Source organism: Pteropus alecto, unplaced genomic scaffold (assembly GCF_000325575.1).
Source record: "Pteropus alecto unplaced genomic scaffold, ASM32557v1 scaffold251, whole genome shotgun sequence".
Taxonomy (NCBI): Eukaryota; Metazoa; Chordata; class Mammalia; order Chiroptera; family Pteropodidae; genus Pteropus; species Pteropus alecto.
The window spans coordinates 4,377,101-4,449,189 of record NW_006431048.1 but is presented as its reverse complement, the minus strand read 5'-3'; the positions used below and the strand labels follow the sequence as shown (position 1 = coordinate 4,449,189).

Below are 72,089 nucleotides of genomic sequence, written 5' to 3'. Positions count from 1 at the left end.
GTGAGCTACAGGGCATTGTTCTAAGTGGCAGTTAGTGAGTTGTTTTTTTTTTTTTTTTTAGAGCTCATTAAATACTGTATATATCTAGAAATGATATATCCTTACATCCATTGACTATTCTGTAAGTTCTTGTGTCTCCCCATTATGTGTGGGGGGGGGGTCTGGTAAGTAGCCAGGATTTCTCTCTGATCCTGAGACTTCTTTTTCCTCCCTTTTTATCCAAGTCATCATTGTTATGTCCAGCAGAGGGCACATTTCCGGCTCGCTCCTGGCCATCTTTTGTTGGTGACTTTTGTTAACTCTGTGATCATGTGTGAATATTACTTTATGATTTTGATATCTATATTAGTTTTAGTGTTGCCAAGCAATTAATAGTGACTGATAACAAATCATACCTGCCACCTGCCCCTTTCCCTGAAGTTCTGACCAGCCCTGGGTGTTGGTTAAGGAATCAGGAACACCTGAACTTCATCTCCGTCTGTGGCAATGACATCTGTGGCTTGTCGCTCAATATTTTGTGCCAAATAACAGGGTTCCGATCACTCACCACTGTCACCACCAAAGACGGTGAGTGCCTTCGTGGGACTGTAGCTTAGGCTGGTTTGTTGTTGTTGTTGTTGTTGTTGTTGTTGTTGTTGTTGTTAGACGGCAAATGTTTCTTCTCTCTGCAGACTTCTTACAGCACACACTCTACCCAAGGTCAATGAGATGGGAGCCCAGCTTTGTCCAGCTAAGCCATATCTTGAGATTCCCTCACTCATGCATTCCTGGGAATCATTCAACTCCACTATAGTCTGGGTTAGGCATCAACTACGACCCGTCTTTCTAAAAGCCTCTGTTCGCTTTCTACTTGTGTCCAGGTTGCACTCCTTATTCCTCGCAGAGAATACCCTTCAAACTGGAGGGAGCAGGACAAGCCATTCTTTCATGTCCTTTAGTCCCTGAGGTAGTATGAGCCCAGCTGGACTCAAGTGTCCACCTGGCAGGGCCACCTACACCTGGGCAGCTCAGGTTGCACCTGTTTTATCACTGCTCTTCTTTTAATTTTCTATGTAAAAAAAAAAAAAAAGTCTCTGTTTATACCCCAGATTTCAACAATTCTGTCTTATACCACTTGTCCAGTGGCCCCAGAATTCTCCTGCAAGCTTATCAGAAATGTCCCTCTCTTCCCCTTGGCCGCCCCCTCCCTTTTCTTAGGTGTGTATATTCCCTTCTTTGCCCAAATTTTAGATTGGCTTCTCCTCACAGTGTTGTTATATCTCCCATGACATCTTGATTTGCTTCACCTTTTTTCTCTTTGTAAAATAAATTTTGGGTTGTTTTTTTTTTTATAACATAACACATGCCCATTGATTTTTATTTTTTAATCCAAGTTAATTAGAAAATAAATATAAATTAAGGGAACAAGAAAACTAAAACAAGCAGTTTCCTCGTCCATTAAACATCACTGTTAATATTCTGGTCTATATCCTTGCTACTGAGTGTGGTCTACAGCAGCGGTCCCCAACCATTTTGGTGCCAGGGACCAATGCTCCTATGAGAATCTAATGCCTCATGATCTGAGGTGGAGCTGAGGTGGTGATGCTAGCGCTGGGGAGCGGCTGCAAAAACAGATTAAGCTTTGCTTGTGGCCCACTGCTCACCTCCTGCTGTGCGGCCTGGTTCCTAACAGGGCACAGACTGGTACTGGTCCATGGCCCCGGGAGTTGGGGACCCTTGATCTATAGGACCAGCAGTATCAGCAGCCCCTAGGAGCTTGTTGAAAATGCTTAATTTCAGGCCTTTCCATTCCAAACCTACTGACTCAGATTCTAAATTTTAACAAGACCCCTAGATTGGTTAATATGTAGATTTGTATGCATTTTCAAATTTGAGAAGCTCTGGTATTATATTTCTATCCAATGGTGTATATATATATGTATATCTTTCTAATAGAAATTGGATCTCACAGAATATACTGTTTTGTAACCTGCTTTTAACCTAGTAAACTATACAGTATTTTCATTTATATGAATTATAATGTCACTTTTTATACTCTGGAATTCTGCTCTGCGGATTACCATAATTTACTTAACCATTCTCCTCTTATTACTCTTTTAAAGTCTTTTTTTATATTCCCATCCTGTAAACCACTTTTTTATTTTACGTGTTATTGTCATTTTGTGATTATAGAACTCGCATAATTTTCCTAGATTACCTTTGTCTGGCCACAGATATTTTCATCCATCTCTGTTTCATATTCACAACCCTTTTGTAGCTCATCCTTTCCATGCACAGTTTCTGCATCTCTTCAGTGGAGAATCCTTCCCCAACAGCCTCCCAGCATGGCCAGTGAGGAGTTAGAGCCTGTTTTCCCCCACGTATGCTCTTCTTCTAGTGAAGCCAGAACCTTTAACTTAAAGGTCTTCCTGCATTTTCTTCCTACCCCAGCCCACAGTTCAGTGGCAAGTGTATAAAGTATCTTTTAACTGTGTTCACCCTATTGTTACATTGGGCTTAAAGAGATTTACACCAGCGGAAACACTGTGTGTTGGTAGGAGTCACCCATAGCAAACATCCAGGAAGACAGCACTAAGCTGCTGAGGAGGAAAAAGAAATAATTAATTATCCAGAAGTTAACAGGGAAGTCTCATTCAGCTAAATGCAAGCACCTCACTCAGTCTTGACTGTCCTCACTTCAGGTCAGAATGAGGAGGAAGTGGGGCTTGGGGAGAGAGAAATGCCGCTTCGTTTCCTGCTCTTGGGCATGGTCGCATACAGCCTGTACATGTGAGAAAGGCACCTTTTAAGAGGTACAGAGGGAAAAAAATTGCTGTAAACAGAGATTCTAAAGGAAAGATGATTCAAGAGGAATGGAAAGATTTAAAAGGCAAAATTGTAACCATACATCAGTAATGAATGAGCTCAGTGAAGGGAAAAATGGGAGAAGTGAATACATTCTAAAGTAAAACTAATATGGCCTCCTGGAAAGGTCTGTAATGAGTTTGAGTTTTAAAGGAAGACAAATCGATTGGTACAATTCTGACACCAATTTTGAAGAGTGTGTTCTTTCCACACTGCCAAGCAGTTAACTCAATTCTGAACCTATCTACCTGGAGATAGGGTTAGATCTCACAGGTTAAGGGCTCAGTACACAAGACTGAAGCCCTGCCCACCCCCACCCCCCCAACACACACACACACACACACACACACACTTCATTTGCCAATTGCAAGTCCAAGTTGTCACCTGAGCTTCTGACCAAATGACTATAGATTAGAGGTTCCCAGAAACTCTTCCTTGGATTCAATTAAGTTGCTAGATTAGCTCACAGATCTCAGAGAAACATTTTATTTACTAGATTACCAGTTTATTATAAAAGGATATAACTCAGGAACAGCCATGTGGAAGAGATGCACAGGGCGTGGTGTGTGGGAAGGAACACAGAACTTAAACTCCCCCTGCATCTCCATGTGTCAACCAACCTGGAAGCTCTCCGAACCCTGCCCTTTTGGGTTTTTATGGAGGCTTCATTACACAGGCACAGTTGATTAAATCATTGGTCATTGGCAGTTGATTTAACCTTCAGCCCCTCTTCCACCCCAGAGGTCAGGATGTGGGACTGAAAGTTCCAATCCTCTAATCACAAGGTTAGTTCCCTTGGCAACCAGCCCCCTCCCGTAGGTGCTTTCCAAAAGTCACCTCATTAATGTGACAAAAGACCTTTATCACTCTCATCACTTCAGGAAATTCTAAGGGTTTTAAGAGCTCTGGCCTTGGAATTGGGACAAAGACCAAATATATATTTCTTATTATAAATTGCAGTATCACCGTTGGCTAAGGTTCTTCTTGAGTAAATAAGCCTAGCTAGGTAAGCAACAAAGACAGTTTATTGGAAGTATCTTGGGATATGTCATGGAATTCCAGCCTCAGGAGTGGCAACAATCGGGGTTGTAGGGAACCGCAGCAGCTGGAGGTTGAGGGCCTTCTTCTCAGAGTACATGTTCCCACAACTCCGTCTTCATCTCTCATCTCTGCTCTTTGCTGTGTGTGTCTGTGCGTAGGCCTTCTCTCCTCCCAGACAACATGATGGGCGTAGGCTTGCCAAACAGCTTTGAGTGCATATTACTGGTTCAGCCATTTTTAAAGAGAAGGTTCTAGTGCTCTTTCCCAAATTAAATTTCCTGGGAAGGTACTAGTTGATCCAGTTTGGATCCTCTGTTTGCTCCCAGAACAATCTGCTGTGGCCAGGGGATGACGTTCCGTGTATAAACACGACTGCCCCCACTGTCGCCTGCGCCGGGGAGTAAACAGGTCCCCAAAGAGTGTTGTCTAAGCAGACAATCTGGTAGATTCTATCCAAGTAAGCATATAAGCAAGGACAAAATAGTTCATAGGAAAAGCTAAAGCCCAAAATGAGTTGGCTTATTGAAAAATGCCAACAGTGATGACAGCAATATCAACATATGATCAAACCACAAGAATAAAGGAAAGATGGGGCATTGCTGAGGAAAACTGTGAAATGTCAACAAATGTCAAAGAGCAAGTAAGACTAAGATTTCCGAGTTTGTCATTCTAGAGAGTCTCCTCAAAGTGGAAAAGATAAGACAGACAAACGTAAGACGACCCTCATGGCCTTCTCTCTCACTTTAATAAATAAACTTTCAGAGCACCTGCGGAATGGATAAACATTGCAGCTGGTGTTGAATTGAATCCCACGCACGTCTCCATCATGATGTGGCCTCATAATAAATCTAAAGTCAGTTCGTAACTTCCAAACATCATTTGTAGTTCATGAACTGACTTGACAGCAGGTATGAGAAAAAAAGATCTGTGGATTATATTGTCCATAAGCTTATTATAAATTTCCAGCGATGTGGCTGCTAAAGAATATTAAACGTACTCTTTAAAAAATTATGTATTTGTATAAAATATACATATATATGTCTATACCCACAATTTTTAGATTTCGAGGAGGTTGTGTGCCTTTGTGTGTGTGCGCGCGCGCGCATTTGAATAAAATTTGAGAAATACTGGAAAGCACAAAGAAGAAAGTTAAAAAGGTAGCCATAATTACCGGAGGCAGCACTGACTTCTGTTAGCGTTTCGGTGAATTCTCTTCCAGGCTCTTTTTCAGTGCTGATGTGTACGGAGGTCTCCTGGCTTTCAGTCCAGTGTCTTGCCTCTTCTGCGTAATCTAAGCCAGTGTTACCCAAAGTCCATTCTGCTGGCTGACAGCATCACGATCCCCTCGAAGCTTGCTAGAGATATAATTTTTCTTTTCGGCCCTAGCCCAGACCTACTGAATCAAATCTCTTGGGATGTGGCCAGTTATCTGTTTATATAAGCCCTCTGGGTGATTCAGATGCACAGGAAAGTTTGAGAAGCACTAGGCTATACCAGTGCTTCTCCAAGTGTGGTCTATGAACTGTTAATGGATGTGACAAAATAATGCAAAAATTGGAAGTAAACACTTCGAAACATTTGTATTAATCTGACATGATGGCTATGACATCCAGGTATAGGATCTTTAAAAAAAATAATTTTATGATATTTTTCAAAATCAGTTCATAGTTGACTCCTTAAAAAAAGGAGAAAAAGAAACTCATGATACTTGGTGCCTGTGGGGAAAGATGAGAGGAGCAAATGAGACTTTATTTTCTTTGTTTAAAAAGAATAGCCACAAGCAAAGAAAAGCAGGTCCTTGACCACAGATGGTTTGAGAAGCACTGGTCTATGCTATCTGTGTCTCTTTTGAGACAAAACTGCTTGTTTTCAACAGGAACCTGCCACAACTGCGACCACTTGCAAGGGTCACTTCTAAAACAAGTGCTTGCTTGTTTTGCTGGCAGTGAGATAACTTGAACGTGGTGTGGAAGGATAATCAGGAGCTAGACTTTGGTGTTTAAGAACAAAGGAGGCCACCGTAGGTCCATTGGTTGGTTTGTTGGTTGGTTGGTTGGTTGGTTTAAAGCAAGGAAATGGCATGAACAGATCTGGTTTTTGAGATGTGCGAACAAGACTGGGTGCAGGAAGATGAGTCGGGAGAACTGCAGTTGTCTGGTCAAGAATTGACAGGGTGGTGTTGATGGAGATGAGAAAAGTTGACAAATTCAAGATTTGTCTTTTGTCCTCACTTTTGTTAAAAGTTAAGCTTGAATACATTATCAGGATGTGAGAAAGAAAATTACCTTATTCTATGGTTTGGCTTTGTTTCCTATGTATCTTAATACTCATGGTTTTCAAGATAATCAGATTTCTGTGCTGTTTATTCAAATAAAGGATAGGTGAATGGTTGCATAGCGTGTGTTTGCTTTTATCTCATAGTCTGCTCACTGCCAGCTCCGTGCATTATCCTTTGACTTTACCTGAATACCACGGTTCCATCTTAATTTATTATAAAAAATCCTGGACCTTATAACCTGAGAAGACAATTTTATTTTATTTCCATAACTTAAAAAAAAATCAATTTTAATATTTAATAGACTTTATTGAAAATGATTTTTCCTGGAATACACAGGCATAAAACTAATCAATTAAAATTTTAATATTGTTTATTTTATGTGATATGCACCTGCTTATATGACTGCTAATTTTTGGTAATTAAATTCAGTTTGTATGTATTTAGGAGACTACTCAGTGCCTAGCATGGTTTATGCAGTGATTCCCAGACTCTGGTCTTAACTGACCAGTAATATTTTTTATAAAACTGGGGAGTCTAACCTAGACTCACCTTTTTATTTTATCAAGTAAGAACCAAAAACCAAATCAAGAATTTTTATATTTACTATCATCATCAATTCAAAAATCTAACAAAACCAAAGGGTGGGAAGTAGCCAATAAAAAATTCTGTTTTCTCCATTAGTTTTTTTAAAACCAACTTTACCGGAGGCATAATTTACATAATAAAATGCACATATTAAGTTAGGAAAAAGTAGGAAAGACAGAGTCTTAGAAGATAGGACAGTGATTAGAACCTAACAGATTTCATTTTTGAAAAATTCACACATCTCCTTTATTTTTCTCTTTTTGTGGTGGATTGGTGAAAATGTCATCAGGGCTGGTCTGCAAGCATAATTGGGAGCCTCCATTCTAGGAGTGGCTGAGAAAGAGGAAACAGTATTGGGGAGGAAAAATAATTTTCTCTCTACCTTTCTACATTCTTGGCTGAGCCCTCCACACTCCCCCCCGCCACACACACACACACCACTGTACTAAGATATATTAACAGGAGAAAAAAAATTACATATGTGTACACATGGGAATCCCACAAAATGAGATTCGAAAGGCAGCCATATGATTGAGGCTAATACCCTCCCAAGCTAGAGGTCTGGGGCTTCGGAGTGGGGAAGATAATTCATGGGAGAGTGACAAGAGGAAGTGTTTGGTAAACAGTGGCTCCCCTTCCATGTAGTAGGTTAGTCTCTCAGGTGAAAACGTTATCTCCGATATCTCCGGTAATACCTCCATTCCTAGTACAGGTGCAGGCTGCCTTTCTAATGTAAATCTTCCTTACAAAAGAGTAACTAATACTCAGTTTTCAGAGCATCTTTTGTATCTGCAGCTTCTCAAAAATGATAAATATGCCTAAGAAGCATATTTTGGGATGGCAAATTCTGCTACCCTCCGACAGAGAAAATGTAGAGCTAATCCTGAGAAGCTCTCACTGGGGGCCCAGGGAGTGAAAGGTGAGGTCACCAGCTGAGGCTCACTGGTAGCTGTAAGGTGGGAAGGAGAATCATTCTTTTGTATTCATTTATTCATTCATTACCTCTTACCAAATCTCTCTCTCTCTCTCTTTTTTTTTAAAATATGTTTAGCCTATCAGCTGATCACTGTGGTGATTGCAGCAGCAGGAGGTGGGCTTCTGCTTATACTAGGCACAGCGCTGATTGTTACCTGTTGCCGGTGAGTGATGGAGTTCACAGTCTAATTCTGTTTCTTTGCCTGTGCTATGCGAGGGCCAATTCTTACTCTTAAAGAATGTGTGGGGGTGGTTTACAGTAGTAAATCATAATGTATGACTGAACCATTAAAAAGGGGGAAAGGAAAATTCATGATAGGTAGTACCATGAGAGGCAAGACAAAGTTAGCAAATGGGACAATTTTCTTTACTAAAAAGGAATGTCTAAAAGCAACAAAAAAGAGATTGGACTGCATCAGAATTAAACACTTCTTTGCTATGTAGGGAAGGAATTTTTTTTTCTCTACCCATCTAGGTTCTTTGGTGGTTTAATAATCAAATTAACAGACAGATTAATGGGAGAGAAACAAATTTTAATTACATACATATGGGGATGGGACATAAAAATATGAGAACCACAGGCAGTCAGGCAATTGAGGCTTATGTGCCATCTTGAGCTAAGGAGAAGTGGGTAGGGGTCTAGGAATTCAAAGGGGAAGAAGACAATTCACAGGAAGATGGGAAGAGCAAATATTTTGGCAAACAAATGTTTGCCATGCCATGCAATAACAATGGGACACGGAGAGGAATTTGATCTTCAGGCCAAGCTGAGCTCCCCCACAGCTTACCAGACCTAGTTACACTCTTTGTAGTTATCTCTGGTAATAACTCTCTTCCTGGACCAAGCCCTGAATCTAAATTCTTTGAGGCTGTTAAGGGGGAGGTGAAAAAGCTTTTCCTGAGTCTTTTGGGCCTTATTGTTTTCAGCTCAAAATACTCCCCATGCCAAAGTGGCACATTCTGGGGAAATTTGTTCTGAACCCCTTCAGCTTCAAAGATCACTATCAAGAAAGTGAAACTATAACCCACAGAATGGGGGAAAGTAATTGCAAATCATATGTCTAATAAGGGACTGGCATCTAGAACATGTAAAGAATTCTTACGACTCAATAATAAAAAGGCAACCCGATTTGAAAATGGGCAAAGAACTTGAATAGACAGTTCTCCAAAGAAGATATACAGATGGCCAGTAGGCACGTGGAAGGATGTTCAACATCATTAGCCATTAGGGAAATGCAATCAAAACCATCATGAGATACCATTTGACACTCACTAGGATGGCTATTGAGAAAAAAAACACAGGAAATTACAAGTGTTGGTATGAGGATGTGGGAAAATTAGAACGCTAACACACTGCTGTGGAAATGTAAAATGATACAGCCACTTTGAAAATATCTGGCAGTTCCTCAGAGAGTTAAACACAGTTTCATTTTGACCTAGCACTTCCACTCTTAGGTATATACCAAGAGAAATGGAAACTTATGTCCACACAGAAACGTGTACATGAATGTTCGTAATAGCCAAGAGATGAAAATATCCCCAATACCCATCAACTGATGAATCGATAAACAAAATGTTATATATATATCCACACAATGGAATATTATTGATACATGCTATAATGTGCATGAACCTTGAAAATATTGTACTAAGTGTAATAAGCCAGTCACAAAGACCACCTATTATATGATTCTATTTATATGAAATGTCCCAAATAGGCAAATTTAATAGAGACAGAAAGTAGATGAGTGGTTGCCTAGGACTGGATGAGCAGTGGGGAGAATTGGAAAGTAATGGCTAAGGAGTATGGGATTTCTTTTGAGAGTGATGAAACTTTTCTACGATTTATTGCGATGAAGGTTACATAACACTGAATATACTAAAAGCCACTGAGTGTACACTTTAAATGGGCAAATTAAGAAACAAACAAAGATGAAAGGGGTTACCTGAGATATCTAAGCAGCAGAGAAGTTGTAGCAGGCACGTGGAATGGGCAGATACTTGGCAGTATGCCTGGCCCTGAGTTTCCTGGAAGCCAGTGAGATTGGATTTCTACTGGAAAAGGAAGGGAGAGGATGGAGCTGGTCCTCCTTCTCTGTGATGATCTATTCAGATAAGGGAATATTATGACCTTTGATTTAGATGAAAATAAATGGCAGGAATTATTCTGACATAACAGATGGAGGAAACCTACCAAAATAGCAGGTTATCTGTTTTGATTGACATGAAAGACATTTTAAGATATTCTCTAATCTCCGGGAAGGCTGCATAGAACAAGTTGTCCTAACTGCCCATGCAGGCCTCATGGTACAGCCTTTGCCTGTCATTTACAAAGTTGCTAATAAATGATCAAAGATAAAGTACGTGAGTGGAAATAAAATTCTGAGTATGAGACTAGGAGCTGGAGAGATAAAACCGGAGTGCTCAAGGGGACAGAAGCCTCATTTTTGTTAAGTGTCCTGTACCAGGTAGTGTAGCCATTCAGTGAAAAAGCCTGTGAGTATTGGTCACTGGGAAGGGAAGGTAGTTGTGAACGAGTAAGTCATTGTTTGAGACTGGATGCCTCACCCTCAAGGGGCAACGCAGTGGCACGCCTGTTCTGAACTTGGTAGAAGGGATAATGCCTAAGTCACATGGTTTTATGACCCTGAGTTAGTCATTTTATGCTGTCCCTAGAATGTTTACTTATAGGAAAATTAGGTAGACGGAAGAAACTTAAGATTATCTTACCTAGTTAGGGCAAATATAACTTCAAGTACCTGATACTAGGCCCACTAAATGGGTGCATAACACGTATGCCAACTTCCAGTCAGCGAACTCTCACAAGTAGGGAACTTGTCCCAGGGTTTCCCTGACCCACATAAATGAGAATATATATAGGTTATAAGCAGGTAGGCTTTTTTTTTTTGCAAACAAAATATCCTGTTTGTATGGTTTGTGAAGTAGCTTCATGTGGTAAAAGAGCACTAGTCAGGGAGTTGGGAGGCGTGACTTCTAGTCCCAGCTTTTGTAGTAGCAAAATGTGGCCTAGGAAAAAAATCGCATCTCTTCTCAAAGCCAGAGTCGCCCTATCCTCAAAGCTCCTGTTTTAGTAAATCTAGGGTCTACTTTAAATGGGCAAATTAAGAAACAAACAAAGAGATCTAGGATGCCCATGTAAATTATGATGCTCAGGCTGATTTGGAACCCCTGGACTAAAGGCCTGAAGGCCTTTCATTTATGACTCTGAGTTCCATGGCTGCTCCTAAGATGCAGTGATCTCTGTGCCCCAGAAGAGTCTAAGTCAGCTCCACTGCAGCTGTCTTTGAGAAGTCTGCCCCTGGGATCCTGGACCTCTTGGCTTGGGAGATTTTTTTCATCTTTTCTTGCATCTAATTACATTTTTACTTGTTTGGGGCAAATGCTAAGAACAACAATGATATTCCCCAGTGGGCAGTTACAAAGAAACATACTGGTAGCTTTAGGTCTAATTCTCCTTGTAAAAGACTAAATGGTGCTTTTGCAGATATCATTTCTTTATAGAACTTATTCATTTATCATTTATTTATTTATTTATTTGTTTCCTTTTGTTTATTTACTTATTTTTTTAGGCAAGGCAACCCTTGGTTGACCTCACAGATTGCAAGGACCTTGTCAGTTTCTCTTATTTATTTTTATTTTTTTATTTTTTTACACCTACAGCACCTTGTCTTCCTAGGTGGTCTCCCATCCAAGTACTAACCAGGCCCGACCCTGCTTAGCTTCTGAGATCACACGGGATCAGGCTTGTTCAGGGTGGCATGGCTGTAGACTAGAACTTACTCATTTAAATTTTCAAATAATTTTTACTCCACAGGAAGAATAAAAATGACATAAGCAAACTCATCTTCAAAAGTGGAGATTTCCAAATGTCCCCATACGCCGAATACCCCAAGAACCCTCGCTCACAAGAATGGGGCCGAGAAGCTATTGAAATGCACGAGAACGGAAGTACCAAAAACCTCCTCCAGATGACGGATGTGTATTACTCGGTGTGTAGTCCTATGTCCAAGATGACTTCAGGCTCCAGTTTCCTCTGAGAATTAAAGAGATTCTGTTTTATGGTAGTAAAAGTACTATAGCTAGTTAAGGGTTAAAGAGAATGATGGCCTAAACTTCTTATTCACATAGTTTAATATTCAATTCACTTATGACCTATGTTCATGGTGTTTATTCATTTTGACACATATAGAGGCTATTTCCACAGAGCACATTACTTTCATGGGGTTGAAGCAATAACCCTCTTGTTACTGAATTTGCTTTTAAGTTAGAGGATGGGAAACTGAAAGCCAGAGAAAGAATTTAGTAATACTTAGCCTTTGGCCCTTTCATTTTTGTCTCGTTTGCCATGCTTTACCTCATGTGATTGCATAGCTGAGGCTGAGGGATTGGAGAAAGGTATAAAGAGAATAATAATTCAATGTCATCCTCGACCAGCCCTCCTCAGAGGCTTAGAAGCTTATCTACTCAGTAGGTCTTTAATAATTTGCTATGTCTGGCCCTGGACTGTGTCACTGGGAAAGATGGAAGCCTCCCTTGAACCCTTGCTTCTTCTGCCCCACATTGAATAATCCTTATCATACTCCTGCCCACTGCTCAGTTCATTTCACATTATACTATGTCAGCCATAAAGCAAACACATATGGGATATCCGAGAGGAAAAATAAATAGATGTCAGGTGTCTTCTCATGCCATGTGGGGCTGTTTGAACTATAGCAATAAACATGAAACCTTGCCCCTTATGGACTTAATAGTGCTAGGCAATCATGTGACAGAAGCCACAAGCACTCTGGTTGCTATGGGGATTAACCACGAGGGTTCAGACTTTGGATAGGAGGGGCGAGTTTGTTCATGCTAAGAATGCTCTTGTTTTTATGAACTCTGAAAAATTTGAACCTAAAGAACAAGAAGATGTAGAGAACACAACTTAGCTCTAGTTTAAATGTTTCCATTGATATTTTTGCATAAGGGATTTGTTTTGTTCTCTGTCAGGAAAGCCCTTTTACTCTAATAACTGAAGCTATAACTCAGCAGGTATCTTACCCAGGAGTGACTGCGCACTCACACCCTTTGCTAGGATCTCCTCAACCCCAGCATGGCATGACAGCATAGCAACAAGACAGGCCTGTAGAAACACTGTGTGTTTCCATGGCATTAGCTAAAGAGTTGCCTTAAATAGATATAGTCAAGAACTTAAATGAACCCCATCTTCATTTCAAAAATAGGCTGAGTGTTCTGTAGAAGCAGAGCCTAAGCTCATGGCATGAAGCTGTCAACTGAGTGAGGGCACTGACCCTCACACAGTGGTCTCGGTATACATAGGGCTTTTCTAGGATTCGCATTTATTCAATGCAGTGTCTAGTGTTTTATTTCCATCAAGCAAGTATTTTCCCTTGGCGGTCCTGGATGAGGGCCTCCTCAAAGCAGCCATGTCATTCCTGGGGGGCTTCTTCTGCATATCAGTTAGATAGTAACAACCCAGTAGTCAGGGACCGAGGCAGAGACACCTGAGAGTTGCTGCTGGCCTCTTGCTTTGTGGTGCTAACTGCACCTCCAACAGGGGATTGATTGTATGCCCTTTCGAAGGTTGGTCCCCCATTCATGGCTGGGGCAGTCGAGTTCAGCTAAATGCCAAAGAGGATTTAAAGCTGTTGTGTTCTACACAGAAAGATACTTTTTTAAAAGATCAAACTAATAATCGGATAATAATTAAATTTGATTATAAGCAAGATAATAATTAACTGAGTCTTTTCTTATGTTGGTCTAAAATCACTGGGTTGCCCTTGACTGATGTTTTTTTTTAAATCCTCTTTTACAATATGGACACGGGTATCCCAGGTTCCATAAAGAGACAACTTAGAGGTCCTGACTTCTCGCTCAGATCTCATTCTTCTGTGTATGGCTGCTTCCATCTTAGATTTATTAAAATGTAGCATTCTTTTTCTAAAAAGAACTGTTACATTTAAGCACATGAATAATAAGCTGACTTTTTTACTCTTCTCTCTGGCCACCAGCCCACAAGTGTAAGGAATCCTGAACTTGAACGAAATGGACTCTACCCGGCCTACACTGGATTGCCGGGATCACGGCATTCTTGCATTTTCCCAGGACAGTATAACCCATCTTTCATCAGTGATGAGAGCAGGAGAAGAGACTACTTTTAAGTGAGAAGAGAGAAGGGCCCATTGCTCCAAGCTGGGTGGCCCCCGGGACGTCTGTTGCTCAGAGGACTGCACCAGGGGAGCACCGTGCAGGACTTTTGGAGCCACACTGGTGTGGCAGGCAGAAAGTGGGACAGGCGAGAGGGGCGTGACCACAGTGGAAGGGGACAGATGGCACCTGTGGACGTGGCACTGCAGGCTGCTCGTTTGTTACTGTGAACGTGATCATGGGCCAGTACCAGGAGCATCTCTCTGAGTGACTGCAACTTGGCTGCTGGCTCCAGGGATGATGTCATCGAGGGCAGATCATTAGGCACCATCGCAAGGACCCAGTTTTTCCTTAGTTTGCACTTTAGTAAGTTGGATCAGGAGGTCTGCTTTTGAATTTTTTTCAAGACTATTCCAGAAAGGCCTCTTTTCCTCAGACACGTCTACAGGCCTCCATTTGGTTATTATTTACAGCCAAACACTGGCTTTTTAGTTGTTTTCCTGCCCGGTATCCATGTGTTAAACAATAGATGATGGTGATGAACTTACCACTAAGGTTTGGAGATGCTGTAGATTAATGTACAATATTTAATGTTTCTAGGTCTTCTTGTGCTTCGGTTTCCAAGCCAACCCCCCAAAACGAGGAATTGAAATTTGTGAAGCACAGTGCACAACTCCAGTTTGTTTTCTCAGTCAAGGTGACACGTTGATTTAAGGTTTTTTCCCTTTGCAGTTAAATCTCACTTTTTAAAATATGTCTGGGCAAAACAACCTCCATTTGGTTTTAGTTTAAGTATCCAGTTGCCCCGTAGTGATGTCCAGCAAGCAGCAACGGGCACTTGTGCCTGGCGAAGGCCCCTGGAGCTAGAGTTACAGAGCTGCAAGCAGCAGGGCATAGCATGGTGCCAGGGACGCTGACCTTCATCTTTGAGGCCAGCCGTGCTACATATAGAATAGAAATGGAAAGATAAATGCAGATTGGGTCCAAGCTGGTATTTCACCACTAAAAGAAGAGCAGCTGACGTAGTCCCTACAGCTGAATGTGGTTGGAGGAATGGGCTGAATCACAGGCAAGTTCCGTTTCCTGAAACACCAGTTCTTTGGGACGCTGTGTGGATTCCTGTGGAAGAGTAAGGAGCTGGGATGGAGCCACATGTAAGTCTACTTACCTTCTAACGCTGCATCTTTGCTCGAATCTCTGATCTCATCCACGAACTCGGTGTCAACTTTCAACCAACTGCTCAAGCTATTTATTCACTGAAGAAGTAACTTATTTTCCCTGTTCCAGTAATTTGTACCTATTTATACCACTACATAGTTCCCTCTAGAAACGCGGTTCTAATTCAAGTCAGCATCGGAGAACTTCTGGCCAGGTAGGGAGTTGAAAGTTTGCCTTTGGGAGGAAAATTCCATATGTCTTATTTATTATGGCTATGACATGGGTCCTGCAAAGGGGCACATCCAGTACTCAGTGTCTTTCACTGCTCCTTGTGGAACTATGATTATCCTCATCACCTGCTTTTGAAACATCCTAGTTTTGGATGAAGTGAAGAGACCACAGAGGTCAAAGAATTGTTCCCACCCTGAAGCTTAGAGCTCGATGGCACCCACATTTTTGAAAATGGGGTAACGTTTGGGGACAATTCTGTCCTGGGCATGGTTGTTTCTTCAGAGTTCTCTACTCTCTTCAGAATGTATCTAATCCTTATTCTTCTGTACTCCTTGTCTCAACAGTTTTAAGTGCAGACTCCTGTGTCCCGTGGTCTCCACAGGTCATCAGCACCCTGCTGCAGCAGGAACACTAGTCAAGTGTGAGGCCTCTTAGAGTTAAGTTGCACTCATCTCATGACGTAGATTTTAAAAGAATTCTGTTTTTGTCAATGGATGCCCATTTAAAATTTCAGAGTGTCACCTTTTTGAAATCTCGGGTCTTGCATCTCTCTGTTGAACCCAACAGCCCTTTTTGCCTCGTGGCCTCACATCTAACTGGAGAGTTCTGAGCTCCTGCACTCAGCTCACCTGAGCCATCAGACTTGATCCCTCCTGAGGTAGCCTAGCTTCCCGGCTCTCCATCGGATTTTTGCCCATCCCCAGAACCCAGAGCCATGGTGGGGGGTTTACTCCTAGGTATACACATCGGCCACCTTCAGCTGACATCACAGTTGGCAAATCATCTCCTATATCTGGGCCAGAAGCTCTAAGCTCCACAAAATGAAGTGTTCTCTCTCAAAAGCATTCTTGAGAAGAATCCCAAAGTCCAGGAAGGAATGTCCTGTGAGTTCCAAGAATGCTTTCCTGTGAATGGGTTTTGTGCATATGAAGTGGATTAAGAATATTGTTTTTCTTTACTGTGAAAAAAGCAAGCACTCTGCAATTTCTAGGAGGCATGTGGAGGTGGGGAAAGTGCATCTCAAGAGCATGAAAGTCTTAAGAAGGCATGAAAACAGTGTGACTTTTAGCCAGCACCATCTGCCCACCCTGGGTGAGGAAGGGAGAGGCTGGCTTCCCTCCTTCTTGGGGATGGGACCTCCAGAGGGAACACCTGATAGGGCAGCGGCAGCCTCTGGTCTGAAAGGGCCGACTGGATGCACCCCTGGTAGCAGAAGCTCTTAGCTCTGGGGCAGGTGCTCACTGTCAACCCCCACACCTGGAGTGTGTAATTCATGCACACAGAAATGCTGTGGTCCTGTGTCGGGCTCCACAGCTGCGGGGAGGTGGGAGGAAGGGAAATGTGACACTTAACTGCCCATGAGATGCTTAAACTTCTGTAGGGAACAGTGGGGCCGAAGGAAACTACCTGTCCCACAGCAAGGTGATTCTCAGAGTGGGGCGCTGCTTGCCTGCTGGCCCCCCAGCATCTGTGGGTTTTGTTTAAGCTCTTATAAGGTCTTATTTCTCCTGTCTTTTCCTCTTTGCCCCGTGAGCCAGCCCAGGGTGTTAGAGATGAAATGGAAGCCTGAATAGTTAAAACTAGCATCCCTGGTGTTCCCACCATGGCCAGGCTCTGAGCAAGGTACTTGGCCTCACCACACCCTTATGAGGTGGGCATGAGAATGCCCATTTTTTGCATAGATCTAGGAACCTTCAAAGAAGAGAAATATGTTGCCTCGGAGAGCGTGGATTCAAACTCTTCTGCTAGGCTTAATCTCCCCACTGTACCTCCCTGCCTCACCTTCCTGGCAATACTTCATCATCCAGTGCACTTTACATGTCAAAGAGAACATGAGAATGAGCTTAAAGTTTTAAGATTAAAAAAAAAAAAAAACCCTTAATATGATTAAGCAGTAACTAAAGTACAAAAAACGTTGAATCCCCTTTTAAAAAAAGTCTTTTTGGGTTTGTCGTTACATATATTTCTTGGGCACTTGTGGTCACCATTAAGAAAATAGTGTCTGGCTCGTGCTTAGCAAGAAGCATATTGGTACGTGACTTAGGATGTAGGAAGTGTAAGGTGATGACCTGGGGTTTTGACAAACACAACTATTTGAGGGCCACTTCGCTTTTTTCCTCATAATATATAATAAGGCCATGGCTCCCACATATTGGAAGCATATTTTTGTGAGTGTTCTCAAAGATGGAAACATTTTCAGTTGAATGTCTTAAATGCTGACAAATCTTCCTCCTTTGACAAAAGTTTATTTTCAGAAGCAGCTAAGTCATTTAGAGCCAAAATTGCTGAGTGGATAGAGTAATCAAGCTGACGGATAGCATTTGAAGTCAAAACCTAAGATGTGATTATTAAGTTCTTGAAGAGATAACTGTTAAAGTAGGCCTAAAAGGGAGGGCAGCATCTTTGCAAGACAAGACTGGATAGCTGCCCAAGAAAACGTCTTTGAAGGATGATATTTATTCAGATGTTAAAGTTCCAGAGAAGACACAGCAGGGCCATCCCTAGCATATGGCCTTTGGGGGCCTCTATTAAGCCATATTGCCCACTGGTGAAGTGCCTGGGTACCCTGTAGCCCTTGAACTTTGCCCAGAGAAGCTAGAATTGTATATAGTCCAGTTGCTCCTGGCTTCCTTTAACCTAACACACCCAGAACTTGGGTTTGACCCAGAGTTCTAAAATCCTTACACTGATTTCAAAAGTAGAGCACTTCTTTGGAGAGAGGGAGAATTTCAGCATTTCACATCTTATTTTAAACTACCCTTAATACCAGAGATATTTTTTCTATATGAAAACTTTTGTGGGATTAGAAAGGGATATTCTATTTCCTTCTTTTTGACAGAGCATCATTTTGGGGTTCTTATATGCATTTTGGGAAACATGGTTTTGTAGATTTGGTGTTTGAGTACAGTATGTGTTCTTTTTTCTTTCCCTTTTCATGAATCCCCATAAAAGGAAACTGGTTAAAATACTAGGAACATGAAAGAATTAAATTTCAGTTAATTTGTTGTGCGAAAGTATCTTTTCAGTAGTGTTATAATCCATCTTATTTAATGTAAACTGCTCACAGGAAAACCTGTGAAATCAGAGGGGACAATGTAGGTCTGAAAAGAGGCAGCTCTTAGCTGGCTCTGTCCCCTTGCCATTTTTAAAGAGGACATATTAGATTCTGGTTTTATCATTGTTTTTTGAACACACCTAATGCACTTCAGGTGCAGAGTCATTGAATAGGAAGGTTGGGACCACCCAGGGATGGGATGGGATCGGTCTACCTGGGAAACTAACCCAACTCACTTATCGTTATGTATTACTTTGGCCTGTTTCTTTTTTTAAAAAAAAAGATCTTTCATCATAGGTTGCTGTGAGTTTTCTTAATGTTTATGTTGCTGGATTTATGGTTAAATGGAGCATGTAGCTGGAATATGGACTTTTTGAGTTTTCATGTCCTGGATTTCTCTTTGCAAACCTTTAAACCTTAGCCCCTGATTGATTGTGTTAAACCCATTATGAGAATGTTATTTAAAGTTGTATTATAATTGCAATCTACACTAATTATTCAGTACTGTAGCAGCAAAGTATTATTTGTAAGAATTTGGTTATTTTTATACTTATATCCACTATAAGTCTGGCGTTCTAGTCAGTAAAATGATGCAATAAAATAAATATCATTTTCATTGTGTGTTTTTCTCATTAAAAAACATGCAAACCAGAGCACAGCAAGTTGTTTTTCATGAGAGCATCACTTAAACCATGGCACTCTTTGCAAAAAATCTTGTACAGTGAACTCTTACATGGCAAATGAAGGGACTGAGTCATTTCTGTATCCTCAGTGCCCAGGAAATATACTTTTGATGATGGATGGATGGACAGACAGATCAACCTAAATGATAAAAAGCCTGATTTAGGTATAAAGCCTGCCTTTGTTTACTTTTCTTTATGTGGTTTGAGAGTGTAAGTAACTCATTCAGACTGAAAATTTTGTCCTGAATGCCTACCACTCCATGCCAACTCTTTACGTCTTGGAGGAGAAGGGAAAGTAAGCACATCTGTGCTCTGTGGTGGAGAGAACTGGCAGGATTTGAAGACGGTGGGCCATGGGGCCTCACACTTACAGTGGCCAATGAATGTGGCTGTCTGACTAGAGATATATTAATCAGTCTTTCGTGGCAAGGGTGGATGAGCCTCTCAGATTCTGCCAGCTTTATGGCAGAAACGTTGGCATTGGAGAGGCCAACAGTGGCTGCGTGGAGCATAAAAGTGACTTTTTGGCAGATTAGATCAGAATTGTAGCCCATCAAACATCTCTTTGTGGAGATGCCCAGCAGCACTCCCCTCTCCTGACCCAGCCCTTCCCACTGAGCCTGCCCAGCCCACCAGTTAGCCCCTCACTGAGATCTTAACAGAAACCTGACACCTTTATTTTTCTGCCCAGCTCAGCCAGACATTATAAACGTCACAAAGAGATGCCAGAAATAAAGATATTTGTGTTGATTTTTATTGACCTCATAAAAACTTACAGCGCTATCTGAAGGCCTAGGGTCTGATAGCTGGTACAAGACACTTTCTAACAATTTCATGGCTGTTTTTCCCAGATTGCAATGTCAGGCCTCAGAGTGCGCTCAGCTCTCTGAGCCTCAGTGTTCTGATGGGTGAAGTGGGGATGGTTATTGCCTCCCGGAGTTGTTGTGAGGGTTAAAGGGGAGAATTCGTATGAAAATATACTATAAACTACAAAGAAACAACACACATTGGTTCTCTTCAATAGGGCCCTCCTGGCACCAAAAGCAAAACAATTGCAGGATTAATATGTCATTGAAGTGCTGATTCACTAGTAACTGGCCCTGAATACCTTGGACTTGATTCAACTTCTTGGAAATTGATGGCATGTGGTGATGGAAGGCAGAATTATCAGCAGTAGGTATTCTGGACACAATAGGGAAAATAATATGTCAAAAATGACCTTTAGCCTAAGAGGAGGTATATTCAAGATGTTTGAAGAGGGTGGCTGTAGAAGAAATATATAAGGAAACCTCTGCAAATGAAGTGGATGTGCTCCAGCACCACCCTTCCTTGTGCTCAGCTTCCGTACTGAAGGTAGAACTAACACAGATGGAGAAGAGACATGTTTCAGGACATTACAGAGGAGGCCTTTTGTTTTAAAAATGGTAAATACAAATTAAAACAACACTAGAGTATATAAAATATAGAATCCCAGAATCTCAGGTGTGGAAGAGCTCTTAGTCATCGTTTATCCCAACCATCCTTATAAAGTGCTTAGGTTAGATTCCCTCATCCGAGTAGATGTCCGAGAAACAGGGAGCTTACATGCTCTGAGGAAGCCCCCTGCATATCTCAATAACTCCAACTACTAGAATGTCTTTTCCTGCTTTCAACCCAGTTATTTTCCCCTTGTTGGATGAGAGTCCTTTTGATAGGGGCGAGCAGCTTGGAGGGGTAGAAGAACTGGATTTAGTTTAGGGCTACATGGGGACGGATTTGGACAAAGCTAAGCAGGAGAGGGGAGAGAGGCAAGGCTGGGGAGGAGGATCTGTATGAAGGCCACGTGGGCTCCAGGTGTAGAGAGAACCCAGTGATAGGGGACACAGATCCTTCCGCTCTGGGCGAGACACAAGCAACCTCCCAGGGACACGTGAAAAATGTGTGAGGAGAAAGAGGTTCCTGTCTATCTCTGCGACCTCCCCAGCCACCCTTGCAAGCATGGTTAGGGGATGACAGAGGCTGACAAGACAGTGGGACAGGGCGGATGACCCTGGCTACTCATGCAGACTTCCTGGATTCACATCCTCACTCACTAGCTCTGTGGCCCTGAACAAGTTATTTTTAATCTCTCTTTTGAATTCCTCGGATGTGATGATATAGAATCTACCTCTTAGAGTTGTCAGGAGAATTGAATGGCTCGATATCTATAAAACACTTACACCAGTATTTTATATGTAGTAAGTGCTGTGTGTTTGTTAGACATAAAACATTTGAGAGTTCAAAGTGAAGGAATCATTGACCATGACTTGAGTTTCACGATTTATATAGCCAGTTTCACATACTGCCATTTTTCATTCCTGACAACCTCCAAAACTATGAAACAGTTGAGAATCACATTATGAGAAGAGAGACATTGTAACGAAAGTTGCTAAGAGTAAATCTTAAAAGTTCTCATCTCGAGAAAAAAAAAATTGTAACTGTGAGGTGATGGAAGTTAATTAAAATCATTGTAGTGATCATTTCACAATATAAACATCAAACCATTCTGTTGTACATGTCACGTTAATTATATATCGATTGGGAGAAAAAAATGTTCTCCTGAAAGGAAAAAAACAGGTGGTCAGTGTTGAAAGGAAGGGATGAGAGAACATTTGAAATGACTGGGAATACAGGAGGAAGCTGATTTGTCACATGAAACGGTATTGGACAGAGGTTGAGAACAGTGGTCTTGTGGTAGCAGCAATCCCCACATAAAATAATTTTACTACGGCAGGGCCTAGCAGTGGGTATTAGAGCAGAGAAGAGGGCCGATAGGTTGACCCAGAATTGAGCTTTTAATTGGTAGATGGCACCAGAATGGAAGGCTGCTGGCTGGAGGAATTTACTGAGTGTTATCCTGTGGATCTGGACTTAAAAGAGGGGAAGCCTGGGTGAAAGTGAAGTGCTGACAAAGCTTCATATCTTTAATCCATATAATATCTAAAAATCTCATACGCTTTAATTAGAACAGTATATAAATAACTTTTCCCTTAAAATAATAGACAAATATCAGGAACGGGAACTACAAATAACCTAAGAAACATATGGAAAATGTTCAAACTCATTAGCGATCAAACAAATGAGAATTTAAATACTGAGGCATCCCTTTTATACACCTACCATGGTAGGAAAAAAATGCCTACATTTTAAAAATGGAAATATTTCATGCTAATGGATGAGAGGACAACTGTAGGGGTGTGAATTAATATAAATCTTTAAGAAGATAATTAGGCAACAATTTCTAGAAGCCTTAAAGTTTTTATGTCTTGAATTAATAATTTTACTCCCCGGAATTTATATTAGGGAAATACTAATACAAAACAAAAATGAAATGACACACCCTACTCACTCCTTTGCCTCCTAGTGCTGGGCTTGTATCCAAAGAACTGTCAGGTTAACCTTCAGGAATAATGGAACTCTGAGACCACAAATGGGTCTTGAGGCTCTCTGTCCCCAGACTGATAGGCATTCCAATAAAGCAAGCTTTCTCAGTCTCCTCTTCAGAAGCAGATAAGTCAAAAGGGCCCCCTAACTTCTTTGTTATTGATCCCTACATTTCCATAATTCCTAAAGTTCTATTACTAGCTCCTGGTTATCACCCACTAGACTGTGAACCCATTAAGGGCAGGGACCTTAGTTTTGCAATATCTATTTGTTTTATATTCACCTCTACACCCTTTTGCTAACACTCACATAGTAGATGCCTAATAGATATTTGTTAATTTGTCGTTTCAGTTGCTCCTCATTTTGTAATGCCCCATTCTCTATCCTATTTAGTTTGTGCATTGGCTGAAGATCAAGTTGGTCTTTCTGTTCAGTTAATTTATTCTTAAATGTCTTTGTGTGTGTGCCAAACAGTTGACATTTCAGCAGTGCTATGTTTATTAATAGACTCTCTCTCATATACCTTAAATCAGGGTTCAAGGTCCATGCCTCTCTGAGCCTATCAGCTATAATAACTTCTCATAATTCTTACTAGCAACAGGATATGGCAATGTGTGGGTAATAAAACATAGTGAGGAGTCAGTTGACTCATAGAAAGTTAAAAATGGAAAGGAGATCAGGAAACGATGGCATTACTCAACCCCTACTCTGATTCTACTGATGAGGAAACTGAAGATCAGAGAGAGGAAATTCTCCAAAGGTTATGTTCTGGTTCATGAAAGGGTTGGGCCGAGGGTACAGGATCTAGGCATCCAGTTTATTATAATTTCCTGGGCACATGTAGTCATCAAAAGTATGAGTCATAAGAGAATGTGAGCTACAGCAATGCATGGCAGAGGGCTAGGCCAGCATACCCAGATATGTTAACTGACAAGGCAGAGCTCCATGATGAAGACAGAAGTCATCATGATTCTGAAAGAAGGCCAGGTTGGAGAACATGGGAGGTGGGCCAGGCATAGACAAGTGTCTGAATGAAATAGAAACAGTGAGGTATGGTGAGTAGAGCATGACCTTTGAAACCTGGACTTCAACTCCAGAGCTGCCACACATCCCCTTATTACTCAACTTCTCTAAGACCCAAGTTTTTAGTCTGTAAAAACGTGCCCGTAGAACTGACTTCTCAGAATGGAGCTAAAGGAGACAATGAATGTGTGGTAATATTCAACTCAGCACCAGGAAAGAGCACTGGAAGATGGTTTGTGACATCTTCATGGAGGTTTGTGACATCTTCATGGAGATCAAGTCTTGTGGTCCTTCCGGGAGCTCAGCACCAGGAAAGAGCACTGGAAGATGGTTTGTCATGGAGATCAAGTCTTGTGGTCCTTCCAGGAAGTTAAAAGTGGCACTCATCCCTCTGTCCATCCTCAGGATGCTTTTGGACAGGGATGAGCTCGGATCTCAGTGAAGACCTATCCCCCTTGGGCTGACTGCACCCTAGAGCCAGGGTTGGCACACTACAGTCTGTGGGCCAAAGTCAGCCAGCTGCCTGTTTAGCTTGAGCCACAAGCTAAGAGAAATTTTAACATTTTTAAGTTACTGGAAAAAATCAACAAGAAGAATCATATTTTGTATAATGTGAAAATTATGTGGAATCCAAATTTCAGTGTCCACAAATGAAGTAGAAGTTATTGAAACACAGCCATGCTCATTTGTTTGCATATTGTCTATGGCTGCTTTCATGCTACAATAGCAGAGTTGTGTAGTCAGGACAGAGATTATACGTAGCATTCTCATCACTTAATATGGCTGCTAAGCACACTGCATGTCACAGTGATGCCATTATAACTCAACGGTGTTTCAAATGCCACATGTATGTAGGATCATACCATGACATTTTGTTTCCTTTTTTAAATTACCAATGCAAATTTTTTAATTACCATGCCAGAACAAGAAAAAAAGAGAAAAATGGACTTCAAATGTCATGCTTTTAAATCATAGTATGGATTATTTTCAAGTATGGAGTATGGATTATTTTATCAAATTAGATGGCAAAGTATTATTTATATGCAATGACACTGTAGGTGGGCTAAAATAATAGATTATGTTAGTATTACCAGACAAAGGACAGATCATAATATTCCCATCTCACAGGAAAGCAACCACCAGGAAAAAAATAGAACATTCCAAATGGAGTATCTCATCATAGCAGAATTTCTTCACAAAAATTAAATAACGGAAATGAGGCTGTGGTCAAAGCAAGTTTTTGAGTGGCTCATTTGTTAGCCAAGCAAGGAAAGCCATTTAGGGATGAGTTCATTAAACTGCATTTGACCGAAGCAGCCAAAGAAATGCATCCAGAGAAAAGAAACTTGTTTAATATTGTTTCGGCAGGAACATTTGCTCAGAGAGCTGAGAACATTGGGGACGGTATCAATAGTCAATAAATAACCAAAGCAAATCATTTAAATGGTTTTCATTGGCTCTTGATGAGTTGATAGATGGTATTGATACTACTCAGTTGTTTATTCAAGGAATCAATGACAAGTCTGAAGTGACTGAAGAATTTAGCCTCTATGAATAGCTTCTGTGAAACAACTATAGGAAAGAATATTTTTGAAATAAAATCATACACTTTAAATGGGCGAATTGCATGGTATGTGAGTTAAATCTCAACAAAGCTGTTTTTTAAAAAACTATTTTCAAAGAAGTTGCGAAAACATTTCAGTATAAACTGAAGTAGAATCTGCTAAGATATTTTACAACTTAGAGGTGGTAGAAATGTGTGTGAAGCAGAAAAAGCTATAGCTGGATTCATTTACAAAGCTTGTGGAAATGTTAGGCATTTAAAGCTTATGGTTATTCACTATATTATTCAAGTAGTATTTTATGGAAAATATTTGAATATATCATGTGTTATGGAACCAGTATTGTCAATGGTGAACTTCATTCATTGTCAATGAACTTAACCATCATTGGTTCAGTGAATTTTTGTAAATCTAGAAGCTAATATCCTGACTTATGCTACCATAAAGTGGTTTGATGGCTTAGCAGTAGTAAAGTTTTATTCCAAGTTTTTGAGCATAGGGCTGAGATTAAATTCTTTCTGAGGAGAACCACTATTATCAAAGAAGAATGGATTTTGAAGTTATCTTTTGCTGAAGACTTGATAATGCTTCTTAATGAATTCAGCTATAATTACAAGGCAAAACAGCACTTACATGCAAATTTTATACTGTGGTAAAGTCCTTTTAATAGCTGATGTTGTGTACATCCCAAGTAATGTCAAGCTGCTTTCTATACTTCCCGGGTAGTCAGAAGTGAAAATGGGAAGCAAGATCTTCCTTCCCACACAAATTTGCAGCAGACATATATTCCAGACTTAAACTACAGTTCCAGAAGTGCTTTTTGAACTTAAATGCAAAGGCAAAAAATCATCTGTATTTCAAAATCCATTTTACTAAGCAATTGAAGAGCATCCACCTAACTTTTAATTGGAAATGATTGATTTGCAATGTAGTGGTATGCTAAACGGCACCTACCAATAGAAGGATCTCATAGAATTCTAAACTACCTTCCAAAAATGTATATGCTTAATTAAAATTATACACTCATGGACTAATAGCAGCATTTGGCAGTACCTACCTGTATGAAAGATATTCTCAAAGATGAAATACATAAAATTTCTTTATAAATCAACATTAACAGTTGAATATTTGTGATCAATTTTAATGATAGGAAACCTAACTTTGAACCTCAGTTAAGCAAAATATTATCCCCATTCTGAAATAATTCTGTCCTATTGGTAAACCAGTATTACCAAAAATTGTACTCAGTTATTATTATATTTTAAATTTCCCCAACAATTTTTTTTGGAAATTTGTTTTCTCTCTTGTTATATAAATGTCTACATAATATCCTCAATTTTGCCTCTTGTTCCACAGAGCCTAAGATATCTACTATCTAGGCCTTTACAGGAAAAGTTCACTGATCCAGATCTAAGTCACAGTCTTCGGTGCTTTGGTCCCTAGCTATAATATGGATATTACAATAGTAAATCTACTTCATGGCTTTGAGTTAATAAGTGTAAAGCATGCAGAATGGTGGCACATGGTAGGTGCTTTTAAAGTGTACATTGTTGTCTATAGCCATGCCACCCCGAACAAAGCCAATTCCATCTCATCTCAGAAGCTAAGCAGGGTTGGGCCTGGTTAGTACTTGGATGGAAGACCACCTAGGAAGAACAGGTGGTATAGGTGTAAAAAATAAAAAATAAGGGGTTGTAAGCTGACAAGGTCCTTGCAATCTGTGAGGTCAACCAAGGGTTGCCTTGCCTAAAAAAAATTAAAAAATAAATAAAATATAAGTTGTTACTAATAACTACATTTCTATAGCTCTTCTGAACTATACAAAGTTATGGTCATTACAAAAGATTATGTGTAGGCAGAGGGAGAACCCTGGTGAATAAAAATTTCCTTTACAACAGTCCTCTCTAAAATTGCCCTGTTGGGGTTTCACCTAATCCATCCCAGTTCTTTTTTTTTTTAATGTTATTTTGGGGGTGGGGAGGTGAGGTAGCAGTTTTATTGAGATATAATTCACATACCACACAATTCACTCATTTAAATTCAGTACATCACCACGACCATTGTAAAACATTTCCATCACCCCAGAAAAAAACCCGTGTTTCTCAAACATCATCCCCCAAAACTTCTCACCTCCCTCTAGTCCTAGGCAACAACTAATTCACTTCCTATTTCTATAGATTTGCCTATTCTGGACATTTAACATAAACGGAATCATAAAATATGCACTCTTTTGTGATTGGGTTGTTTCACTCAGCATAATGTTTTCAAGGTTCATCTATGTTGTAACATGTATCAGTACTTCATTTTTATGGCAGAATATTCCGTTGTATGGATATACCACATTTTGCTTATCCATGCATCAATTCATGGATATTGGGTTCTTTCTACCTTTTGGCTATTATGAATAATAAACATTCAGATACAAGGTTTTGTGTGGACATATTTTGTTTCTCTTAGGAATATACCTAGAAGTAGAATTACTGGGTCAAATAGTAAGTCTACATCTAACTTTTTGAGGAATTGCCAGACTGCTTTCCGAAGCAGCTGCATCATTTTACATTCCCACCAGCAGTGTAAGAGGATTCTGATTTCTCTACATCCTCACCAACACTTGCAATTATCTTTTTAAAAAAATTAATAGCCACCCTCGTGACTATAAAGTGATAGCCAACTCCCTTTTAATTCTCTGGGACGGAGTGCTGGCAAATCCACCTTCTTCACCACTCCATGCTGGGTCCATGTGGGGACCCACTCTGGGAGCCCAGCCCTGCAAGAGCACCAGGGTGTTTCCAACTGAAACTTAAGTTTTTCTCAGAGGAGAAAAGGATCCTAACTGGTAATCCCAAAGGATTACCAATGTGTCCCATTGGTAATTAATTGTTCAGTTCACAAACGCACACATCTACACCACCATCTAAGAAGGCGTTATTGGGAGATGTCGAAATATTTTTCACTGAACTACAAACACTTACAGGGAAGATTATTTAAGACATCTTGACTCAGGAGGAGCAAGGACAAGATCCTTCTAGAGAGAAGTTCTGTAGACACCACTGCCCAGCCCCCACCTTTACCTCTCACTCTCCATCCCTGTGATTTACAGAGACAGTAAGGAGCCTTCTGGGGAGAGAAACCAGGGCTGCTGGGAGAGAAGTCTCCGTAAGAGGAGAAGTCTCCGTAAGAGGAGAAGTCTCCCTGGGATTCAGGCCCCACATCAGAGCAGGAGGTGAGAGAGGAGGGTGGTTTCTGGTCCTGCCCTGTGTAGTAGCTACTGCACAGGGTGGATCAGAGATTGGGATATTTGCCCCCAGAGAAAGCCAGCCAATCGAGGATTATTTATTGTGTGCCTACTGTGTGCTGGCCTCTGCTGGGTGTTATGCTTACTTAGTGTAATTTGCCGAGAGTGTTTCGAGGTGAGTGATTCAAGGTGTTTCAAAGTGCTCCCACCGCCACACCCTGAATGTGTCCTTCATAGCATTTTGAACAGAGTTATTGCAGAAATGCTAATTTCATTTCATTGCTACATCCCCAGAGCCTGAAACAGTGTCTGGTGCTTATAGATGCTTTAAAGTATTTGGTGAATAAAGGAAAGAATCTAAACACTGGTTAGTGTAGCCCAAGTATAATACCTCAATGTACATATTTTATACTGTATTTTAGTAAACATACAGTATCGTTGAAAATTTCCTTTGTTATAATGACGACGTAATAGTCCTTTCACAAACTCACCAAATTTCATCTTGACAAAGCCCCAAATTTGACATTTATATAGTTTTGAATTTTTCTATGAAAAATAATGATGATACATCCTTGTATAAATGTCTTTGAGCACATGTCTGGCATTTCCTTAGAAATTGCTGGGTCAAGGGTTCCAACCATTTTTTAAAAGTCTGTAATACATATAGGCAAATTTCCCTCTGCCAAAGGCTGTGTATGAGGCCCGTTTTCCATGAACTATCACCAACAGCAAGCATTATCATTCTTTTATCTTTCCCCATAAAATGCCCACAGTCATAGTATCAGATTGATTCCTAGTGCTAAGCAACCTCTTAGGCAATTATGAGTATATGCTAAAGTTGTTTGTTTGTTTGTTTGTTTGTTTTTCCAAATTTGCCATTGAGAAAACAGTTCCTGGGAAAGCCAAATCAACGATTCCTTCTTGGAAGAGACATTTTACAGGTGGCTAGAAGCAACAACCACCACCAAAGAGAATGTCTGGATAAGATTACTGGGAAAGTTGCAAGTCAAGGTTAAGCCTTAAATATCGAGTTAAATATCATTATACTCTCCCCAGACTGAGTCAGCTTGAGAAGGGTAGAGGAGCCTTCCTAGTAATAGGAATAGATACTAATCTAATTAAAATCAGAAAATAACTCAGAGTTCAGCTCCAATTCAGGCTTGGTTCAATTTTCTCTTTTACTAGTGTGATATATTTTTCATGTTGATAATGCATATTTCTTTTTTAGTTAATTTACCTGTTTGCTTCCCCTGCCCTCATATTTTTGAAGAGCTTCTCCCTAATATTCACACAATGATTATGTCCTAGCACAGTGTTTTCCAAATTTCTGTCATTTTTCTACCACTCTCACGATTCTTGACAAAACATAAACAGCAGTACCCCCCTTATCCACGGTTTCACTTTCCTCTTTGGTTACTTGTGGTCAGTTGTGATCCAAAAATACTAAATGGGAAATTCCAGGTAGAAACAATTCATAAGTTTCAAACTGTGTGCTGTTCTGAGTAGCATGATGAAATCTTGCGAGTCTTGCTCTGTCCTTCCCTGGACGTGAATCATCCCTTTGTCCAGCATGTCCACATTGTATATGCTCCTAGCCTGTCAGTCACTCAGTAGCCGTCTCAGTGATTAGATCACCTTTCTGGTATCATGGTGTTTGTGTTCCAGTCACCCTTTTACATAATAATAGCTCCAAACTGCAAGAGTAGTGATGCTGGCAATTCAAATATGCCAAAGAGAAACCTTTTCCTTTAAGTGAAAAGGTGAAAGTTCTTGACTAATAAGAAAAGAAAAAACTCATATGCTGAAGTTGCTAAGATCTATAGTAAGAATGAATCTTTTCTCCACGAAATTGTGAAAGAGAAAAAAAAAATGCATGCTAGTTTTGCTGTCTCACCTCAAACAGCCATAGTGTGTGTGATAAGTGCTTAGTTAAGATGGAAAAGGCCTTAAATTTGCGGGTGAAAGACATGAACAGAAAATGTGTTTCAACTGAAGACAACATGTTGTGTCAGAAAGTATTAAGCCCATACAAAGACATCAACAAGGGATCCCCTGAAATGAGTAACACCAAACCATTTACTGCAAGTAAAGGGTGGTTATAAAGATTCAGAAATAAGTCTGGGCTGAAAAATGTAAAAATCACTGGAGTCTGTGACTGCTGATGAAGACTTTGCTGCCATATTTCTGGCAGATTTGAAGAAGTTTATTAGGGTTTAGTACTTTCCGAGCTTTCAGGCACCTACTGGGGGTCTGGGAACATATGTGCTGTGGATGGGTGATGGTGAGGGGGGCGGGGTGGGACTACTCGATCACCTCTACTTTTTCTTCCATTACATTTTTCATGAAATCAACTTATTTCTTCAGACTTAAGTGCATATACTTTTAAAATAAACTTTACATCATCACCTCAAATAAAACATTAGTTTCTTTTGCCATAAATAGAAAGTCACCGTAAAATAAACAGAATTCAAATAAAGCGTTATTGGATTCTAGGCATATATCTTTGATTGCCAATGTCTCTGTGCCTGAGACCTGCTCTCTCTTCCTTATAAAGGGAAATGTGTGAGTATTGGAGAATAGTTAAAGGTATGTTAGCAGTAAATGAGGTTTTCTCCTATAACCAGAATGATTGAAATAAATTTGATAGGCAATTACTTTCCCTAAGTGAATCAATGTTCTCTAATGCTGTGTCTATGGGACACTTGAAATCTTCTGTGCCACAGGTGCAGAGTTACCCGGAATCTTGTTAAAACACAGAGCTGATTCAGTAAGTGTGCGCTGGGGTTTGAAATGTGAGTTTGCAAAATGTTTCCAAGTCATGCTGGTGCTGCTGGTCTGGAAAACACACTTTGAGAGCCATTGTTCTCATTGCATCATCTCTCACTTTAGGAATAACTGGGTTGGGGAAGGCTGACAGGTGTAAACAAGAAACAATTACAAACCCCAAACATGTGCAGACCAGCTCCCATCTGTTGCTGGAAATTTTCTTCTTAAAGAGCAACCAGTCCAGACCCAGCACCAGCATCCCTGACAGCAAGTCTACTCTCTAGAACCACCTACTTCCTCTATAAGGAAACATGAGTTATAATTTATAACCACCAAGAGAGAGAGCTTTCTGACCTTAGTCAAACCTCACCATAATCCACTTGGTGAGATAAGGAGGAAGTAGATGAGAAGTCAAACCATTTCTTGGGGAAAGCCCCTCCATATAACTTCTCCAAGAGCTTATTGATTCCAGAGGATAAATGATGGTGAGAATTTTTTTTTTTTAGCTAACTAAATTCAGTGGGGGTGAATAGATAAGTGATTGTGGAGTTTCACAAGCCAAGACTCCAAAAGCCATTGTATATGCCTTTTCAAGTTCGAGGTGTTTTGGAGCACATCTCTAGTAATTAAAAGTCCACGTCGGCATTTGAACCTCTTCTGAGCCCTTGATATCCTTTGTGTGTGAGAAGAGGAAATTTCAGGAAGAGAGCTCTACCACAGTACTGCCTCCCAACAAACTGAACCACATTAATTTGTCCATGTTTCCTCCTAGTGCGTAACACTGTTTCTTTGGAAAGATGGAATCTGCGATCCTGACTTCTAGATAGATATCTGGAATATAGCTGGTGTTGTGCTAATAAATATCAGCCCTTTTCCTTGCCCAGGTTTTGAATCATGTGAGCAATAAAAGAATGTGGCAGATGGAGATGAAATATCACTTTTAATAAGGAGTTTAATTTTGGAGAATGTGGCTTAGGGCTACCTAATGATGAATCCTTTTCCCCCTAGGTACAACAGCTGTGAATACTCAGGTTCTTTCCCAGAGAGGAAAAGCAGAGGTGAGTATTCCTAATTTATTCTTCTGAAATAACTCACTACGCTTCACTTAGGACAGAGTGAATAAAGGCATGCTGAGAGGCCAGGAGCATGGCACTCGTTGAGTCCCCTCCACAGGGAAGGAAACATTGCCAATAAGGAAGAAGCATTTGCCTTAACGAGAAACTCTATACATTGCCTCCACAATCCTGGAATGTTGCAGTCTGGTGTGGACTGGGTTAGGAGGGGCATAATAGAGGATGATTGCTGGTTTGTACTGTATTGCTCATGTTTTCTCAGGTAAGGCCAGCAATGAGTCAGAAAGGCAGTTGTTTAGCAGGCCTCCATCCTTCCTGGTTACTCTTCATTGTATGCTCAGCAGAGAAGTGATATAGAAAACCAGGGGAAATATTGACACTGCATTAGTAGACATTGGCAGGAGAGCTCTGTGGATACTATTCCCTTGATATCTTGAATCCACACAAGATAGAGAAATGGGCTTTTTCTGGTTTAGGAGACAGGATTTGAGACTCTGCAGCAAATTTTGTGACCTCAGGCCACTTTTTCAGTTTTCCTAGATTCCTGGTTAGCCTATTATAAAGTCAATGTAGTAGGTTGAAATGCCATGAAAAAAATGGCAAAAAGGAACCATCTTTGCCATACATATATGAAGAACTCTTACAATTCAGAAATAAGATGACAAACTGAAACTCACATATTGCCAATGAGAATGTAAAATGGTACAACTTTGGGAAACAGTTTAATGATTTATTGAAAGTTAAACATATACGTAGCATGCGATGCAGCCATTCTGCTCCTAGTATTTAGTCAAGAGAAATGAAAGCACATATCCACACAATGACGTGTGCCTGAATATTCATAACACCTTTTTTTTGTAATAGTCAAAAACTGGCAACAACCCAAATGTCCATAATTTCTAAGGCGAGCATTAACCTGATACCAAGTCCAAACAAAGGCATTACAAGAAAACCACAGCCAAATAGTCCCCGTGAACATTTAAAAAAATCCTTTACAAAATATTAATAAATCAAAATCCAGCAAGAAAATTAAATACACATGTATATAAGTTTATCCCTTTTCCCAGGACTGCAAAGTTGATTTAATGTACAAAAATCGATCAGTATAATTCACCATACTACAGAATAAAAGAGAAAAATTCATATGATTATCTTAATAAAACAGAAAGAGTACTTGCCAATTCAAAACTCCAAGCCAACTAGTAATAGAAGGGTGTGTCCTCAGGGAGGGCTCTGCACATGATAAAGAACATCTATAAAAGCCTACAGCTAATATCATACTTAATGGTGAGAGCCTGAATGCTTTTCCCTTCAGGTCAGAAACAAGGCAAAGATGTACACTTTCACGACTTCTGTTTTAACATTGTATGAGAGATCTTAGCTATGTATGAAAGTGAAATAGAAGGCATACAGACTGGAAAATAAGATATAAAATTGTCTTTATTCACAGGTAACATGTTTGTCTATACAGAAAAATGTTAAGGAATCTACAAAAAAGCTACTAGAACTGAAAGGGAGTTTAGAAAGGTCATAGGATTCAAGGTCCATATAGTAAAACCAATTGAATCTCTAATATTAAAAAGAAAAACTAGTCTACGGCCATACCACCCTGAACAAGCCTAATCTCGTCTGATCTCGGAAGCTAAGCGGGGTTGGGCCTGGTTAGTACTTGGATGGGAGACCACCTAGGAAGACCAGGTGCTGTAGGCGTAAAAAAATAAAAAATGAAAAAATAAGGGATTGTAAGCTGACAAGCTCCTCGCAATCTGTGAGGTCAACCAAGGGTTGCCTCGCCTAAAAAACAAAAGAAAAAAGAAAAAAGAAAAAAGAGAGAAGGAAGGAAGGGAGGGAGGGAAGGAGGGAAGAAAGAAGAAAGGGAGGAAGGAACGAAGGGCTGATACCACATTAATATGAATGAATTTCAAAATCATTGCGCTGAGGGGGAAATGCCAGACATATAGTATATGCTGTGTGACTCCATTTATATACAATTCTAGAAAAAAGCAAACTAATCTCTAGTGACAGAAATCGGATCAGTGGTTGCCTAGAGTTGGGGATGGAGGAAGAAATGGACCATGAAGGGGTGAGAGGAAACTTCTGGGTGTGACAGGAATGTTCCGTATCTTGATTGTAATAGTGGCATCACATATATATACATCTATCAAAACTCATGGAATTTTACACTTTACATGGATTCATTTATTAATGCAAATTATACTTACCTTAATAAAGTGAGTTTTAAAAGAAAAGAGAAAATAATTTTTTTTAAAAAAAGGTTTTTGTTTAACTCCTGGTGCCAGGAATCATTCAAGCTGAAAATAACAGCACAACGTATGGGCTTGAGAGGTGTCTTTGCTAGAGAAAAATACTTAACTGGGCCTCTCTGCTATATAAGATACAGCCCCAAATCCTAATCCTATATGGAGACTTTTGGGACAACAAGAAACTAACCTGCCGTGTAATAATATAAAAAATTTTGTTTTTACTAGGGTCAGAGTTAAAACTCCAGCTAATATTCAGTAGGTGTTATCGGCTTCATTCCTCTGGCTGGGGCTGGACCCAGGGGGCAGTTGTGGTCCTGGATTTTAAGAAGGGAGGACTGGATTAAGAAGACCCTCATCCAACCAGTAAACCTGGTCCTTGGCATGTGGTGAGAAGCCAGGGGCTGAGGGGCAACAGGTGAGTAAAGAAACCGTGAGGTGGGGACATGACCAAGAATGAAGAGATCAAGTCATCTGTTTTAAGTTTCCCTTTTCAGAACTGTATTTTCTTCCTCCTTGACCTGTCACCTACAAGCGTCCAGTAAAGTTAGAGTAAATGCTGCAATTTGATATTAACTTTGAGGACATTAATGGGGGCTGTGCCCAAGTAGAGTGATCTGTGGAGAGCCGTGGAAGCTTGGAGACATGATTAGAGTTGCTAGACATGACCATCAGGGAGACCCAGAGTGGTGATCCTTGGCGACGGGTGACAAAAGCTAAGTAATAGTCTGGGGAAACATGTAAGTACTCCTCGAGGATTCTCAGGACTAAAGCTGGAAGGGAAGGGACTTCCTGCACTCACGTGAGGGGCGAGTGGAGCACACACTGTATTATCCGGTGTTTAAAGGAATTGTGACCCCTTAAAAGGTGGTAGCTTGGGGACGTTTGGGGTGTAAAGAGAATAATGACCACTATCACCCACCACTACCCAACTTTCCAAGTTATTCTGGACTATGACATGGAAAAAGTATCCACAAGGCCAGGTTCATATCTTCTATCTCAGAAATTCAAACGAAACCTATAGCATATGACCAAACCCTAACTAGTAATTGCATTTGGCTGATTTGACGTCAGTTAATGACTGGACTTTGTACCCGAAAGAGAGTTAAAACTAAAGATAGTTGGGGGAAGATCATTTTCTGCTTGGGTTACCCAGTGAGAAGATCTAAAATGAAAGCCTTAGTTCACTGCACTCTTCTCGCCCTCCTTTTTGTACCCACAGGTAAGAAACATTTTAAAACGTTTAATTCTTTTAATTATGTTTTGTTGTCCTTGTGATACAATCAGCAGGCTTAAGCTACTAATAATCTCTCAGCCCAACGGGTGGACTATTTTGTGGATGAAATTTCCTCTCCGAGCTGGCTCAAAGATAAGGTATTTCAGTCTGTGATGAAGGAAGATAGAGCAGTGGTAAAGAGGCCTCTGCACTAAGATCTGGGGTTCAGCAAACTGGAGATTTGTCCTGGAGAGTTCATGAGGCCTGGCAAGGATGACTTTGCAGGTTCTCGGTGCCTGGTGCCCTGCCGTAGCTTTCTCTTTGGTCCCCAGATGTCTTTTGGGCCCTAATGCAATGCAGGGACTTGGTTCGATCCCTGCTTCTGGCATCAAGAGTCTTTTGCCCCCTGACACAAGGGAATTAAGGTTCACCCCCAGGCAAATCCCTTCATCCCTCTGAGTATTGGCAGGCTCTTCTATCAAATGTGTTGCTCACATCTATGTCACAGATACTATCAGGCACAGTGTAAGCCCTTGATAAATGAGAATTGTAGCAGTTTAGATGGGTGGCTGGTGGACTATGTTTTGGCCCTAGAAGGGCAATCGCTTATCTCCTCAATACTCGGGAAAGACTATTTAAGTCCTGCTCCATTCCAGGTAAAGAGTCAGATTCTGCCATCCGGGGTTCACAGACCCATGGAGGATTCTGGGAGCTACTTTGCAATTTTCTATAGCCAAGGGTTTAGAAACTGCTTCCTCACTAAAACTTCTTCTTTTAACATATTATTTAACCGATTGTCAGTGTCAGAGTTCAAGAGACAGTTAAGGATTCTAGAAAACTGATAACTGGATCACTAAGAGTTTACTACCTCCCATGTCCAGAGACTCCTAAGAGTTGAAAATAGGCAACTTTGATTATCACCATAGCTCTTAGGGCAAAGATCATCTCTATTCATCCTATTCTTTAAAAAGTTCATGTATCTAGAATTATTAATAGGTAAACATTACACTAGAAAAATATTTTTGGAATTAAGTTTAATACACACTTAATGAGGTATTTTTATTTCATTATTCTTTAAACACATGCCTTCCCCTTCCCTCCTTCATACCCAACAACAGCCAAAACGCCATGTAATGGAAAATTGGGGACAATTGCCTGAAACTGTAAAAAGACAAAGGAGTCCATGTCCAGGTTGCAACAGTGCCACCTGGTGATATTTTCAATTTTCTTCACTGAGGACTACTCAGGAATATTAAACCCAGATTGACAGTTCTTCAAAGACAGGCATAAATAATACTACATCTTAATACATATTAAGATGACAGTTCTTCAAAGACAGGCATAAATAATACTACATCTTAATACATCTTTGTTATATTATAAATAACATTTTCCAAATTTTATCTGTTTAATTTTTGATTTTATTTATTATGGGTTTTTTTTATGTCTTTGGAAGTGGCCATGTATTTTCATTTTTAACGTGGTCAACTATATGATAAGTTCTCACTTCATGTCGTCGATAGGTCCTGTGACTTCAATTAAATGAGATAAAATGAAACCAATTTTACCATAGGATAATTGATATAAACAAGAGTTAAGTTCCTACGTCTATCAATGTTATAGCAAAACAATGTTGAATGAAATGACATTATTTGAGGACCTGCTGTATTTATTTTTCAGAAAAGAATGAATTAGGTATTAATTACAACTGACGCTTGAACAATACGGGTTTGATTTTTTTAAATCTAAGTATAACTGGACTCATGCAGTTCAAATCTGCATTGTTGGAGGGTCAACTGTAGTATTAAAAAATAATTGTTAACTGCCATTATATATTCAATATTCTGTCTTCTGAAACTTGGTATCTCTGTTCCTCTAGCCACAGCTTCTAAAGATAGTAACATCATGGCTCAATCTGATAACTCAGCTGCTGCAAATAATAGTGCCACAATGACTACACCTATTTCTACTATAGTATCAGCAACTAATACTTCTAATATCACATCAAATCCAGTTACAAGTTCCAGTGTCATGTCTACAAAATATCAATCAACCGCAATTATACAAACGACAGTTATCACTGCCAACACTTCATCTTCAAGTAATGACTCATCCACAACTGTTCCTTCCGTAACAACACAAAGTAACGATGTATCGTCCTCCATCACAGTCACAATAAGTGATTCTCCAGGGACTGTTCCTTCAGTGACTTTCAGCAGTGTCACTTCCTCAAAGACCAGCAACCCGAACCCTGATAACACAACAGGTAAGAGCGACTCCCTCAAAGACGCCTCACTAAGCAGTCATAGCATTGTGGAAAATGATAGGCAAGTATGTTTACTGGGGTAGGGAAGTGAGTAGGGAATATGAACCCTTGGAATTAAAAAATCTGAGTCACAAAGGCAGAGTAACGGTAGAGACTCTAAAAAATCACTTGCAGTTCTATTGTGTTCTTCTTTTCTTCATAATCATGCAACCTCAAGGTATTTGCCAGATGTGGAACATTTTTGTGAACTTGGACTTTGCAAAAGTTACTTCTCCAGCAGTCCTCTCTCCAGGAGGTTTTGGGAAATAGTTTCAGCTCCTCTGTGAAGGCCATATCCAATAAGCATCAACTCTTCAGCCCTTCTGGTCTAGTTCCTTTACCTAAGGAAGGAGTCTGTTTCTACCCTGACTCCATATTAGATGATGTAAAAAAAAAATAGAACAAGTTATGATGGTGGCTGATCACAATTTTAAGTTTGAGCCAGTTTTTGGAATTTGAACCTGAGGGATAGAAAGCCAAACAACCGCAGTGACCAGGGCCATTGTTCAAAGGACAGCTCTTCTGGCGATATTGTCTAGGAGATAACAGTCGACCATGAGTTAAAGTTGTTAAACCAACATTTGACTCATTTCTCTAAGCTTGGTCTAGAATAGGGGTCATCAAACTTTATCAATAAAGGCAAACTAGTAAATATTTTAGGTTTTGTGGGCCACAATAGAATTTCTCTTGCAACTACACCACTCTGGCATTTTAACATAAAAGTGGTCATAGCCAATATATAAATGAATGAACCCGGCTGTGTATCAATAAAACTTTATTTATAAAAACAGGAGATTGGCCAGATTTGGCTCATGAGCCATAGTTTGCCAACTCCTTGGCTAAGAGAATCCTCATACCTAGGCTTGAAAGGTCTAGATAAACCTTGTCATCTTCAGATAGGGAAATGGGGGCCTACAAGGGCAGAAACTTGCCCAAGGTCAAAGAGCAAGTTGATTTTTCTCTACATTTAATCTTTTAGTTCTTTGATAGATCTTAAAACTGGATGATTAAGCAAATGGAGCCAGAGCCTGTATCTGAGACCTGGTTCTCAGTCTTTCATGTTTGAATGGGCCACCCTGAAGATTAGGCCGAGTGGGACACAGCTGCATAATTGGCTTTCTTGGAGTCAGGGAAAGGAGTTTTCTAAGGCGTTTCTGCTTCTCCATTCTCTATGTTCTGGCCCTATCACTAACTAACTATGGAGAATGGGACAAACTACTTTTCTCTGGGCCTCCTCTGTATTAAGATGTGACTGAACTAAGTAGCCACCAAGATCTTTCAGCTATGACATCCTGTGACTTTATTCCTGACACACAGAACAAGCTGAGTTTGTCCTTTATTGCCAGAGAGAAAGCATTCCAGGAGTTATTTGTCTGGCAGATCCAAAGTGGTGCTGCACTTAGCTTCTTCTCTAGGATTTCCCAAGTCATCCTTACAATGTGACTGAGGCTTTTTTTACAAAAAGCTGTTTACTTCACTTAGAATGTCGGCTCACACCTTGTCAGAGGGGTAATCCTTACTGTTGTTTATGAGATACTACTTTTGTCTCATGTAGCATTTGTTTTTAACTCTGTAAAAGAAAAATTTTTAATAGACTTTATTTTTTAGAGCAGTTTTAGATTCACAGCAAAACTGAGAGGAATGTACAGAGTTCCCATATACCCCCGACGCTACATATGCTACATACGTGTAGGCTTAGTCGTTACCAGCATCCATCATCAGAGGGTACACTTGTTACAACCGATGAACCTACATTGACAGACATATCGCAATCAGCTCAATTTCCACAATCTGTGCTCTACCTATTCGTCCTTCTCTCCCACCTCCAACCGCTGGTGACCACGGGTGTTTTTACTATCTCATAGTTTTGTCTTTTCCAGAATGTCATGTGTTTAGAATCATACAGTATGTAGCCTTTTCAGACAGGCTTTTTTCACTTAGTAATGTGCCTTTACATTCCTTCATATCTTTTTAACACTGAATAATATTTACTATCTGGATGTACCACAGTGTTTATCCAGCCACCTATTGAAGGACATCTTAGTTGCTTCTAAGTTTTGGGAATTATGAATAAAACGGTTACAAATATCCCTGTGTAGGTTTTTGAGGGGACATAAGTTTTCAACTCCTTTGGGTAACACCAGAGAGTGCACTTGCTGGATCATATGGTGAGAGAGTATGTTTAGTTTTGTAAGAAATCCCCAAACTGTCTTCCAAAGTGGCTGTATCATCTTGTATTCCCACCAGCAATGTTGTTCCACATTCTCATCAGCACTATTTTATATTTTTTGATAAAAGTAAATTAGGCCCACGGTTATGGAGAAAGAACCTTAAACAAGGCAAAAGTATATGCAGAAAAAACTAAATCTCCGTCCTATCCTGAATCCCTAGGACCCAGACTCCCAGTTCCCTTCCCTAGAGGACAGTTCTATTGCCAGGCTCTTGTGTCTCCCTCCGGAGAAAATCTATGCAAATATAAACATACGTATTTGTGTGTTTGTGTGTATCCCCCTCTTTTTTTAATCACAAAAGAGAGCATGTTATACATGTTGTACCTTATATGTAGATTTTTTAAAAAGTCTATTTCTACCTACAGCTCTAAAGGTTGTCAGATACTTAAGTTATTCAGAAATCAAAGCTCAGAATCATTTCATCTGACAGAGATGAAGAAAATGGCCACCCATAATCATCATTTGGCCACTGACCTGACTTTCTTCCTTGGATCCCATCAGATCCTGGAGATAGGACATGTGCTGCACCTTGCCTGGTCTGGAGTCCCAACCAGTGGTGTGGGAACCATTATTATTTTCACTATTTATTCAAGTCATCCACTTAGGAAGCCAGAGAGCGGGGTGTCCTTTCATCAGTTTCTCTTAGAATTTTCACTGAGTTAAGCTACATTCTCCCCTTAACATTCCTTTTCTTTCTTTGTGGATCTATATACCATGTGCGCTAACTAAATAACTTCTAGTTTCTTTTTGGAGCTACTTGCCTGTTCCTCCCTATAAGACAGTTATTTATACCTTCCTAAAAATATGGTGCTTTCTCTAAAATGATTTCAGGGAATCCTATCTAGTGTCAGAGGATGAGACATCAAGGTTCTGGAGGGTCCTTAAGGCCCAAAGATTCCTGACTCCTTGGAATGAGAAGACTGCGCAGAGCAGACTCTTGCCCACCAACCTCTGACCCTTACTGTCGACAAGCACTTGGTTCCAGAATTTCAGCAACAACCTTCCTAGATACATAAGAAACTATGCATTTGTTTCTAGCTCTTCTAAGCGAATGCCCTGGAGTAACACAACCAAGGAATAGAAAGTGCCCAGGAGGGAGGCATGAAAATTTTTAAAGTATGTTTCTGGGTGTTGTTTGGTTGTTCTGTGGATTTTTCATCTTTTTCTACTCTATCTTAGGTTGCGAAGAAGATTCCTGTAGTGGTGGTGCTTCATGTGTTAGTCTGAATAATACATCTTTTTGCCTGTGCGTAGATGGGTATTACTATAATTCTTCCACATGCAATAAAGGTGAGTTATAAAGGATGAACTGTGCAGAGCTGCATTTAATACCTAAAGTGGAATAGAAAGAAAAATGGCAAAAAGAGTTTCTGTAATACTAGAGGTAGAAGAAAATTTGGAGGCAACAAAGGCCAGCAATGTAGAAGAATGGCTCCTGCCTCTGTCCCTGTAGAACCAAGTGTGAGAGGAAATGGACCAAGTCAGATTCCTGAGGTAGTCCATGAGGTCCGGAAGTGGGTGTGTCTCTTCACTTTATCTGTTAAAGGGAACAGTGCCATGAGGACAAAATGAGAACAATAGGTGGTGAGAGACCTGAAAAAGTACAAAGACTGCATCAATATATAGAAGTGCTGTTACATGGGGACATGGACAGGGAATAAAGTGATATGCCTAAGACCACAAGGTCAGACAAGCCTGGGAGCCTGGTCTTCTGACGTTGGTTCAGTTCTCTGTCATAGGATTTGCTTGCTCCATATCAGCAAACCCCATTTTTGGAGACTTAAGAGACTCTCATCTTTAGAAATGGACTTTTGGAGCAAATTGCCATAAACTTAACATTACACTTTTTTTACTTAAATCACCTGGATGCTTTAAAGGTCCAAGGCTGTTTCCTGTGTTTTAAGTTATTACTTGTTTCATGAATGAGAAGTACACCCCTTTGCCAGAGCAGATCAATTGTATAGAAAACAAATGCATAGTGTTGGCCACAGAGATTAGAGATATTTCAAAGCCAAAAGGATGTTCTTATTTTTATCACTAATAACCTCATATCTGAAGATCCACTCTAAGGAAATGACCCAAATATAGAAAGGCTTGAGCATGAAGATGTTCATTATAACCTTTTTTCCCCTTTTAAAAATAATTAAACAAAATTATTGTGCTATAAACAACAAAAAAAATGACTATATATCAATGAAGGGCACATATATTTCATAGACTACTATACAACTTTTTAAAATGATAGTTATGAAGACCAAGTAATGATTTGAAAAAAATGCTTATTATGTAATAATAAGTAAAGAAGATTCATGATCTAAACTGGAGTTATAATGACATAAATCATACATAAAGAAAAGGAACTGGGAGAAATATAGGTTTCCCCTGCTATCAGAAAGTAGGGCATTCCTAAGAAACCTTTTGTAAGCTGAAAGGGTGTAAAGCGAAGAAACAATTACCTTAGGACACACTTTGCTAACAGATGCACAAAATCAATCTAGATACAGCACAGATGTTCACAGATGCAGTTCAAAGCATTGACAGCTCGATGCTGAGATGCCAAGTGTAGTTCCCAGGGAAGGAGCGGGCGGAGTACGTGTTGCCTCTATAACAGCTCGCCACAAAACAAACGTTGGACACTATTTTTGATTTTTGCCTTTTTTCATAACGGCAAAAATCCCCTTTAAGTTTCTTTTAGTTATAGAAAACAGGTACTAATGTAGGTCTTTAGTAAAAGCGAAGTGGTGTAAAGCAAACTTTTGAAAAATGGGGTTACCTTGTACCAAAGTGAAAATGGTTGTGTTCGTTTGGGTGGGATTTGGGTTAACATTTTTCATATTTCCAGGCTTCCTGTGGTATTATCATACAATGTTTAGAATTTTTTTAAAAGTATGTTTTAAGCAAAATGAAAATGACCCTCTTTACATTAAATATTACAGAAAGATTCTGCTTAAATTTCAGGAAAGCTATTCCCTGGAACAATTACAGTAAGTGTAACAGAAATATCTGGCTTGCAAGATGGACATTCTATAGCCTATGAAAAATTATATCTAAAAGTTACTACATTTGTAAGTATTTCCCCACCTTCCTTCCTGTATAAGTGTCCTTCATTCTAGCACTGAGTTGCAGAGCATAGCACTGATATTCAGGTGGTCCACACTGGTACAGCTGTTCCAGTTGTTCAAATAGTGAAAGACACCCTTACCGATTGGCAAACAGCAGCTGTCCTGAGCCCTCTTTGTGCCACTCTCCACAGAGGACCAGGCTCCTACTCCAGGACCCTTGGGTCTCCCTATAATCCTGCATCTAAGTACCACCTGGTCCAGCAGAGGGCTTTAGAAGCTTGCTCCAGCCATGCTATTCTTGTTACATAAGCTATTAGAATATTTTTAAATGGACCAGTAAATACAATGATGTTTTTAAATGAATTATTTCCATAGAATTGAAGAGAAAAAAAATTAAAGATTTTTTTATTTTATTTTTACATTCCAATTTGAATACATTTCTGTACAAATATGACTCTTTTCGGTGCCTAGGAGAGGACCTCCAGATGAATTAGCATCTGCTACTTTTTTTTTCCATTGTCAAAAATGTCAAAATGAACAATAACTTTATTTCATTTTGATTATTGTGAGTGGGTGCGTCCACGTGAGACCTGCATTCTAGAACCACAGATGTTAGACCTGGAAGGACTTGCAAAGGACACCCATCCAAAGTTTCTCAAAGTTGAATGGGAATCTAAGAACTAAAGTCTTATTCTACAACAATGTCTTTCAATTCAGAATTATGTCATTACAAAGGAGTTTTGTTATTAGAATTGGTAAAGTGTAAAAAATGATTATCTAAATGATTTTACAGATTATACAGAGAGAACTAGTGCTCGTGTATGCCAGGGCTTGCCCTGGCCCCATCGTCATACCACCTGTGCACGATGGGCCAGCTGGCCATGACTTCTCCTTTCATCTTGGATTTGCATTCCTATTTGCCAGTTTCGATGATCATCAGTACATCAAAGAAAGCAACATCAATGTGTTGCTATTTCCAGGGAGGCCCTTGTTTGTCTTGTGTGGCTTTACTGACAACTGGCCACTGTGGCCACTACATTTCCCAAACTAGCTTTGGGTGTGAGACTTGATCTTAGTCAACCCACCTCCACCTCACCCTTCTAGAAGTCTCAGCTTTATCTCTGGCCACTTCTCTACAAGTGTCTAGAGTTGTCTCTGCTCCTAGAACACAACTCAAGACTAAGATCCACCTGTTTGGGAGCGTCTTCCAATTCACAAAGTCATGTATCATATACTCCATCTTATTTTCTATATACTATAGCCCTACATGGTAGGAATTACTGCTATCTCAAGTTTTCCAAGGAGAAAAGTGAGATTCAAAGAAAAATTGTGCAACTTATGGAAGAGAGTTCCTTTGAATTTCCACAGTAGATCATATCACTCTATGGCACTTACATGTCTCAATCTTGTGGTGTGGTCCCCTATTTGATCATGGAGCTGGGTCTGCCCATCTTTGTAATCTCTTAGTCCCCTAAGATAATTCCTTAGGCAATTAAAGAAGTGTTCCTTGTGTAAATTGATGCATGCATGAAGCACGCATATAGATAAGTCTAACAAATATGCCAAACTTTCCTGTGACTTTGAAAAGACAAACTTAATAATTTAGTCACCTTAATTTTTAAGAGTATGATCATCGATTTGGCTAAGTGTTTGAGGTTTCCATCTTTTTCTTAAGATAACCCTAACTTACAGCAAAATATTACTATTTTACAGCAAAAATGTACTGAAAGGCATTAGAGAGCATGTCAAGAATAAATAATTTGCTGTGATGAACCATGTAGATTTACATAGAAATTTAGAAATGTATTTATGTTAAAACTTAGATATAGTATCACTTTTCCCCCCCTCTTTGTAGTTGTTATTAAATCTATTCTTCTCTTCCACAGTTTAAAGATGCATTTGTCAATACTGATTATGGACAGACTGTAATTAATAAAGTAAGGTAAGTTTGCTATGGACCAATGGAGTACTTGGGAGGCAGGTGTGCATTTCTCTAACTTCTGGTCTTCTCTTGACTTCCCCATGCTGCGCTAAGGCCCTCTAGTGGGAAGTCACAGTCAAGAAGAGGTGGTCAATCTGTCACATTGACAGTGACCTGGATGGGCAAAGTGTAGTTTGGGGACATCAAGATGCTGTCTGTGTTGGCTATTCAGCAATTTGCACACATGGTCCAGTGCATCACCTGGATCAGTTTGTTTGGTTCGATCCCTTGGCTACAAACCACACTTGGCCAATCCTGGGAATGTGCATTCCAGTGGCCTAGGAGGAGAATGAGTGGCTCACAGTCATCTCTTCTCTCATACGGGGAGAGTAAGGGAGATAAGCACACCCAAATCTCATACCTGGCTTCTGAAGGGCCAGTAGTGAGCTCTTTCTGCAGTGAGAACAAGCATTTATTGAGCATATCAATATACAGTAACCAATGTTGTTGCTAGTTAGGGATCCAAACAGGCAAAGAATTCTCAAGAAAGCGATTCCATTTCAGCCTTCTCTGAAGCCTATTAACACACAAGTGCTGCACCTGAGGAAAGAATACTCTAGGATAAAGTTAAGCAGAAAAAGGAGCCCTAATATATTCATATTTTATGGTTTTACTATTGTTAACTATCTTTATAAACTTTGTCAAATTCTTTGTGGAATAAGATACAATGTATATTTCTACATATAAATTCACAGAAGGCCTCCTGAAAATGGTGAGTTTTGAGTTTGGTAGTGAATGAGAGGCAAATATGATTGGCAGCCGGGTGACCAGCATGCAGTCTAATGGGAGGCATAGTGCCCACATGGCGAGGGAGAGGCAGCGGGCAGAGAGGCTGGGCCCCAGAGTAGAGGCTCTAAAGCTGGACATTCACAGCAGACAGTTGCTGGAGGGCTAGGCTTTGTTTCAGGGCATTCAGTTCAGTTTAGTGGACAACAGGGAGTGTATGCATTGGATATGACTGGATAAAACAGGAAAAGTGAGGTGTGATGGCCTCAGCCAAAGCTGTACTTCAGTCCTGGCCTTGACGCTTCCTTCCTGCATGAATGGGCAGGAGTTTTAACCTCTCTGCACTTTTATTACCTCATCTGTATACCTGGGATAATCTGATCAACTTTCCTGGAACCTTGTGAGGAATAAATGAGATAACATTAGAAAGATCCCATGCACAAAATGCCTGGCACGTAGATGATTTCAACATGTGTTAATTCCCTTCTGTTTCCCTTCCAGAATATGAGACTCCGTAAGTGTGATGGAGAGCTGGTCCCATAAGTTCACTTAGGAGGGTCCCTGAAACCTGGCACTTCTTTTGTTCCTACGGAGTCACTAGAAGGGGGCTAGGGGTGTTTGGAGACAATCTTTTACCTGTGAGCTCAGTGTCCCGGTGAGGGACTACTTCCTCCATGGATGCTGTGGCAGTGAATGGGCCTTAGTCTCACCTAGGAAGACATTTCTTAGGCTCCAGTCCAGTGTGCTCTCCTTTGAATCCCCAAGATCTTTATCTGTTGTACAAATGTTGGAATTGGAAAGATACTCAGAATATCTCTAACTCTCAAATCTCTCTTTGAACAGAGTCAGAAACTCAGGTTTAGGAAAACTGTGACTGGTCTTGGGCCACAAAAGATGGTGACAATCTTGGGTCTAGACCTCACGTCTCTTAACTCCAACTCTAGTGCTCTAGTCATTTAAACAACACCTTTTTGTGTCACTTAAGTACACAGTGGCTCTCTTAATTCATGAGTATAATGTCTGGCCTCCTAAATTGCCATGTAAGCTAATAGAGTCTTTGAGTAAGTGAACCGTGGATTTGTTTCCTAGCCTCACTACAAAGTTATACTGTAGATTTCTGCTCATTTTTTAACTGATAAAGAATCGCTTGTGTCAAGGACCCCTTTTTCATTGCCTTCTATCTTCTTTGTCATCTCCAAATCCTATCAGGAACGAATTACGGGAGACAATTTAAAATGAGAATTCTGAAGCCACTTTTTTTTTTGGACTCCCTTTTGAGGTGACTGTTCCTAGGAACAGAATTTGGTTAATGTTTTGGATTATCTTGATTGTTCTGAAGAACCAACATGGCTGTAAACATTTCCTAAATAGGTTGGTTATGTTTTCAGGTTTATGTATTTATTCTAATGTCAAAATGGAGTAGAGGAAAAAGAAAAAAAACTGGACAGGAAAAATATATCCTGAATCTTAAAAACACACAGCCGCAAATCAGATAGGGATGGGAGTTTTTAAAAGTCTTTTTATTTCATTCTCCATGGTTGTATCACTTGATTCCTTTTGGGCAGTGAAAGAATTAGAACTTGGCTCAGTTGTTCTTAGGGCTCCAAACTGCAATGCTGATTAGAGAGAGAGAGAGACTCATACAGACAGTCAATATTTGGTGATATGATTCGGTATCATATGCTCATGTTCCCCACTGCCCCCATCTCTCTTTAGTTCAGTTTTCCTCTGAGTCATGTGTGCCTAGGCCTGATTGTGTACCCACTTTGCCTATTGATTTCCTGGCCATTTCTGGGTGTGACCCAAACTCTGCATGGTTGTCTGCTGTTCTCTCTGTGCCCAGGGAGGAACGCATGCCCCTTTGTCTCTCTCAAAATACAAGTCTGAGATTTAACAGCTCAGCAAGAGACTTACTCTTTATTTTCTGCAGAAAGTGACAACTTACTACTTCAGATGTTACTTGTTCTACATCTGGTTAATTCCAGGCTCCTAAGTCATTTTAGATCCTCAAAATGATCATCCAAAATTTTTCTCAGTATCCTCCAACGGGGCATTGTTTTATCCATAGATTTCCTCTGAATACACATCGAATAAAGATCTCCAGGCCTATAAATTGCCATCTTGTTGCAACCCCAGGCCTCCACATTTGGGCCCCAGTTGTGGATATAGGACTGTGGTTCAAGACCAGAACTGGGAGATTTGGGAGTCAGGGAGGTTTAAAGTTCAATTTGTTGATGCTTCAGTTCAATTAATCAAGAGATGGATTCATTTCATTTTTAGAATATCACCTTCAGCAAGATCTGAATTTCGTGCCGGTCAGGAGGATGTTGCTGTAACAGTAGTAAACCTTTTTTCAGAAACTACTAAAGAAGATGAGACGAGTGTATCTGCTACAATTGACAATGCAATTAAAGGCAATTCTGTTGGCATTACAAAATATGATGGTAAGTATTAAATAATTTTATTCCAAGTTTACCTGAAGACCTACCCACTTTTTTATAAACTTTTCCATTGTAGGTGAGAAGGGGGAAGAAGAACTGGATAACTTGAGTCTGCAGATGTCTCCAAATTTCCTTTTAACCAGTCTATTCTTCCTCCTTTTCTTCTCTCACCTGGCTTTGACTCTTTTCCAACCATCTCCCAAGTTGGCAAACTGACCAGTTTGTTTTCCTTTTGGAAGATAGTCCTGGGCACATAGTCTCGGAAACAAGGCAAAACAAGGGGGCTTTATACCAAGTTACAGCTTTCCAAATGATTAGAGAAAGTTTTACTTATATACTGTTTCCCCTTTAGGCTGACACACAAACCTGCAGCATAGCTGTAACAACTCACTTTTGCTGTGTTGCGAACCATTCCACAACTTGGTGACTTAAAACAACAACCATTCATTTAATACAATGCCATCATTCCATGGGTCAGAATTTGGACTGGGCTCAGCTGGGCAGTTCTGCTTATCTAGGCCAGGCTTGGCTGATCTCTGCTGAACTCACTTAAGCAATTGCTGTTAACTGCTAGGTAGGTCAGCTGAGGGTTGACTGATCTAAGATGGTGCAACTGGATGGTTTTTCTCTTCTCCATATATAGTCTTTCATCCTCTAGGAGGCTAGTTCTAAAGGGTTTCAAGAGCAGCAAGAGGGTAAGTTTCAATGCACAGGTATTTCTCAGGTCTCTGCTTACGTCATGTTTACAACTGTCCTGATGGCCAAAGCAATTCACAAGCACAAGGTGGCAGGCCCTACCAAAGGGCCTGGATACAAGAAAGCATGAATAAATTGACACTATTACTTCAATCAACCCATTACAGCAGTCATCAAAACTTCCTCATGTCAGAGACATCTGTTAGGGCCAGGCCTGGTAGAAGATTTGTGCGACTGGTTCTCAGTCCAGGTCGCCAAATCCCAAGGCCTCTGTTAAGGCACAATTAATTTGACTTTTCCGTAGCATCTGACTCTGGCACGCTTCCCTTCAGAAAGTCCTCTTCTCCCTGGGATTCTACCCACCACTCTCCTAATCTCCTTTCTGCCTCCCTCATTCTTTTTTTTGATCATCTAAGATTCCTTCTTTAGTCTCAGATGTTTGCTTTTTAATCATTGTAACCTCCTTGGCCTAGTGTGCAAAGCTTATTTCTCTTTCTGAAAATATAAACAAATCCTGTTCATTCAGTTTTTCAGCACCTATTCTCTTTCTTCAAGATTTCACAAAGATCCTCACTATTCTCTCAGGACCTGGATTGTAAATGCTCTACGAGAAAATGCTTAAAATTCTATCAGAAAAGATGGGGGCTCCTTTATACTGTTCCCTCTCCTTGGGCTGCAGTCTCTTTAGCAATGTTCATTCAACTCTTTTCCATCTAAGTATTATTTTGGCAGGAGAGACTGAAGAAAAATAGTTACGGAGCTATTCTGTCTTTCTCATGTTATCCGTCAGCATTACACCAACCAGGCCTGGCCTTTGCATGAGCCCCTGTAGCACAGAAACACACACACACACACACACACACACACACAGAGAGACACAGACACACTGACACACAGACACAGAGACACACAGACATAAGGGCACACACACACACATACACACACACCCCTCCATTCATTTGCCCATTTTTCTATTTTAACTCTTTGCTCTTTGTTGTTGTTGTTGCTGTTGTTATTTTGGGTTTTGTTTGTGGTGAACGTGAGCTCATTTGATACTCTAGGCTTTGTCACATTTTTAATATTCCGTCTTTTGTTGTGGGACTTTCTTTACATATTTCGTTTATGTCTTTCATAGGATAGCTTCCTGTGCAAAGCATGCCAATTTCTTAAGTTACCCGACCCTCTCTCCCACTTTTTTCTTACAGCTCATTTAGCAGCTGCACAGTTAGAATCACATTTTCAGAGCTTCTGATCTCCTTAAACTATTTTTATCTTCCAGCGTCTCGTGCCACAGAATTACACCTTTTCCTTTCTGAACATTTCCGTATTTCCACTGTCAAAGTCATACTCTTCTCTCTGGCTATCACTTAGTCTTTGTTTTGCAAGGGACGCGTCACTCCTACCTGCCAATCAATTTTTCCTTGGGTCGGAATTTGGTGCAGAGTGACAATTCATGCAGGTAGCACCTCTATTCCCTGGAAGATCACGTTGTCAGCACAGCAAGACAAACCTTATCTTACACTCTGCTTTTGGCTTATCATACACTGTGCTTTTCTAGCAAGTGCGAGGAAGTCAAGAGTCCCCATCAGCATGGAGACTAACCAGTCAGAGTGATTGCCAGCTGAAAATAATCAGTGCATCCTTCCAGATAAAGTTGGGGTCCCCTGTACAGTTCTCTCATTTTGGCTCTCCTTAGTAATTTGTTGCCTTTAAGCTGCGGCATACTGTGACCATTTGGCCTCAGAGCTGAGAATCGCTCTCCACTCTGAGACCAGGCATGTGCTCTTAGTTACATTAGCAAATTACCAAATGGTGCCAGCTAGCGGTGGCCATACGAGCCTAAACCGCCCAGCAAATGAAAGTGAGAGACTCAGAACTTCTAGAGGAATACACCTTTTCCTGCTCTCCTGCTTTTGCTGCAAAGACAGATTCTCCATTCTGTGTCAGAAGCTATAGAATCTCTTTCTCTAGACTTTTAGTTGGAGTTATTTTTAAATGGCAGGTGATGAAGGAAGGTTTGTTACAGATCTGGAATGTTTAGAAGAGAGTAAGCACATAACTGTTCTACCTTCTCCTGTTCTCTCCCCCTAATCTGTTCTCAGATTCATCTTTTTATTCCTAATGCCTTCCAATGTGCTCCTAGACTAACATTCTTTTTAAATTTATTTTTCAATTACAGTTGGCGTATGATATTATATTAGTTTGTTGTACAACACATTTATACAACTTACAAAGTGATTACCCCAATAAGTCTAGTACCCACCTGGCACCATACATAGTTATCACAATATTATTGACTATATTCTCTATTCTGTACTTCACATTCTTGTGACTGCTTTTATAATTGGCAATTTGTACTTCTTAGTCTCTTTCATCTTTTTCACCCATTCCCCCAACACGCACCCCGCTGCCCCGAATCTGGCAACCATCAATTTGTTCTCTGTATTTATGAGTTTGTTTCTTCTTTGTTTTTTCATTTATTTTTTTAAGATTCCTCACATATGTGAAATTATATAGTATTTGTCTCTCTCTGATTTATTTCACTTAGCATAATACCCTCTAGTTTCATCCATGTTGTCATGAATGGCAAGATTTCATTCTTTTTGTGGCTGAGTAATATTCCATTATATATATGTACCACATCTTCTTCATCTATTCCAGACTAACATTCCTAGAAGACTGCTTTATCATGCCATGCTTCTGCTCAAAATCTACCAGTGGGTTCTCAGGCTTATAGGATAAAAGTCAATGTCCTTAGCCTGGCATTTAACCCTGCTATACCTATGAATGAACAAAAGAATGATTATTTGTTGGGGCTCCTGTAGTGGGTACTTGCATTTACATTAGCTCGTTCAATTCTTACAATAATCATGTGAAACAAGAATTATTAGCCCCATTTCATAGATGGAGGGAACTTGGGCCCACCAGAAATCAAATGCTTGAACAGAGAAAGCCCATAACCAACAAATAGCAGATCCAAGAGTTTTCTATTTTCTTCCACTCCACCACGCTGCCTTCCCCCACCCAAATATAACTCCACTACTCCCTGACTAGAATTCTTTTCTTCTTTTCATGTCTTGTTTATTCCACTTAGAAAGACTTTGCCCTTTCTTTGACTGTTCAAATCTTCCCTGTCTTTCAGAACAGCCCAATTCCCATCTCCTCCATGATGTTATCTTTAGCTTCTTGAGCCCCTGAATTCCCATTGTACTTAAACTCCGGATTATGAGTTGCTTGAAGCAACCCTCTATGGATCCAAACATGTAACTCTACAAAGATGAGACCCAAAAGTTATATAGCTACTGTGTCCCTTGTGGAACCCAGCACAGAGCTAGGTACAAAAGAGATTTGTGCTTGAACATAATTGCACTGCATTGGATTAGATTCATTTGAATTGAATAATATAAGGAAATGGTTATGGAAGAAAGTTGGGGAGTTGGATTTCAGAACCCCCTATTTTCATTTGTTAAATCCCAAAACTTATTAAAAGGCCATTATAACAACTGTGGAGTGGATACTTTCATGAGATACTTTATCTACATTTCTCACTGAATATTCTTCTGAATTATTTGTGCCCCCCAGGGAAAAGTCTATGTGACTTTTATGGTTGTGTAGAGGCAGATGAGAAAGATGACTGTAGCGATGGTTTGCTATGTACATGCAAGGAGGGACTGGAAAGACCTAACCCGCAGATCGCTTTATGTGTTGGTAAGTGTTCCACCTCTTCTAAATATTCTTCACAATTCCTACCTTCTCTCCTTTCATATGTGTAAAATACAAACTTTACTGCTCAAGTCTCCATGTGCATTTCAGAGTCTAAGGGATACGAATTTTGGCTTTAGACAGGCAGACACGAAGTGTGGCCTTGGCTGTGAGATGGTGAGGCAGCCGTGTGCAGCTTCACAGTGGGGCATGTCACGTGTACAGCCAATGAACATCTCACTTTACCTAGAAAAAGAAATGTGGAAAAATTGTATCCCGTGACATATCACTTTAGGGTTGAAGAGATTGTTTCTGAAAATTACCCAGAAATCATTCTGTTTTGAAGCAGCAAGTTGTCCTGACAACTGCAATGCAGAAAACAATAAGCAATGCTTAATGGACGGCGAGGTCGCTAAATGCTCGTGCCTGCCAGGCTACAAGCAAAAGGACGATGGGACCTGTCAAGCGTAAGAGATATTGTTCCTTCTTTATCTTGTCATAGCTACAGCTTATGTATGGGATAAAGGATAAAAAGGATAGCACTTGCAACATAGGTCGGGAAGTTGGTACGCTGGCATAAGTTGGTAGGTATACAGCATCATCATCACCATCATCACCATCATCATCATCAGTAATTTTTGAACATTCTTTATGTGCTAGGAACCTCACTAGGTAACACTTCTCACAATAACACTGTCAGGAATGGATTAGTTCACCATTTTCAGGGGAGGAAACTGAAGCTCTGAGAATATAATTTGCCCCAGTTTGCAAGGCAGCAGATGAGTGACAGAACCAGGTGGCCTGGTAGCGCAAAGGGATCCCACCTGTTCCATGCCTCTGGGGTTCAACTTTACCTGAATTGCTGAATATTCTTAGTGCTCAGAGGATGCAATATTCAGTCAGTAGCAAATGAGACCACATGGAATTGTGTTCCCCCCTCAAACTTCCAGAGCTCCTTGGGAGTATAAGGTGGGGTGGGGGGGAAAGAAGAAGAAGAAGAGGAGAAGGAACAAGGGAGGAGAGAATGAGAGAAAGATGGAAAAGAAGACGTGGAGGTTGGGTGGGAACGCAGACACGCTCTCACAGAGGCTCTTACTGTGGCTTCCTTTTGTGTGTTGTATTTTAGGTGTGCGTTTGGCTACGGAGGAGTCAACTGTGAAGATTGTGAGTATGAAAGACCTGCTTTGCCATTAAGCACTTGAGAAACAGATTTTAATCACATTCAAAATTCTATCCAGTCACCCAAAGTATCTGGCTATCTTCATAAAGAGGGGAAAAAAATGCCTGCAGTTTGTCTTCTGGGCCATGCCATCCCATGCCCACTCTTAGGTCACAGACAGCAGTACCTTTGCTACAGGAATCACAGAACTCAGCCAAAGAGGTGGGCTGGCCCCTCTGGCCATGTCCCCACTCAGCCAAGGGCATCTTAACATCTTATTCATTTCTTACATTACATTCATTTCTTACATCAGCCAAGGGCATCTTAATATCTTATTCATTTCTTATATCTGCATTTTTTACTACTAGAAAGGATAAAAGACCAGTATATTCCAAACATGTTTGTGGTTATAGAAATCAGATATTTAAATACTCAAATCTTTTTGTTTCAGAGTTATTTAGTAGTTTGAGATGTGTCATTGCAAATTCAATTGCTTCACTTTCTCCCATGTCTTAAACCCACAAGTTTAAGACAATACTAACTTTATATTTAAAATTATTTTATATTTTAAAATTTACATAATGAACTAAAGATCATTGATTCAAGATGAAGGCGATATTACTGTCAGCTTCCCAGCCAGCCCCAAGGTTAGTAAAGAGAAATGCTCTCAACTTCTACCCTGCTTTATGGCTGGATTTCCTAAGTCATCTCTTCCTTCTAGGCTTTCAGTGTCCATTCCTATAAAATAAGAGGTTTGGGCCAGATGACCTTTGTGGTCTTTTCCAGACTTAATGTTCCATAAATCCAAGATGCAGGTTGCTTATATTGGCGTCATGTCGCAACGAGAAGAAAGGGTTTGGAGCAGCACTATCTAATAGAAATATAATGTGAGCTTTATATTTAATTTAAAACTTAAAAATTCTAAGCAAAATTTTTTAAAGTAAAGAAAAATAGATGAAATTGTTTGGAACAACATTTCCTTTCACTCAATATATCAAAAATACTATCATTTCAATATGTGATCAATATAAGAATTATTAATGAGATAGTTTACTTATTTTTTTTTTCAAATGTGTTTGAAATCCGCTGTGTATGTTACACTTACAGGTCATCTCATAGCCAAATTCCTAGTGCTCAATAGCGCTAGATAGAGCAGATCTAGAGGAGGGGAACAGTGGTAATGAACCTGCAGACTCTTCCCTCACCAGTTCTCTCAAGCCATCACCTGTCTCCTCTATTAGTGACGTTTTAACTCTACCTAGTTTCCCCAGCTTATGCTCAAGGCCAGGTGTGGTGGGCGGGCCAAGGCAGCAAAGGTCAGGAGGTGCTGTGGAATTCTCTTGAGATCTCATCCCCCACAAAGCCCAGGAAGGCCCTGCCACCATGGTCTCCTTTGCATTTATACTCTTCTTCTGTCTGGAAAGGCCGCCTCTTCTGGTTGAGTCCCAAAGACACAGTTGGGGTTTGGAGAGGGTTAAAGGAAGTGAGCCACCCACCCAATCTGGCCCGGGAGGGGTCAGAGGTGACAGCCTGATTGTCCTCACAGCCCAGAGCCCCTGGGGACAGACATACCTGTGCAGGGGGTGGGGGGGCCCACTTGTGGGAGGCTGCCCTTATTCTTTTCTTTTCCCTTTCAGATTTTCAGCTGATCCTCATTATCGTGGGCATCGTCGCCGGCGGCCTCATACTTGCCATGATGATTGCCTTGTTCTTAGTGAGGTATGGAATGACAGTGTCCTTGTCCCAGGGCACAGCACCACCAGCGTCACACTCTGGTTTCCAAACATGCACACATAGCATTTCCCTGGCAAGAGAAAGGAAGTAAGGCAAGGCCTCTCTAAAACCACATTTTTTCCTTACCTTAATTTTCTTCTGACTGTGTAAGCTATACATGATCATTGAAGAAACTTTGGAAAATAGAGAAATGTGTAAAGGAGCAGAATAAAAAACACCATCCACAAAATCCACCATCCTTGGCATATATTCTTCCAGGTTTTTCCTCTCTTGGTAAATGTCATTACATACATAGGTTTTTATCCTTTGTGTTTAAAATAAATTTTTTGAAGTTTATTTTTCACTTAACACTATAATGTGACATAGCAATCATTTTCTTATGTCACAAAAAACTCTCTGTCAACAGTATTTAACTCCATCGATGTTGTCAAATATCATTTTCATTAAGTCAGGCCCCTGCCCAAGGACCTTGCTACAAATGGTAGAAAATCAGCCTCAGCTGGCACCCCCTGGTTTTCAGTAGAACCATCTCTGCGTGGCCATTTCTCCACTATGGAGGCCTTAGTGCTCTTAAGAACTTAAGTAGGGTCCATTCATTTATTTGACAGACACTTAAATATGCTAAAGTTCCCTCCATTAACAGGGAAGGCGAAAGCTATTATCTATCCCATTCTAAATGTGCCAAGTGGGGATCCACTTTGATAAAAACCAGCTATTTTTTAAATAACATTTAGCTTATATAGTTTGGCAAAATAGGTATTTTTGCACTATAACATGAGGATAAATAGATTTTAGGTTCCTGAAATATTTTGTTTCTTCTTTTTAAAAAAAATTCCGTTTTGATATTAATTCTTCTCCAGACACAATTGAAGGTGTCTCTCCCTTTTCTAGGGAGCGGGCCAGAACATTCTATTGTGGAGCAAGGCTGTCTCCTCCTTTCTCAGCATTGACTCAGTGTCCTGACTCTCCAGCGTCCTTGGGGGCTACTGTAGAACCTTGTGACCCCAGCGACAGCCATGTCTCTCAGCTCCTCCTGTTTGCTCTGAGCTCAGCCTCAGATGCATCATTCTTGGAATATCCCAAGAATTATTTCTTGCCCATTTCAAAGGGAAGAAAGCCTCTCCTCAGTCACTTTAGACAGGAATGTTGTCAAAGGGCAGAAACTGTTGTGGGCGGGGCTGGCCATCAGGGTCACAGGGTAAGAGGGTATTCCTTTTCGACATTCCCAGTGTGAATGAGGCAGGATGACTGTCACCCTGGGAGTGCCCTGTGGGCATTATGGAGGGAGCCAGTCCCACTCCCCCAGTCTAGAGCACTACAGGGGCAGGCCCATGGCCTTTGGGACAGAAGGAATGTCACAATCAGGATTAATTGGAGGCAGATGCCTCCTTCACCCGCAAGAGCTTCCACTTGGCTTTGAATGCTTATCCTTGAGAGTACAGCCAAACCTGGGAAACTCCTATTTCTTCTTTTAAGACCTTTCTACCTTGAACTTGTTTCATTCACTGAGGTGCTTCTGTAGACATTGACTTTGCTTGAAGGTAAAATCATATTACAAATCGTCTTTTCTCTTTGCCTTCTACTATTACTTCCACAAACAATTCTGAAGCACTCTTAGAATACTAACGTCATTAGTGAAATTTACATGGGATCGTTGGAATTAGATGGTCATGTTGCATCCGTGTTAGTGTTCTGGTTTCGATGATTACACAGGACTTATGAGGAGACTGTCCTTAAACTTAGAGAATCTACACTGAATGAGGTAATGAAGTATTACGGGCAATAGGGTATCAGGTCTGCCACTTATTTTTAAATGGTTCAGAAATGTTAACAATTGGGGAATCTGGGCAATTGATGTGTGAGAGCTCTGTGCAATAACTTTTTTGATAAATCACATGTAAATTTGAAAATATTTCCGAGTTTTAAAACATTAACATTTGCTTTAAAGAATCTCCGCCATTGTCAGATCCTAATTCCTGTTACTAATTGCAGCTCAAAGAAAAAAAAGAATACTATTGAAGAACAGAACTTGATTAAGAATGACTTTCAAAATCTGAGACTGCAGGAAACAACAGGCTTCAGCAATCTAGGAGCAGAAGGGAGCATCTTCCCTAAAATCAGGACAAACTTCTCCAGAGAGAATCAGTTGCAGAATCCCTATGTAAACCAGAGAGGCATACCCCACCCTGACTACTAGGTAAGTCAATGGGGTCTTTTTATCTTTTCTGAGTGAAAGGCCCCAGGGCAGAGTAGGGACCTGGCTACAGTATATCTGGCAGGCTTTTTCTTTTTTAACCAAAACAGAAAGATAGGAGGAAGCTCATTGCTGTGGTAAATAGACGCCACTTGGTCCCTAACACTGACCATCTAAGTGACTTTAGCCACATCACTTAATTCTTTGGCCACCTATTCCTTCAGTTATAAACAAACAAACAAACAAACAACTTAAATTAGATCCCCGAAGGTTCCTTGAAAATACAAACTTCTATGGATATGACGCCAGTGGTTGTCTGGGGTCGAGTTACAATTCCCAGGCTGTCTAAGGACCTAGGTCAGGCCTGGGGAGAGGGGAGCTGTTGGATGTAAATGTGGTTTTGTGGACCCTTTCCAGGCAGCCCGTGGAAAGGCAAATCTCTCCTTTCCTCTGCAGCACCCCCCCACCTCCACCCCCCGCCCAGACTTTGAAGCGACTGGATGGATTTCTAAAGCCATAAGACAAGTCAGGATGGTGAAGGTTGATTTCCCATGGAAGGACTGTCAAGGAGACTAAGCTTGCACTCATTAGATTTTTACTGGGTAATCATAGCTGGCATTGCTCAGTGTGATCCAAAGGAAATGCTGAAGGGAGAAAGCCTGCAGGAAGCGATGCTCAGGAAGAGTGACAAGGGGATTGAGACGGATGGAAAGAGAGACGGTGGAGGATGGACAGACAGGGGGCTGGAGGAGAGATGGGGAAAAGAAGGCAAGGAGGGAAATGACTTTTTTACAAATAAATAAAAAGGAAAGAAAAAGGGGGAAAGAGCAAAGAAGGAGGGGTTGGGATGAGGCATACCCAACAAAAGTAGAAAAACAAAGAGGACAAAGAAGGAGGTGGACACAGGAGGGTGGTAGAGGTGGCTGAGCCGGGCAGGCACAGGCTCCGCACCCTCCGTGTGCCCGTCTCACCCCTGCAGGCTGCTCAGGTAAGCACACTGCCCTTGAAGAATATTAACGCACTGTGAACATTCTGGGAAAACCTGGACTATTTTTATTTTGAAATCCCATGGTTTATTTTGCACATGTCATTTCCTTGAAACTCGAAAATCTAAAGGTTTAACGTGGGTACAAAGGGATGACTTGCACAATTTGTACTATGTTGGGTCAGACACAGGGTCTAGCCAGCAATAGCCAAGAACGGACGTCCTGTGGGAGCGCCTGTCGGCCTCATCTAAGGTGAACCTTAACCAGCAAATTCATTAAAAACCTCCTTTCCTCCTTATCAGTAGAGCCCTTACTTCAAGTATAACCTCTAAAGAGAGCCATTTAGTGGTAGAATAAGTGTGGGATTTAGAGTTAGACAGACCTGGGTTTAAAGCCTTGCCCTTCCTGTTACTAGCTATGCTGTCTCGAATAAATTATTTGGCTTCTCTGGGTTTCTTTCTCATCTGTGAAATGGACAAAATGCATCCTACCTCATAGGATAAGATCAAACTACTATATATAAATCATCTAGCACAATAACTGGTTCTAATTCGAATAATAGTATTCAAGTAATGTTAATTGAAATAATGTTAATAATTTATGAATCTTAATTTTCTCATGTATTTCTGTTGGAATATTTCTTTTCTAAGAATTTTCCCTCTCTCTCTCTTTTTGTCTAGAATGGCAAAAATTTGGAACCGTCCATGGCCCTCAACTCAATGTATGAGCTTTTATTTTACATGTTTAAGAGACTGATAGAGAAGTGAGTCCCAAAGAAGATCTGGCCTTTGGCATTTTCCTTCCATCTGGTGTCTAGCCTCTCTGAATGGAATTTGTGATGTTTGCAATGAATACAACTTGTTTGCTAACTAAGTATCTAGGAAATTAAATGCACTTAGATGCTATTAGCACTTGTAAGACAGTTGATTTTCTCCAGTTAGTACAATGGTTAGGTTTTTTGTTGTTTGTTTTTTTGTTGTTTTTTTTTTCTGGTGAGTAACAATAACCACTTCCAGTCTAGAAGAAAGCTCCCCCAAATTGTTTACTCCCAGGAGAATGTTGTTCTTGAGTTGATAGACTACAGATAAGTGACCTAATTCTGGAAGACTCTTACACATCAGCTGTGAAAGTCCCTGGGGATGGGAAGGGGTATCATCTTTTAAGGTTCTCCTTCTGTCCCTCAATTCTTGGGATTTCAATGCCCTTGAACTGCCTGGAGTTTGTGAGCAGGCCTCACAACAAGAAGACAGAAAAAAGGCAAGTCTCCCATCTTTTTCAAGAGGACTGACTGGGAATACAGGACCTTTTTGATGTTAATTAGAAGGCATGGACTAAAAATGTCCACCTTGGGGTGCATTCTAGAGTTTTTGAAATGACAGTGTGTGGGAGAGGCAGAGAAAAAAACGTGACCAGCAGCAGGAAGAATGGAGGCAGAAGAAAGCTGGACTGGGAGGAGGAGTGAGGGAGATGGTCTACAGCCACCCCTCCTCACTGAGCAAATGGCCGCTTGCTCTAATTCATGCCCTGCCCAAGACACAGAGCCTAGAAGTGGTATGAAGGCAAAAACCCCAGGAGCAAGAGCTTGAAGTCGCTTTGAAATTGCAGACATTCTGTTTGGCTGAGATGAGAGAGGGAGCTTGTGCTCTGGATCTGGATGTCCAGCCTTGTGATGCAGATTCCAGAGGTACTTCAGCCTTCCCTTGTGACAGAGGCTTAGCTGTGGCCACCAACATGTACACACCCAAGAACGGGGGCAGTCACATTCAGCACAGGCTTTCTTTAATGTTAATAATGTCCTTGTTTATATCTAATGTCTGGTCCCCTTGCAAATTATTTTTATTTGTTGTTATTATTATTGACTGTTAACTATGAAAGGTAACAAATAAAATATCTTTGGTAGATGGTGTCCTTCCTTGCATTCAGGGCTTTTGGTGAAGCACAGAGCAGTAAGTCTCATTTTCCATAGCAACCAGACACACGGTAAACTAAACTGATGGACATCTGCTGTCCTCCTTAGGGGCTGCTGGATGACCCAAAGAATATTTTAACAGGTAGTAGATATTTTTAGCTGTTTCCCGGTTCACATCCTACTTCCCTCCCATTATGAAGTAGCTAAGCCTTTTGGATGGGACTGATTCTACCCCTAGCTCCCAGGGGTGGCCTTGGTTGGCCCAAGCCAATCGATGGGATCGCATCCCAATAGCCACAGTGACTACTGACTTAAGAGTGAATACATGGCATAAGTGGGTGTAATTCGGAGGAAGCCCAAACTCTGGTAAGCAGCTTGGAGGAAGAGAGACTTTTTCTCCTGGAGAGTGAGCTTAAAGATGTGAAGCCTCGAACTGCTTCAGTTTTGCCTAGCTGACATGTAGAGGAGGGCAGAGCTGAGAGAATCCGAGAAAAATGGAGCTGGAGCACATACTCAGACCATACCTGAAGTCTCTGGATTTTACTGTTAGGCTGGTTTGAGTACAGGCATACCTCGGAGATAGTGCCTGTACAGCCACTGCAATAAAGCAAGGCGTAATTGTTTTGCTGGTGGAAGATCTTGCCTTCAATTTGTAAAAAACACAACACATGTGAAGTACAACAAAGCGGAGTACAGTAAAACGAGGTAAGCCTGTAGTCATTTCTGCTTTTGCAGCTGAAAGCATCCTCACTGATACCACTTGTGTTTACTCATGTGTTCTCAAGGCTAGGTGGTGAAAGGAATAAAAGAAACACTCTATGAGCTATTAATGCCCATGGTGAAGACATTAGCCACCAACCAATTGGTTAACAGCAATAGAATTAATGCAGACATAACTTAATCTTGTTTAAACTGTAACTTGTCATCACAGACTATTTCTGACCTGCATATTTCTTCCTATACATTTGAAGATAGTTCTGGATCCAGCACCAGAAGTGGGCTATTTTCCCCTCTTTTCTAAATATCCCACCTCCCTGGTGCTCCTCTGGATGAGAGCATGCCAGCTTCCACGGCTTCTCAAAGATCTTGGGCCATGCAAACTCTGGGCTTCTTGGACCAGGGTACCATGCATTCTTCAGAGACTTTCATTGCCATTGTTTAAACAATGCTCTAAATATGTACATATGTATATGAAAATGGCTTTTGCATTCAAAGTTGCTTTTGATTCTTACAGAATATGGCCTATGTAATTCATGTTGCTGCTCATTGGGACCTTTGCAAAGGTTTTCTAATTGATTGGCCTGCAACCTTGAAGGGCTAAATAAAATTTCAGAATAAATTTTCTAAGATGCAAATCTGATCATGACACTGCCTTGCTTAAGGCTTTCAGGGGTTCTCCACAGAGAAAATAAAGTTCATAGAATCAAGCCAAATTCCTTGTGGCTCATCACTTCATATCATTTGGGTGTCGCCACCAACTGCTTTCACTTTGCCTCATATAACGCCCTCCAAATGCACTAACACTGGCCATACCTGCTGCTGCTCCCTAAATAGATCAGCTCTTCATGCTGCCATTCTTTGCTCATACTGTTCCCTATACTTGTAATATACCTTTCCTTCAACTGCCCAATAAACACCTTCATCTGTCCAGATCAGCTAAACCATCATCTCCTCTGATCAGCCTTTCCTACTCCTTCCTTCTCCCCACAGCTCACTCTCAAGTAGAAGTATGGCCTCCTTCATGTCCCAGCTGGGTCTTGTCACCAGTTCTCCTGGGGGAGAGGTTGTGCACGGTATGTGTTTCCTTTTCACCCAGCACAATGCCTGACATAGAATGAATATTAAATTATTGTGAAATGAGAGTATAAAACCAGACCCTTCCAATTCAATCTTGAAGAGTATCTTCCTTATCTTGATTGTGATGATCGTGTTACTGGCAATTAGGTGTCTGCGTTCTATGAGTCGGGGCTCGGTCCTTGGTTGCCCCAGGAAAGATTTACGTGGAGGTCTGACACTCAGAAAAGAAAGGGCAGACAAAAAGTAGCAAACAGAAGTGATTTTATTAAGTAAAGTACACTTGGAAGAAAGTCCAAGTGAGTAGCTTGATAAAAATAGAATGCCCTGAGAAATTGGGGTTTTGAATTTTTAGGGGGCCACGGTTTCTTTATTTCTCTGTCCGTCCTACCTCCAATGAAGTGAATTTTCTGCTCCTTCCTTAGGCCCTCCTACTCCAAGCTGGGGCCTACGCAGTATGTGCCCATAGATGGAAAGTCATACACCTGTACTGTGGGGATTTTGAGGGTAGGCACAGGACCAGTTAAATAATTTTGCCTATACCAGTTGGGGCAATCTGGGATGGAGTGGAAGATGCCAGGCACTTCTAGGCTTTTTGGTCTGCCTATCTGACTTCTGACCTTGGGGAAATGAGGGAGGCTCCACAAGCCTGCTAGACACTCTGTTGTATATTTTTTTCTGCTGAACTGGTCTCGGGGGGCCTCGTTAACCCTTCATTATCACTCTCCCTCCAGCTCATCTCTACCTATCTACCTATCCTGTCAATAGTTTCACAGATATATCAAAACTTGTCAAATTATACACTTTATATGTATACAGTTTATTGTATGTCAATTATACCTCAATGTGATATTATGATTTATAAGATGACCAGATATATTCACATATATATTTGGTCTTGTCCACAATTCCTGGCTCACAGCTCCCAGAACTCTTGGAATGTCCTAAGTGTAGAGAGTACAAAAAGATGTCTTTTTTATGTTAATGACATGACTTTTGGAAAGCATCTAAGGATGGGGCTGGTTGCCAGTGGAACTAACCATATGATTGGAGGGTTGGAACTTGTACTCCCACCCCCATTCTTGAGGATGGGGAGAGGTCGAATCGACCTCCAATGGGCAATGATTTAATCAATCATGACTAGGTACTGGAGCCTCCATAAAAACCCAAGACGGTAGAGTTTGGAGAGTTTCTGGGTTGGTGAGCACGTGGAGGGAGATTCAGGGAGAGTGGCACGCCTGGAGAGGGCATGGAAGCTTCTGCCCCTTCCCACACTCCTTGCCTTATGCATTTCTTCCATCTGGCTATTCCTGAATTATACCCTTTTACAATACCAGTGATCTGCTAAGTAACATGTTTCTCTGAGTTCTGTGAGCTGTTCTAGCAAATTAATTGAAACCAAGGAAGGGGTCATGGGAACCTCTAATTTATAGCCAGTCAGTCAGAAGTATGGATGACAACCTAGACTTGTGATTGGCATTCTGAGTCGGACCAGGTTGTTGGAACCTGCAATCTCCGGCATGTGAAGAGTGTGTATCTGTCTGTGTGTCTGGCAGTTCTGTAGGACTGAGGCCTTAGCCTATAGAATCTGATACTATCTCTGGGTAGATAGTATCAGAATTGAGTTGAATTCTTACACACCCTTCTAGTGTCAGAGAATTGTTTGTGTTAGGGAATACCCCGCCATGGTGGAATTGGGTCCAGAAGCTAGTTTACTCAATAAAGCTCTGTTTAAGTGAGGGGATGGATTTTCATACATGGGCCTTTCCGACCTTGGGGAAAGCATCCTTAGATCATAGACCTAACACAGGACAGGAACACATACATGCCATTCTGCTGATCTTTACATTAGATTGAAGGTTCTTTGAGGTCAGCATGGGGTGAAATCAGCTGGGGTGGGCCACTGCCCTGACAGCTGCAGGTCTTAGCTACGCATTAGAGTCACATGAGTAGATTTAAAAATTAGTGATGTCTAAATTAGTGATGTCTAATCCTAGAGCGTTTCATTGGTGTAGGGCCTGATCATGGGAATTTTTAAGCTCCCCAAGTGATCTGAATGTGCAGTAGAGTTTGAGAACCACTGCTTTAGATCAGTGGCTTGGCTGCTCGCTGCCAAAGCGAAAATCGCATTTCCTATTCCTTCCTTCGATAGTCTAGAAACCAGAAGTCTATTATACAGGAAACTTCAGAGGGCCCTGAGCATTCTTGTGGAGAATGAAGTCAGGCGTTTGGGTGGCATTAACACCGAAATAGTTTGGGACAAATTTTATGGGCAGTTTTGCCCCTGAACTACATACTGCCTCTCTCGCGCCTTCCTACCCTCTGGACAAATTCCGTGGCCAGTAGGTGGCGCTGTCTCCTATGGCTCGCAGAAAACTCAACTTCGCCTGGGGCAGCTCTTTTAAAGGGTTTGTTTGAAATCGTTGACTTTTAATACACCGATTCGAAAAAATTTCCCCTTGACTCTTTCTTTGTCTCTTTATTCCTCACTCTTGTGCCAGGGAAACATGAATGTTATTCAGCTCACTCTCGCTAGAATATTTGCATTATTTTTACTGGATCATTAGAGATCATACATTGTTGTTTTTTTTTTAATTGGTCCTATAATAGTTTAAGTAGTATTGAAGTAGTGTTACTGTCATATTAATGGTGCATAAAATTTGGTAAAATTGTTTAGATAATCAACGTTTTACTTAAGGGTTATTTTCCAAAATAAAAAAGGAGATAAACCCACTTTCACTGAAAAAATTTCAGTTAGGATAAAAACAAAAATGGTACTGGTGGGTGTTTTCTGGATTTCATTAGTTTTTAAAAGATGAGCAAGATTTGGCTGGGGTTTTATAGAATGAGGTTGGGAGAGCCTTGGGCACAGTATTAGTATCTTCTCCTCAACTCCCAGGCTGTGAAATGCAGGTTCTTTTATTCAAAGACAGAAGTTTGGGGCACACCATCAAAGGCCTCGTAATTCCTGCAGGCCCACTAACATCTTTCTGAACCCACAGCCGTGACATGTGGTCAGTAAAAGAATTCTCTTCTGCTTCCATTTGAAATACAATAAGAATAATAGTTAATATATTATGGAGTACTTAATATATGCCAGGCACAATTCTTACTGCTTTGCATATATTAACTCCTTTAATTCTCATAATTATGAAGTAGGTACTGTTATGATTCCTGTTCAATAGTTGGAGAAATAGGGGCAAGAAAGTTGCCTAAAGTCACATAGGTAATGAATGGCATAGCCAGGGTTTGAACCCAGGCAGTCCAACTTCAGATCCTACCTCTCTGTCATTTAATGCCAAAATATTGACATATGTAAGATATTTCAATGATCAGTGGGGACAATGAGACATATATTTGAAACAGAATTTCCTATATTTACTAGGCCTGGTGCCACATACAAATAGAGCTTCCTGGAGCTTACAGGTTAATAAGCTCTTTATTACCAAAACTGAAAAATGTTGTCTAAATTTATGCAATTATACAAATGTTCAAATTTCAGAAAGTATTCTCTCTATTAAAGTTATTTATCTAAAACCATCTGCAAAATGCCTGCTGCTTATTACTTATTACCTTAGGTATGGCTTCTGTCTTTGTCTGGGGGGCCCTCTAGCTTCTCTCTCGCTAATGTGAAGGCTCTCCAGTCTCTGACCAGCTTTGGTGTCCTGCCCTCAGGTGGTGCTGGAGGAATCTTTGAAGCTTCTTTCCTTTCGGTGGAAACGATAAGCTCCTGACTGGGTCCAAGGCAGAAACGAGTCTCCCGTTGGGCTGACACTGAACGCCCTCCTCCCGCCCTTGGCTCATCTCTCCAGCCAGCCCCTTCTCGGCACCTGAGCTTCTGGAGGGAAACCCTCTGTCTTATTTCTCTGGTATGTAGAAGGTCCTCAGCAAAATTTGTTGAATGGAAGAATGAAGGTCCTATTTCAATGAAGTAACATCCCAGAGAAAAGAATATCCTAGAATATGGGAGCGAATCAATAGAGTTAGGGTGAAATGACAGCAGAAGTTCAGATGGGCCATAACAGAAGGCATCTCTCAGCCAGCCCTGACTGAAGGTCTTCACCATTTTCTTAGTGAAGAGAATTGACGTATATAATACCTGGTGCATAATTCTCGTTCTATAATATAGTATCTGTCATTTTAAACTAATTTTTAAATTTTCTATTATTCTAAGTCTCAAGTTGAAAAAGAAAGACAACTCAAAGTGTGTCTTTCAATACAAATAGATATTTGGACCATGGACCAACAGGCCACCTGAATGTTATAGTCTAGAGATGTCTGTTCTTGCCCCTGGGTATTCCTCTCCTCTAAGTGGAGGCTCCTCTCTGTTACGGCTCCATTATGTTAAACATGGCTTTCAAGGTCACACTGCGCTCATCTGCCATCGGTCTAGCAGAAAGCAAAACAATGTGGAGAATCAGGCAAGAGAGATTTTATGGGTCAAGTCTGGTCTTAACACATCTCATTTCTCCCTACATTATACTGACTTAGAACACAGTCACATAACCAAACCGAACACAGGAAGGGAGACAGAGCAACGTAGCAGAGCTACATGTCCAGAAAGATAAGGAAATAGGTGTTTTGTGAACAACTGTCCAGGCTTTATTTCTCTCCCTCCCTTCACCTTGCAACATTTTCTCATTCTTCAATACTTGGCATAAACATCACTATTCTATCCCTAACCAGAACAGTATCTGGCACAAGTATACTATGTATGTATACATTTAATAAATATTTGTTGAATAAATGAGTCATTCCACAAATACTTTCTAAGGGCCACTTTCGGGGAGTTGAGAATTGAGTCCGAGAGACAGTCCTGCCATAACCACGTAACTCCAACTCTTCTAATGGAGCAAAGACCAAGCCCTTTGAGAACTTAGAGGGAAACATTCTATAAACATAAGTTCGAGCTTGAACTGAGTATTGAAAGATGAATCAAAGTTTATTAGTCAGAAAAAAATTAGCGATAGGGCCTTCTTTGGTGAAGAACATGATGTGCAAAGGTGACAATGTGCTCGTGAGGGTGGGAGTAGGGGCCAGGCTGAAATGGTGGGTCCGGGTTGGGGTGTGAAGGGCCTCGTGTGTTGCATATTCAGCTGATTCCTGGTCTGTTGATCTTTCCATTATTCTAAATATGTGTACGGCCTGCTTTTTCTGAAGAGAAGGTTGAAGCACTATGATTAGTAAGACATTTACTCAAGTTCTGTCTTCTGATGTAGAGTAACCTGCAATGCCCTCTGAGGTCTCTTTGGAAGGAGGGTGTCCAGCTGGCTTAAGTTACGGCTTGTGAGTATCCTGCCTTGGGTCTGGCTTGGCTCTGTCCTTTAACTGCACTTGGAAAACAGTGACCTCGGTGGGCTAGTCTTGGAGGCACAAAGCCCCACAGCTAACTACATATTAGCCTATTGATCTGAGGGTGAAAGGCTCTGTGTTTGCTGTCAGTGAAGATTTAATTGTGGTTTGGGGACAAATGCTATAAAGACAATGAAAGCATGGAGCTTCATGTAACAAAATGCTTGCTGTGACCCCAGAAGGGCCACCTGTATAACATGACTTAGAAGACAAGTGGGTCAAAGCTGATTTTTTTGCCCTAAATAATCATTTGGGTCCACCTCCCAATTTAGGAAGTACAAGGCAGATTCAATTAATATTTATTGAATGTCTACTATGTGCCAGGCATTGTCAGATATATTTGCTAATTTAAACTGTTCATAAATATTTTCTGAAATAAACACAAATAATACCAACTATTAGGTGTATCGTCCTTTAGAAAATATTAAGCTATTATATTTCTTTTAAATATACTCAAATTATGTTAAGACTATATCATAGTCACAGTGAAGATCAGAAGTTCCATTCAGAATGAGGCACTATGGTATAATAGAAAGAACAGTGGACCTTGAAGTCAGGAGATCTTGGCTATATTACTAATCTCTTCTCTGAACCCTGTGTCCAAAAGAGGAGGATAAGGTATTTTTACAGCATTGATTTGCATGAACTATAGATACCTGGCTGAGACCATCCTTGGGGACTCTCTGAGTATGGTGACTTTTTGAACTTTATTTACCTGTCTTTTGTGAAGAAACTGGAAAGTATACCCACAGAGTTATAACAAAATATAATGGCTTCTAAGCCAAGGACTTTCTCACACCACATGAGCAACATGGATCATATCTCTTTGCACCTGAGCTGAATGCAATGCCAGACTGTCCAGATCTCCTGTAAGGTGAACTCTTAATGCTGACATGCTGGCCAGCTATGGCTCCTCTCTCCATCCCCCCCGGCCCTTTTTAATCCCCCTACCATACTTCCACCCCTGACCTATGGATCTTCCAGTTTCCCCTTAAGACCTGGATCTCTGAAGGCAGGGTGTTTCCTCCCACACACTCACAGTGTGCACCGGGGCCTGGTGCACCCGAGGTATGGTCCATCCAGGACCTTCTGCGTGTAAAGCAGACGTGCTAACCACTACACTATGGAGCCAGCCCTCTCTCCAACTTTCTGAGTTGATGAAGCCAAGGGTGGCCTCTGCAAGGCTTCTGAGTCTGAGTGTTGAGTGGAACCTAGGAAGAACCTCTGATAGGCACTGCAGGCATGATGTTTTATTTTACGGTCTCTGAAATGTTGGAAGAGACAGTGACCTATTTCCACTGAAGCCAGGAGAAGAGGAAACTATCAAAGAAGGAGCTTGGGTTACATGGAAGGAAGAATTGGCTGTGAATGATGATTAAATTATTGGAGTAGATTAGCTAGGGAACTGATGAAGGCTCCTTGGGGCATCATTTAAAGAGGTGAGGTGATAATTTTCAGAGTGCACCCCTCCAGCAGCCTTCATAGCCTTCCCACATAGAGAGAACATATTCAAACAAGCATTATATCCTCTGTTAAAGGACAGTGATTTTTTTGAAGGACAATTTTTAGTTGGTAGAACAGGTTATGTAAACCAGAGCCCGCTGCCAAGTGCCAAACATGTTTGACTTCACAAGTAGTGATTATAGAGCCAGCTCTGGCATGGACCAGATCCTTTGCTTTCCAAATGAGCAAACTGAGGTCCACAGAGGGTCAGGCAGTTGTGTGGTTGCTCAACTAGTTGATAGCATTGAGATTGGAACGCAATACTTTAGACTGAGTCCAGACTTCTAGATTTCCTCCACCAGCAATTAAATATGAAGAAGGTATATTCTACAAAAGGGGCAGTAGTTTTTGCACACAGGGCAAAGTTGGGTCCCAGGCTCGTGGCTGATGGCTTCTCGCAGACCCAATCCTTGAGCAGCTGCTCAGCCTCCACTCCCCCCATTCTACCCCTAACCTGGGCCCCCAAGAAGGGGTATGGGTCAGAAGCTTGTCCTCCCTTTTGAAAGGCTGCCAAACTCCTACCTAAGCATCATCTTAAGGACCACTGATAGACCTCAGACAAGACAGAGGGGAGAGGCAAGAAGGAAGAGGGGTTTGGCAAGGAAGGGAATAAAGTGTAGGTGAAAAAGAGGGAAAAAAAGAAAGTGACATTCAAGCAGCCAAGACAGAATGCTGGTTCAGCTTCTAAAAGCATTCCTGAGTTACCAGCTTCTTCCTTCTAGTCTTCAGAGATCTCTGTCCTTGCCTGTGTCTGTGGTGTTCACTGCCCTCTATCTCATCCCTACTCCCCCCATCTGTGGCATTTCTCCTCAGGCCACCTCTGCATGGACAGTACCTGTTTTGTGCCCCTTCTTCATTCCCTGCTCCTTTTTTTCCTGACATTTACTCTAGAAGTCTCTAGCCGTGATTAATTACAAAGGTGTGTGCGTGTACTTGTATTCATTCATTGTATTTTTTATTGAAATAAACTGGGTGAGAATCTATGCCCTTTAGCTGGTGTGAACAACTTCTAGGAAAAGAAAAACAAATTGTGATGGCTTTGCTAGAGCAAAAGCGGGTATGTAGAAAAAGACTCCAGCAGATTCTTCTGGGTCTAAGTCCTGCAGACAATTTTAAAGAAAAGTTTTTTAAAAAGAAAACAAACATGACAAAATTAATTTAGAAGTATCACACTTTTTAGTGTAATTTTATTAATGAATATCGTTTTAAAATATTTCTGTTCATGAAAGTTGGAAAAAATATATTTCCTCTGGAATATCTAATCTTAAAAATATTTTCAAAATTAACCTTTGAGAAATTGCTCTCAAAAATATAATAATTAATGAACATTTCCAGAATTGATAATTATAAGAACAGAGAGGTTGAAAACATATAATTTGCTAAGGATGTGCTAGCTATTCCACAAGTAAGTTTAAAATGCTTATATGTGCATCTTAACAGCTTTAGAATATATGACATTTCTGTGATTCACAGCTACATTTGTACACTGAAAGCACTAACAACAAACTGAAATTTTCTATCAAGACCTGTTTTGTAGTCCCCTTCTCAATATGAAATTCCACCCACTCAGGCTTAGCATAACCATAATGTGCATGCTTAACCCCAAAAATAAGCCAACAAAAATTACTGAGGGATCTCTCAAATGTCAGTTAACATAATAGTCTACTTTCACCCAAACAGCACTGCGGCTTATCCTCTGCCCATCTCCTGTGTTCACCTATTATCTGGATGTTGGTCTGTCCTTGGCAGTTCTGTATTAGCTATAAATTCTGAGAGCTGACATGGGATTATTTTTTCTCACCCAGGACCATGGTGCACAGGGGGAGAAAAATATATAAAGAAAATTTTCCTATAAAAAAGAATATAATTTGGTATCTCTAAAATAAAAACTTAATATTCACATTAAAACTTATACATGTTTCATAGCCCAATCAATTGCTGCAAAAGAATTTTGTAATATTCTGTCACCAGGGCCATTTATTTCTTGTACTGTGACAAATCTCAGGCATGACTATTAAAAGCAGAGCAAATTAAGCATCTTACTTAAACTAAAGTGAATACTATAAGGTTGTTGCTTTTTCTTTGCGTATTAAATTGCAACCAAGTATCAGTAAAATATTCTTGACCTGGATTATAAACTGAATTGTACAATGACAACTCTCTGCGGGAGTGAGCTAATATGTAAATCCGAATTGTGAGACAGAAAAGTTTTAACTAATCTGATCTTTAAGTGTTTGTAAAATTATGGTAAAATATACATAAAATTTACCATTTTAACCATTTTTAAGTATACAGTTCAGTAGTATTAAGTACATTCACAATAGTGTGCAATCATGATTCATTTTCAGAACTTTTCCTTTATCTCAAACTGATATCCTATACCCATTAAGTAATAACTCCCCAATACCTCTCTCTAGTCTCTGATAACCTCTATTTTATTTCTAACTCTGTGAATTGGCCTATTCTGAGTACTTGAAATGTAGAATATTTGTCCTTTTGCGTCTTGCTTTTTTAACTTAGCATGATGTTTTCAAGATTCATCCATGTTGTAGCATGTGTCAGGGTTTAATTACTTTTTAAGGCTGAATAATAGTCCCTCGTATGTAGATATTACAATTTATTTATCCATTCATCTGTCGATGGACATTTAAGTGGTTTCCACCTTTTGGCTATTGTGAATAATGCTGTTATGAACACAGCTGTACAAATTGAGTACTTACTTTCAATTCTTTTGGGTATATACCAGAACTGGAGTTGC

The 72,089-nt window shown here is 40.6% G+C and overlaps 2 protein-coding genes, 1 non-coding gene and 1 pseudogene across 3 annotated transcripts in view; 3 read left to right on the top strand and 1 right to left on the bottom strand.

Moving 5' to 3' along the window:
* Positions 1–18,951, top strand: part of HEG1 (heart development protein with EGF like domains 1) — a 57,184-nt gene extending 38,233 nt beyond the window's left edge. The window contains exons 15-17 of the mRNA XM_025052136.1: positions 7,800–7,887; positions 11,559–11,733; positions 13,756–18,951. Of these exons, the coding sequence (XP_024907904.1) occupies positions 7,800–7,887; positions 11,559–11,733; positions 13,756–13,905 (413 nt within the window). The 3' untranslated portion in view covers positions 13,906–18,951. The remainder of the gene's footprint in view (positions 1–7,799; positions 7,888–11,558; positions 11,734–13,755) is intronic.
* LOC112486193 lies at positions 11,396–11,514 on the bottom strand (annotated as a pseudogene).
* Positions 18,952–30,174: 11,223 nt separating the features above from the next.
* On the top strand, positions 30,175–57,790 carry MUC13 (mucin 13, cell surface associated). The gene is made up of 12 exons (XM_015595821.1): positions 30,175–30,325; positions 37,436–37,699; positions 38,874–38,891; positions 41,272–41,382; positions 43,051–43,157; positions 45,041–45,096; positions 48,142–48,305; positions 52,581–52,706; positions 53,047–53,167; positions 53,827–53,864; positions 55,497–55,578; positions 57,586–57,790. The coding sequence occupies exons 1-12, from the start codon at positions 30,175–30,177 to the stop codon at positions 57,788–57,790; spliced, it is 1,443 nt and encodes a 480-aa protein (XP_015451307.1).
* Positions 33,671–33,789, top strand: LOC112486164. Its single transcript, XR_003048663.1, has one exon. It is a non-coding gene; the product is annotated as a 5S ribosomal RNA (ribosomal RNA).
* Positions 57,791–72,089: the final 14,299 nt, after the last annotated feature.

Excerpts from the sequence above, each read along its gene's own strand:
- MUC13 (XM_015595821.1), top strand. The coding sequence starts at position 30,175 with ATGGAAAAGGCCTTAAATTTGCGGGTGAAAGACATGAACAGAAAATGT. Across the intron at positions 43,158-45,040 it reads ATCTAAAAGTTACTACATTT|TTTAAAGATGCATTTGTCAA; the intron begins GTAAGTATTTCC and ends TCTCTTCCACAG. Across the intron at positions 48,306-52,580 it reads TGGCATTACAAAATATGATG|GGAAAAGTCTATGTGACTTT; the intron begins GTAAGTATTAAA and ends TGTGCCCCCCAG.